General features: G+C 46.2%; 1 protein-coding gene across 1 annotated transcript; it reads right to left on the bottom strand.

The window, feature by feature from the left end:
• Positions 1-28,281: 28,281 nt before the first annotated feature.
• On the bottom strand, positions 28,282-48,410 carry LOC147729274 (tuftelin-interacting protein 11-like). Its single transcript, XM_086959901.1, has 2 exons — positions 48,159-48,410; positions 28,282-28,860 (listed from the first exon to the last, which is right to left on the bottom strand). The coding sequence occupies exons 1-2, from the start codon at positions 48,250-48,252 to the stop codon at positions 28,550-28,552; spliced, it is 405 nt and encodes a 134-aa protein (XP_086816027.1). The 5' UTR covers positions 48,253-48,410; the 3' UTR covers positions 28,282-28,549.
• Between the last annotated feature and the right edge of the window lie 23,679 nt (positions 48,411-72,089).

The raw sequence follows: 72,089 nt of genomic DNA, 5'->3' as shown, positions 1-72,089 counted from the left end.
TTTTTGTATTTTGCCTGGTGTTAGATATGCCCGGTGGAGTATGTAAAAGTGTACCAGTTGGAATCTGGCGTTGCATGTGCTTTTCAAAGCTCTCCGCAATAGCTGTGCCCACACTGTGTCGGGGATGTCTTTGCCTTTTTCAGTTTCCCACTGTTGCTTTAGCGTCTCCAGCGGTGGTAGCCCTTCATTAGTCATTCTGGAATAGAGGCACGTGACCGCCTCGAAGGTCCCCGCCGCCATCATAACGTACTGGTAGGCCATTGACGTCCTTGGCTCTATCAGACCCTCCTTCCAATGCCTCTGCATTGCTCGTGTCAGTGCTGCATGTAGTAGGAATCCCCCCCCCTGGTAGCTCAAATCGTTCTTGAAGTGTTGTATATGGCAATAATGCTCCGTTTTCAAATTAATATCCCAGGACCTGGATCACCGCCTCTTCCCACTCTTGGAGCGGTGACCAATCGCCACCGTGTGGCAGCGCCGTTAGCATTCCCAGTGGGATTTCTGGGGCGTATGGATGGAGTACTTTCGCTCTGCGCTGTGATCGGTTCCAGCAAAGCCTGATCGTCATTTTCCTCCTGGGTGAGCTCTCGAAGGTCCAATTTCTGCTGGAGCGCTATGAAGGAGAGGACATGGCGAGGTATACCCATGCCCCGCTTGTGTTCCATTCCCCGGAATTCCCGCGCTAACTCCTTTGATTATATCTGCAGTTGGGCCGCTAGATAGTATAATTCAAAATCGGGTACCGCCAGTCCCCCCTCCAGTTTAGGTCGTACTAAGGTGGTCAGCGCTACCCTTCGCCGTCCCGCCCCCCACAGAAAGGAGATTATCATGGACTTCAGGAGGCGGAAGGTTGCTGCAGGTATCCACAGTGGCAGTGTCCTGAAATAATAAAGGAGCCTCGGGAGCACCACCATTTTTAGCAAAGCTATGCGACCTGCCACTGATAGTGGGAGAGTGGCCCAAAAGGACATACTGTCCTTCAGCGCCCTCAAGCTACAGTTGATATTGCCTTCCAGTAAATCAGTTGTCGCGTGATATATGTGCACGCCCAACTATTTCAGGCATCTGGGCTCATCTGACTGCTCTGACCGTGCGTGGTTGGATCTCCCCCTGGCGTACAGGAAACAAGCACGTTTTGGACCAATTCACCCTCAGACCGGATACCTCTCCGAAGTGCGTTAGGAGAGTCTCAGCACTCGACAGGGCCTCGTCAGCGTCCTTGAGAAAAAGTAGGAGGTCATCGGCATACAGCGAGATATATTGTTGCCCAGTCCGGCTACGTAATCCCCGAAAGTGATGACCCGACCGAATTGCCATCCCAAGAGGTTCCACCACCAGAGCGAACAGCAAAGGAGACAGCGAGCACCCCTGTCTTGTGCCACGCTCCACTGAATATTGCGGCAATATCAGTGTGCCCATTCTTAGTCTGGCCATCGCTGAAGCACTGTAGGATGGCTTGATACATATGGCCCCAAATACTTTCTACAAATTGATCAACTTAGTATTCCTGAAAAACTTCAATTGCATTAAGCAACACTGCTAAAAGCCTAGAGACTGTAACTCAACAACAGTGGAAACATCAAGGTCGCAGCAAATATAAACAACTTCTTCCGGATACCACCGGGTCCTTGGTGCATTAAAGCACAAAAAGTACATCTTGTTTTATGAAATGCCACTTGCAATCGCTCGTTGCTGCACTATAGTCCATTGTTTTTGCCCACCATGTCACCTCAGCCACTTTTCCTAGCTCAGTTGACTAATTTGCAAGTCATTTTGAGGATCAGTACACATAACTGACTTAATACAGCAGTGAGGTGTTTAGGAAGGTAGGATTCTACTGTGTGGTTACCCCCACTTTTTTGCCTAGTGTTAAGATGTTATTGACTAGTCTGACTGGGATACTGTTAATCAGGACCCAGGTCTCTCTGCTTTCTCCTATAAATTATTATGTTCAGTACTTGGGCACATCCCAGATTGGATACTGAGGTACCCTAATCAGTCCCTAGTATATAGTACTAAGGTACCCAGGGCATAGGTAACCTAGAAGTTCCCCATGGACTGAAGCATGCATTATGCCACCCATGGAAGACCCTTCAACTGTAACTACAGACCGGCTATTGCAGCCTGTGTAAGCTGGTGCTAGCACCACTTACGAAAGATATAGGTTTCCTATATATAGGGTCACTGCACTTAGAATCTATTAGTCACTCCTATAGCAGGCCTTTACAATCCTGAAGGCAGGGTGCTTGGTTTTAAGTGTTAGGGTGCCCCTGCATGATTAGGACATCCCTACAACCTATGGAGTCCATTCTCCTGGGTTGTAAGTGTAGCAGCCATATACCATATAGAGGGGCACTGCGTGATTACGGGATTACCATCTCGAAACTGGCTGCAACTAATTCTATCATGTTTGGTATCATACCCCTCACACCGTAAACTGTATGACAGGTATGATTCCAAGCACTAGAACAGGCCTCCCTTAGGCTCTCAGTGGTCCTGAGCAGCACAACAAGGCTGCTGCCGGCTAGACACATGATTCTGCCCTCTTGCTGCTGAGCCATGCACAAACAGGAGAAGGCAGAACAATAGGCATCATATTACAGAGAGGTGTGACTACCTCCCAGATAGGATTTAGTGTATTGGGGCCTGGTGGGATGGCTTGCCAGTGCCACTCAGTCTGCATGAGGGGCATATTTAATGCCTCCTTGCAGTCCAGTTCAAACCAGCTCTGAAAGCCGTTGGCATCCGCTCTGGCACAAAACTGGACAAAGGACATGGGAGTATACCCCCCTGTCTAAACTCTACATTGGAAGGGTTACTTGAATCGCCCCAACCCTTTCCTTAGGGTACTTAAGGACTTACCTGTGTGTAGGTCCCCAGATTCATAGTGGGGCACAATTCAATTCTGACACCACTTCAACTTCTACCATCTGTGCACTCTGTACTTGCGTTTCGGCTCTACATTGTCTCCCTTCCAGTCTGCTGCATCGTCTATGTCTGTGCACCATACAGGACACTTCCAAGGCCTGTGGGCATCCAAGACACCTGAAGGAATCTCCTTGGAGTGAAGGAGTCACTTCCCTGCATCTGCAGACACTGCATCTAAGCGGACTGATCTGCTGATCCTGAGCTCACATAGACTCTGAAAGATTTAGCAACACATGTGGCGGTTCTTTACAGCTCTTGTGGCTTGCCTCAGTATCCCTGATAGGTGCCGCAGGAACCCAACCCATGTGCACAGTGTTGACTTGCCATTGCAAAGGCTTGTTGGCTTCCTTCCACCAAGACCTTCAGACTCCAAGTAGTCCCAACCACAAGCCTCGCTAGTGATCAGAAGCATTGCCCAAAACGCATTGTTTGCACCGTGGCCTGCATGTTTTGGTGAGCAGCTCGAGGTCCTCTTGCGACTCCAGTGGTTCCGGCCTGTGGGTCCTGTTGACTTGGTTTCTTTGGCGCTCCCCTGATTGCTCTGGGCCTGCCCTGATTCCCCTGCTTGTGGCAAGTCCTCTGGACCTTTGTGGTCCCGACATTGCCTCCTGCAACTCCCGACATCGGTGGGCATTCGTCTTACAGGTCTCCGGGTCACTCCTGAGTGACATAGACTCTGTCCCCTCTGCTTGCAGGTACTTTTCAACTTGAATCCATCTTCAGGTTCCACCAGATACTTTCTCCTTCTCTAGCAGCGGCATTTTCCTGTAGTCCTCCGATGGGTTCGATGGCGGTTTACAACACCACTTCACATCTATGCACCCGGCTTCCCTGGTGTAGGTAAAATGGGTACCAGGGTATCCACTGGTGGGGTGGCTCTACAACCTTCTGTCTTCCACGGGGTTTCTTCAGGGTTCGCTGAAAAGGTCCATAATCTTTACAATTGCCACTTTGACAAGCCCGTTGATTTGAATGGAGTACGCGGTCATGTTCCCACACTGCACACAATCTCCTTGGGGTTCCCAGTCAGTCACCTTGGGTGGCTCCTTTGGTTCTCAGCACTTCTAATTCCTCTGGACATTTTCTTGACACGTGTTGTGTCAAAACAAAAAACAAGTTACTTACCTTTAACTTTGGTTCCCCAGTATTGGTAACTTTCATGGATTCCCATGCTTTGTATCATTCCCCGTCGTCGGAATGGGAGCCTCGGTAAATTAAAAATACCTTAGTAGTAAGCACAAAGTGAAACAATAGGCCTATGCCTCATCTCATTTTGTAGCTTATCCACCTCTTTTTGTAAAAGAGACCAAATTCTTGCAGTAGCCAATCAAAGCAGCCTCACCCCATAGACCCTTCCTGAGAGTGCCTCAGAGCCTCAGATTTTCGTAGCCGTTGTGAACAGCAACATCATTGGATAATAAGGCTGAGCTTTCCCAGGGGAGGAGGGTGGGCGCATGGGAATCTATGAAAGTTACCAATACAGTATTGGAACTTTCATAGATTCCCATGCTTTGCATCAGAATAGCTAGCAGTAAGAGAAAAGCATATTTTGTAATATGTGTACCTGTAAATGTCATACATAATCCTGATAAGAAAAACAGATACACATTTGCATCACAAAGCAGAACAATCACAAGTAATACAAAATATGCAAACAGGAAGGCAGGATAGTAAGGAAAGGTCACTGAATTATTGGAAAAGTTTCCTCAAAACCGCCTGGCCCACTGCCGAATCCTCTTTCACAGAAGAACCCAAGCAGTAGTGGCGAGTGAAGGTGTGGATACTGCTCCATGTCGCCGCTCTACATATGTCCTTGACCGGGCACCTGAGAATAGCGCCACCGATGAAGCCATTGATCTCGTAGAATGAGCACGAACTGCTCGCTGAAGTGGTTTCCCCACTTTTTGATAGCAAAAGTGTATTGCACTGGATATCTAGCGGGAAATGCAGGGTTTAGAAATTGGACACCCCTTTCGTGGAGCACTGAAAGAAACAAAAAGCTGAGAAGATTTTCTGAACAGTCTTGTGCGCTCCAAGTAGAACTTGAGACATCTGTGAATGTCCAAAGAGAGCAAAGCCCTCTCTGCTGGCGTGGAGGGCCGCGGAAAGAAGGATTTTAAAACCACCGGCTCATTCAGATGAAATTCTGAGGGTACCTTCGGAATAAATTTAGGATTTGTTCGTAGGATGAGAGCATCATTCTTGAATTGTAGAAAAGGTTCCTCAATTGTGAAAGCCTGGAGCTCACTAACTCTTCTAGCCGATGTCAGGGCCAAGAGAAGAGCCAGTTTCCATGAGACAAACTTCAGGTCAGCTCTATGAATAGGCCCAAATGGGGCCTTCATTAGATGTGACAGGACCAAATTAAGATGCCAGGCTGGTGGTGGAGGCCGGACTGGTGGAAAAACCCTGAACAAACCTTTCAAGAATTGTTTAATGATCCTCGCAGACCAAAGGGAAGGACCTGATGATGATCGTCTAAATCTAGAAATGGCTGCTAGATGTACCTTTATAGAAGAAGGAGCCAATCCAGATTTCGCAAGATAAAGGATGTAAGGTAAGAGTTGGTGCAGTGCAGAAGTATATGGATGTAGACCTTCTCTCCGACACCAAAGGCAGAATCTCTTCCACTTAGCCCGATAGGTTTTATTCGTACTAGGCACTCGGGCCTGGGCCAAAATGTCTTTACATTCTCCTGAAAGATTTAAACCCTGGAACTCTCTGAACTCAGGAGCCACGCTGTCAATTGTAGTGACTTCAGGTCTGAATGCAGAACTTGTCCGTGAGCCATTATTAACAGTGATGGTCAGGACGCAGGAGAATCGGTTGATCTTGGGAGAGGAGAAGAAGTTCTGTGTACCAAAACTGCCTGGGCCATGCTGGTGCGATCAGAATCATTCTGCACGGTTCCACCTTGAGCTTGCGGATAAGTCTCGGGATCAGCGGAATAGGAGGAAAGGCATAAACAAATACGCCGTACCAGGCAATCAAAAGCGCATTCCCCAAGGATCCCCGATGGTGAACCCTGCTTGCGTAGGACTGGCATTTGGCGTTTTGGGGAGTTGCAAACAGATCGATAGTTGCGGTCCCCCAACGTGAAAACAGTTCGTTCAGAATGGTCTGATCCAGTTCCCATTCGTGGCTGATAGTCTTTTGGCGACTCAAAGCGTCCGCTGTGGCATTGAGTGTGCCCGCCAGATGTTCTGCTGAAAGGGTGATATTGTTTTGGATCACCCAATTCCAAAGCCTCTGTGCTTCCTTCGAAAGGGTGCAAGATCTCGTTCCGCCCTGCTTGTTTATGTAGTGCATGGCTGTGGTGTTGTCGGTACGAACCAGCACTGAACGGTTGCGGATCCTTGGAAGGAAAGCCTGCAAGGCTAGACGAATGGCCATAAGTTCCAGTAGATTGATGTGGTACTTGACTTGGGCTGAGCTCCAATGACCACTGACTTTCAGTTCTTGGAGGAACGCTCCCCATCCCTCCATGGAAGCCTCTGTTGTCAATACCATGGGAGATGGTGGAAGCTGGAATGGCAAACCTACTGAAAGATTGTCTTTTAGCAACCACCAGCTGCCTGCCTTCCGTAACTCCGGAGTGATAACAATCCTGTCGTCGAAGGAGCCCGTCACCTGACGCCATTGTTTGTCCAACTGTTCCTGCAGTGGACGCATTCGCAGCCTGCAGTGTGGTACCAATGGTTTGCAGGATGATATCGATCCGAGAAGCGATTTGTATTTGCAAACTGACAGAAACCTCCGTGTCCGTAGAAGGCGAGCTGAGAGAATCAGCTTGGTTTGGCGCTCTTCTGAAGGGAAAGACAGGCAGCACTCCTTGTCTAGGATCACACCCAAAAACTTCGATGTTTTGGAGGGGCACAAAATCGATTTTTCCCTGTTGAGCCGAAGGCCTAGCTGCTCGAACAGTTGTCTGAAGCTCGTGACTGCTCTGGACGCCTCTTGGAACGAAGGAGCCTATAGCAGCCAATCGACCAGATATGGGAAGACTTCGAAAGACTGCTTTCTGAGAAAGGCTGCCACAGGAGCCAGTACTTTTGTAAAGATTCGCGGAGCGGACCGGAGACCAAAAGGCAGTTCTTTGAATTGAAAATGGCTCTTGCCTACTGTAAATCGAAGATATTGCCTGTAAGCTGGATGAATGGGTACATGGAAGTAAGCATCTTCCATATCTAGGGTTGCCATGTAGTCCCCTGGAATGAGAAGGCAGAGGATGTCCTGAAGAGTGACCATCCTGAAGGACAACTTGATGAGATAAGTGGTGAGCTGTCTTACATCTAAGATCGGACGCCACTTGTCCTTAGTCTTCCGAACCAGGAAGAACCTGGAATAGAACCCTTTCCCCTTTTGGGAGAGAGGTACAGGTTCTATTGCCCCCTTGGTGAAGAGTGGTGGGCCTCGAGATGAAGGAGTTTCAGATGTTTGGGTGTAAAGGCGTCCGGAGCTCTTGTTGGAGGAAGATCTTGGAACTCCAACGTGTGTCCTTCCTTGATGATGTTTAGGACCCACTGGTCTGTTGTTATGACCATCCAGTTGTTGAGGCAATGGGCAATCCTGCCCCCCACTGGTGTTAACGAGGGTACAGGAACAGTAGAAAGAGCCACCTGGCCGCTATTGTCTCTTGGTATTATCTCTCCTCTGCTGCCCTTGTCGTCCTCTCGGAGGCTGGCGAGAGAAAGAACCCCTCTGTGAATACTGGGGTTTGTATGTTTGCCCAGGTTGGGAGTTGGAAGAGTAGCGGTGCTGATTGCCGCCTCTATAGGAGGAGAATCCTTTTTCTCTTGCTCCCCAAAAGGGCACTTTGCGGTATTGTAAAGTTCCTAAGGACTTGGCCGTATCTGTATCTTTCTTTATGCCCTGTAGGGAGTCATCCACGTGTTTGCCAAATAACATCTCCCCATCGTAAGGCAGATCCAGAATTTTGTTTTTTACCTCCTGTCTAAACCACGTGGTTCGCAACCAATCCTGGCGTCTCAAAACTTCCGAGCCGGCTAGCGCTCGGAAGGCCGTAGTTGCTATATCCATAGAGCAGTCGATTACCTCAGAAGAGGCTCGCTCCCTGTTAGACCTGTCAGCCCTTTGGGTGGTCCCTACTATTATTTATTTATTTTTGTCCCCTTTCTGACCTCTAATTCCTTTCATTTTTATGCTCACTTGACATTTTATGGTGTTGTCATGGGGGTTAGAAGCGTCCTTGACCCTCTAAATTCCTCATAGGCCTAGAAGTCCCTCCTTTTCTAAGGGCAAGGTTAGTTACACAAAATGGTGGCTAGTAACTGCCAAAACTGATTACCTCAGGAACTGGCCCATAGACATATGGGGAATCTAGAACCTTCTGGCCTGTTCTAGACACTAGGGTCAAGGGGTATAAAAGGCCAACTGTAAGGCGACCATTTTGTCATTCAGAGAGGGTCAGCTGGAGTTCAGGCTGTGGCACTAGATGGGGTAGGACAATCAGAGGGTGGACTTCTTTCAAAGGGTTGTCTTCTTACTGTATTCACCTCCCCTATTCCCGCAGACCTGACCCTGTTAGACTGTCGTCCTGTTGACCCTGGACAGGTGGCTCATTCGAGTAGAGAAAAGATCTCACACTAACCTGGGGTGAAGTCTGAGGGATTTTGACGAGTGGAGGGGTGTGAAAATTTGGCACCACTGTCCAGTATTGAGGAACTCTGCAAGACTGGTGGACGGATTGAGGGAGTTTTTCATTTTTCTCCTCATTCGCCCACTTTGCCCATCTGCCGCCTGCGCTTGGCCCACCAAGCCTCCCCTCAACTTAATTTAGAAGCGCGGCTAGGAGACCCATCCTCCGCTATTGGTGGCCTGGGTGAGAAGATCCGAGACCCCTGAGGTGCGTCCCGTCGCTCCTGCAGCGCGTTCTTGACAGGAAGGTCAGAGCAGGTTAGGGACTGCGGTAACGAGACGTAGCGGAACACGTATCCAGCCGAGTCTGAGGAAGCGCGATACTGTGCAGGCCCGGTGCAGCGTTCACTGTTCCTGAAGGAGGTGGAGATCTAGTCAAGAGGGGCCTTTGAACGCGCAGGCGCGAAGAAGGGCCACTGTTCGCTGAGGTGAACGGGGCAGTCTCTTCCTAACGCCGCTACTCTCCTGCGCCTGCGTGGTAATGCTGATTGCGAGGGAGATGATAGAATCGATTTAAGGCGGAATTCAACGAAAAAGAAGCCCATGGAGCACAGTCTTAGTGCGACCTCCCCTCGGTGCCGGCCTAGGTGATATTCAGCCTGGCCCATGAGGGAGGCGCTGCTGGGAGAAGGAGCCTGAAGGTGAGAGCCGGTCCCCTGGGCTTGTACAACTCGACGGACATATTCCAGAACAATTGACAACAAGTAAGGAGGGAACTGGGATCTGCTGTGGGTCTGGGGACTATCATCAGTTGGTCCCGGAAGGGATACTCTTCCCCCTTTTATCTAACTGGAAGTACGGAGCTGGTAAATCAGGGAGAATTGAGTCCAGGAAGCCACTGAGACTCATACAAAAGGGAACCAGAAAGGTGGAGAAGGGTGACCAAGTGGGAAAAAGGCCTCTGAGCTTATTTGAATGCTGTCATTGACTGTGTTTATTGCTTAACCTTTCTATTACAGTGGTGGGAGAGAAAGCTTACTTTAAATTCACTTTGGTAAACACTTGATGTCCTTTAGTGAAGCAGGTTGTAGAACTTATTTACCCAGTGGAACTATACAGAAGTTCCTTTTTCCTTTGTAGGCGACAGACTCTGCTTCTTATTGTGCCAAGGCCATATAACCAAGGGTATCAACAGTGGAACTGTCTGCTAAACCTGTATATCTTCCTGTTTAAAAAGACAAAGAGCTATTGAGTGAAATGTGCATACTGATTACTCCATAGGGAAACACCAATCTGGCCGCTACTTAATACAAGCTGTGAAGTTGTTATTTAACTTTTATCTTCGTGGAGATTAAGTGTATCACCAGGTGCAAGGTATTGTTGAGTTTTAATTGATGTAAAGAAACAGATGAAGAAATAGTTGATGTCAATAGTAACAAAACTGTCAGATGAGATAAGTAAGAGTAAACAGAATTATTTTTATAAAACAGCCCATATTTTCCTAAAACTGGTGTAGCGTTGTTTTTGAATGGACGGACGCTGAGTTACTGTAGGGTGTGATGCAAGTTTGACACTTTTGCCTTTTGGTTTGACCTTCCTATTCTGTGCCAAGCTACCCTATGTGATCTCGAGACCCCAGGTCAAACACTCCCCTTCCAGTAAGATCTTTTTGACCTCGTCCTTAGATGCATCCTGAAGCTCTTCCACAAACGGGGAGAGGTCACACCACATCTGGCGATCGTATCTCCCCAGAATCGCCAAAGCATTAGCCGCCCTAACGAGGAGGCCGGCCATTGTGGAGTATCTTTTTCCAACATTGTCCAAACGCCTGCCCTCTTTATCCGGTGGCGTCGTTAGCGGCGTGGATGGGTTCTTAGATTTACTCTGTGCGGCCTGGGAGATAACCGAATCCGGTTTTGGTTGATCTAGTAGACATGCCGGGCTGCCCTCTGGCGCCTCATATTTTTTCTCCAGTCTGGGGAGCACTGGGAGGACCGAGGCCAGATTCTGCATAGCTGTTAGGCCTTCAGACCAAACAGGTTCAATGACGGGGATTGAACGTACAGATTTCCAGAATGGTTCTTTGAACTCATACAAAAAACATTCGGACTGAACTGTGGTAACTGGAAGACCAAATCTCTTGGAAGCTCGTTCCATCAAGTAGTGAAAACCTCCGATATCTGCTGGAGGAGAGATTGCGGTATCAGGCCCTGTGACGTCTGGATCTCCACTTGCTGATCTACATCAGATGAGGCATTATCATCATCCGTATCATCCTGAATGGGCACCACCTCTTGTGGATGTTCTACAGGCTCTGGGTCACGCCCTCTTGAAGGCAAAGAGTGTTCTGCCACTGGTTGAGATAACTGAGGCGGAGGTGTAGGAGGGCGTACCTGTTGAACCTCCTGTGGAGTAGGAAATCGCCTCCGATAGTCCTTCAACATTAATTGTAGATCAGAGACGAGTGGATGGCATCGCCACCATCTCCTGCTGAGACTGATGTGTAGGTTTCTGCAAAGGAACCTTCATGCGTGGCCTCTCCTGTTGGTCATAATAATCTTGTGGAACATAGTGTTGTTGCTCCATTTCACCTACCTCAGAACTGACGTCCTGTAATTTAAGTTGTAAGTCAGATGGGATATAAGCCGGCCCGTAATCGCTATAAGCCTCTTCTTCAGAGTCCTCATCCAGCAATAGGGTAGGAGGAAACCGTATAACTTGCTGTGGAGATGTCATTTCCGGTGTTTTTGTCTTTTCCTGTGAGAAAAAGCAAGTTTCTCAGTCGTCGACGACGTCCTCGACGGAATCGTTGTCGACGGTTGAATCTTCAAAGACTGTTTCGTCGACGGAGGCGCAGAGGAAGAAACTGCGCTCGTCGTCGAGGTCTGAATCATCGACGGGGAGAGGGTCATCGTCGACGATGGCTGGATCGTCGACGGAACCGTCGACAAACTCCTCGTCAGCATCCAGGTCACAGGTGTCGTCGACATGGTCGTCGTCGACGTTGTCCTAGTCATCGCCGCGACTCTCGTCGTCATCGTTGTCGACGTGGAAAAAGTCATTTTCGTCGACGACCAACAGGCATCAGTAGTCTTGAACATAGTCGACGGTGCAGGTGCCGTCGTCGTAGCCATCTTCGACAAGGCCAATTTTAAAGACAAGTCTTTCTTGACAGAAATCGTCGCGTACCTGTGGTTTTCCCCGTCGACTAACGCTGTTTCTTGTCTGAAACAATCTCCTGAGTCGCAGTAGAAGGCCTTTTCACCCCTTTATCCTTGTCAGAGGGTAGTGAAGTCACAGGGACAATCTTTTTAGCCTATTTTTGAAGGTTGCAACTCCTCAGGCTGTCCCTGCCTCTCCTTTTCATCGTGGTGAGGAGTTTTTTAGGAAAGCAGGCCTATCAGAGGTCCCAGGCAAGGCCTTGACATGGGGCTCATCAGATGTAGTAGGGGGAGACCTACCCCTCTTCTTCGATTTTCTTGATGACACCATTGAAGAGGAGCCCTCACTGTCAGAAGACATAACTTCCTTGCGGTCCTTCATTTTCTGCAGCCAAGTCAGGAGGCGTCTCTCTCTGTCCCTCAAGGTCTTGGTGGAGAAGGTTCTGCAAATCTTGCAGTTCGTGGTCTTATGATCCGGATATAGGCAGTATATTCAGTCTTCATGTTTGTCATCAACTCTTTTACAAAAAGAGGTGGATAAGCTACAAAATGAGATGAGGCCTAGGCCTATTTTTTCACTTTGTGCTTACTACTAAGGTATTTTTTATTTACCGAGGCTCCCATTCCGACGACGGGGAATGATACAAAGCATGGGAATCTATGAAAGTTCCAATACTTGGGCAAGACGTTTTGGGTTCTTACACCACTTTCTTAGTATATGGGTTGGTCCTCCCTGGGGTCCACTGTGTATTCCATGCTATTTATGGGATTTCTATGCAAAGTATTGTGTGCATTGTGCATATATCCGGGTAGGAGATATCTGTATGTTTTAGTGAGTATTATATAATAAATACATAGTTTAAAAAATACGTGTGGTACTTTTTCACTTAATCTATACTATAAAATTGCATTTTGGTAAAACAAGCTACTTTACACTCCTGGACTGAGCCTGAAGGCTACTTTCCCCAGCTACCACATAGAGAGCTTTCCAAGGTTGTTTAAGACCTCTTATATCACCATAAGGGTTGTTTGGACTGGTGCAGGGTGTCGTAATTGTACATCATATACCAGGCCAGCTTCCCAGAAGGCTGCTACTACAAACAACTACTGAAGAAACACAACAGGTACATCATTCACAGAGAGCAGAACCAGCCCCCTGGGAGAGTTAGTCATCTAGACTCCATCTTCCTCGGTCTATAAAATTCAGTCACTTATCTCGCAGCCTGATGCAAATTTGTCAACCCCTCATCCATGAAAATTTCAGGGAGCCTCTCCTGGGAAGAAAAGGAGACCTCCAGTATATAGCTCCTTGGTAATTCGGCCAACAGAAACGCTAGAAGAGGCAGTTTGTATTCCTAATTTCTCTGTAAAAATGGCTCCCTAGTTACCCACATCGAAGATTTAGTTCTGTCAAATGGCTAACGTGATGTATTTTCTCTTTTATCGTATGGAACTAATGAAAAATCTCAATATGTAAAAGTGTGCATGCAACGTTTTGTTATCAGCCGGCTAAGGATTTCAAAAAACTTCAAAGAGTTTCATCTGTTCCAGGTCACATTTTCTTCACTCCTTAATCATTTTAACACGTTTAAAAATCCCCTTCGCATATAAATAATGAATACACATTAATTAAAGACTTTTTCAAAGTGGAGACGGTGCACTATAAATTCAGTCCAGAGAGCTCAAAATTTTTAAAGAAAAATCTTTAAAAGGCCTCAGCCGACGTGTTTCATTCCCAATAGGAACTTCTTCAGGGCTTGTGAGCTGGTAAGTAGACAAGTAGGTGTGAAAGTAAAGGGAAACTCCAGAAGTATATGAGTCCACCCCTTTGTCATAGGCCGCAGCGTTAAACTCTCCGTCGAGTGATCTAAATCAGAAGTTATTGTAATGTGTAGTCCCAAGGAATATGTTGGCGACCCTCTTCAAATCAATCGATAAAGAGAATTAAACAACAGACCCCCTCCACAGACACCAGTTTAATATACGGTGAGAAGTGGAATGGGAGAGAAATCTGGTTCATCCTAAGTGGGGAATCCTCCAGCTTAAGAATAAGAAGGGCATATATAACCCCCAGGGTATTAGCCAAGACACCTCCTTCCCTTGAGTTGCGGGCGAGGGGTGCCGAAAACGTGCAGGTCTAAGCCTCTATTGATTAATTTTCTTTATTGATTGATTTGAAGATGGTCGCCAACATATTTTAAAGATTTTTTAAATACAATAAAAGAACTTTCTTTGAAAATTTTGAGCTCTCTGGACTGAATTTATAGTGCATCGTCTCCACTTTGAAAAAAATCCCTGTATCTGTTCTCACAGTTGAGCTTTTGTGTGGCTAGCTCGAGACGTGGTTGTGCACTGAAACCAAGATACTGTCTTACACTGAAGTCGAGGTGCTGGAATAGAGTCAGCCATACAGTTCTCTTTCCTGAAATTAATTAAAGACTATTTTAATCTAAATGCCATGCTTTGCTTTGTTTGTAAACAGAAATTGAAACTTACACTGACAGCCTTAAGGTCATCTTAAATACAGAGCTGGATTGAGTATAAAAGAATGAGTATAAAACAGCTATGCTTTGTTATTGCAAGCTATGTATACACAGAGGTTGGAGTTCTCCTGGGTGCCATATTGCACGTGTATTCCACCGTTCTGAAGCCTTTCTCGCTCTACCAAGCCTGTCCGTTCTCTAAATTACCTTAATTTTCTACTATTTAAGGACAAAAACAGAGGTGAAGAAGAAGCAGGACAGCAGAGAGGGAGATGTGTGGTCTCAACGGGCGAGTCACGCATTCGCTGACCACAGAATATTATATTTGATTAGGTCTCCACATAGCCTAATCATTGTACCAGAGCAAAGTCAGGCTGAGGACCTTTGAACCCATGAGATTCCACAAGAAAAGAGCATGGGGAGGTTAAGTGGGTCTGCGGTGCTTCTCTGCAGCTGACATTAACATGTCCATTTACAGGTAAGAGGAAGAGCACGGGGATAAAGCAACCTTAACTGCTCATCAAACCGGTGCAGCATATCACCTCTAGTGTGCAACAGCTGAGTCCCAACCAGGACCTGACTTTCACCTTACCTAGCCCCGTGGGCCCTGGCATGGAAGGTCCGACCCAGATACCCCATGTGAGCACATTGAGTAGCTGCTTTACCCCCCCCCCAGCCCCCCACCCACTATTGATTCGGATTTCCGCCCGCTCTATACAAGTGGGCAGTTGTCCACTGATCTTGTATCACCCCCTGTTCAGAAGCCACCAACACCACTGGCCCAAACTTTTAGTGCTTTGTTTTACTGCTCTTTTAATCATCGAAGCGCTATACATTCATAAACATATTAATGGGTGTACACCTGTGCTAGTGCTGGTTACCACCAACATAATGGATGCTTGTAAACTACTTGATGCACCACCTGGTTTCCAGCATTGCTGACTCGTTTTCGACCTCAGGACTAACAACAACCTTCTCCACTTCAGAAGGAACCTGAAAACTCCACCCATTTACACCTTATCAATAAATATTTTTTCCTGGACATCTCTGCTCCTCTCTAATGCTGACCATTTTCCTCCCCTGCTGACGTACCTCCTCAATGTGCTGCACTGTTCTCTGATTTTATGTAAATATCTTCGGTGCCGAGATCTGCACTTCACAAATGATATAAACAATTAATAAATCCTTGAGAGTGTAATAAAAAAGGAAAATGCTACTAACCAGTATGCATCTGTTCTTGGCATGTAGAGCTGCAGAGTCGTACACTTAGCAATAGATCGCCACCTGGTGTTGGGCTCGGATGATTGCAGGTTGTTGTCTTCTTGGAAGAAGTCTTTGTAGTCACGAGATAGGTGACTCCTCCCTTGGACAATACTGCGCATGGTCATCGACTCCATCCTCAGATTGTTTTTCGCCTTGATGGGAAATGATGGAGTTAGTAGTAGTAAAGAGAAAGGATGTCCATGCGTGTGCATCTGATTAAGATGAGTACTGGAACGGATACAAGTCACGGGGAGGCGGTAGGGCATGCACAACTCTGCAGCTCTACATGCCAAGAACAGATGCATACTGGTAAGTAGCATTTTCAGTTTGAGGCATATGAGCTGCAGATCGTACACTTAGCATCGTTTGTGCATCAGTGTCTCCCCTAGCGGTGGTCGGTTGTATCCGTTGCAGCATAATGAAATAGTGTTCTAAGGACAGCTTGGCCTACTGCAGCTTGCTGCTTGGCTTGCACATCAACACAATAGTGTTTAGTGAAGGTGTGTATTGTAGACCATGTTGCTGCATTGCATATGTCCTCTGGTGGTATATTTCCTAAGAAAGCCATAGAGGCTCCTAGTTTGCGAGTGGAGTGTGCTCTAGGAGGAACTGTTAGTGTACGTTTAGCTTTTTGATAGCATATTTGTATACACTTTACAATCCATCTGGCAATTCCTCATTTTTGAGATGGGATTGCCCTTGTATGGGGGAGAGAAAGATACAAATAGTTCTTTTGTCTTTCTGAGTGATTTAGTCCTGTCAGTGTAGTATAACAGAGCTCTACTAACATCTAAGGTGTGTAAAGCCCTTTCTGCAACAGAGTCCAATTCTTGAAAAAACACTGGTAGCTCTACTGATTGGTTTAGGAGAAAAGGAGTAATAACTTTTGGGAGGAATTTAGGATTGGGCCTAAGAACCACTTTGTTAGGATGTATCTGAAAAAATGGCCCTTGTATTGTGAATGCTTGTATTTCACTAACTCTTCTGAATGAGGTGATGGCAACAAGGAAAGCAGTTTTCCATGTTAGGAATTGCAATTCACACTTATGTAAAGGCTCGAAAGGGGGTCCCATAAGTCTTGTAAGGACCACATTTAGGTTCCATACTGGAGCAGGCGGTAACCTAGGTGGGATTATTCGTTCTAATCCTTCCATAAATGCTTTGATTGCAGGTACTCTAAGGACAGATAGATGTTGCCTATTCTGTAAACAGGCTACCATTGCTGCCAGATGCAGGCGTATGGAAGAGTAAGCCAAATTGGACCTTTTGTAGGTGTAGTAGGTAGCAAATAATATTTTGGATGGAAACATCCAGCGGATCAATGTGATTATTGTTACAATATATATTGCAAATCTTTTCCACTTAGTGGCATAACATGCTCTGGTAGTGGGTCTCGTAGTTTCTTTAATTATGTTCATATAGTCTGGTGGTAGGTTTAAGTAACCGAACTCTAAGACTTCAGGAGCCAGATCGCCAAATTCAGTTGGCTTGGTTCTGGGTGTCTTATTTCTCCATGGTTCTGTGTCAACAGGGATGGAGTGAGCCGTAATTTCTGATGTGGAACCAGTGAGAGATCTAGTAGTGTGGTGAACCACGGCTGACATGCCCATGTGGGAGCCACTAGTATTAGTTTGAGAACTGTTGTCTGAGCTTGCGTACTACTAGCGGAATGAGTGGGAGAGGCGGAAAAGCGTACGCAAATCTGCCTGACCAGTTCATCCATATCACATTCCCCTCCGACCGTGGGTGTGGAAACCTGGCGGCGAAGGTTGGGCATATTGCATTTTCGTGGGTGGCAAACAGATCTATCTGTGGATGCCCCCACATTTGGAAGAATGGTTGAAGTACTTGTGGGTGTATCTCTCATTCGTGAATCTGTTGTGACTGACGACTCAACAGATCTGCTATCTGATTGTGAATTCCTGGAAGGTGTTCTACTGTCAGGTGTATGTTTTGAGGAATGGACCATCTCCAAATGTTCTGTGCAAGCTGGGACAGTTGTAGAGTGTGTCCCCCCCTGTTTTTGTATATAATACATGGCTGTCAAATTGTCCGTCCGGATTAGGACAGCTTTATTTCGTACTGGTACCTGAAACGTTTTGAGTGCTAGGAAAATTGCTAGCAGCTCTAGATGGTTAATATGTAACTGTCTTTGTTGGTTGTTCTATTGGCCTTGTGTAGTATAATGCAAGAGATGGGCTCCCCATCCTGTGAGGGATGCATCTGTTGTGAGCACTATCTGTGGAACAGGGTCTAGGAACGGCCGTCCCTCTTCCTTTATTGTTGTTGCCTCTCTATCCTTCTCTAAAGTAGCCTTCATTAGAGGAGATCTGTGTGTGCGTCTTAAAAGATGATGTTGTGTCTGTGCCGGTCTGCTTGGAGCCTCCTCTATGAAAGGAGCGGCGAAAAGAACTTCTAGTGTATGTGGATTGTAATTCACCCATAGACTTAGCTGTGTCCGTGTCTTTCTTCATCTTTTCTAGTGTGTTGTCTACTTCCGGCCCGTACAACTGGTTCTGATTGGAGGGCTGGTTCAAGATGGTAGTCTGTACCTCTGGTTTGAAACCTGAAATGCGTAACCACGCATGACGTCGGAGTATAACACTAGTATTGACTGCTCTGGATGCTGTGTCAGCTACATCTAGTGCACATTTAATTGAGGCATTGGATATTAATTTGCCTTCTTGTAAGAGCTCTGCTGCCTGATCTTTGTATTGATCTGGGAGGTGCTCCATTAGTTTTTCTAGTTGGTCGTAGTGAGCCCTGTCATAGCGTGAGAGTAAGGCTTGTGTGTTTGCTATGCACCATATGTTTGTTGCCTGCGCAGCAATCAGTTTCCTTGACGCATCAATAACTTTAGATTCTTTGTCAGGCGGGGGCGTGTCACCAGTGGTCTGGGAATTGGCTCTTTTACGTGCATTAGATACTACCAAAGAGTCTAGTGGCAGATGTCTCGTAATATAGACTGGATCGATGGTGCTGGTCTATACCTCTTTTCTATTCTGGGATTTAACACCCTACATCGTACCAGGTCTTTAAATATGTCTGGAGCATGTTTAATGACTCCATTGATCATGGGTAGTATTTGTGTAGACCTTTGTGACTGCTCAAATGTGTCCCGTTATCGAGTCCTGTGGCAAATTTTTCGGTGCTGAAGGTGGTTTCGGCTTGGTAGGCTTGTTAGAGGGTTTAGGCATCTCTGTATCAGGCCTTGGAGTCTTTGGTACCGATGTTGGAGATTTCGGCGTGGAGACAGGTTTCGTTGGGCCTGCGGGGCTGGACTCTTTATTTTTGAAACCGGAAGGTTTCGGAGTCGCAGCTTTCAGATCCGGTACAGTTTTTGGCTACGGCACCGATGTGTCTTTTGGTGTGGGTGCCGAATGGTCTTTGTCTTTGGGCACCGAAGGTCGTTTTGGCTTCGGTGTCGAAGAGTCCTTCGGTGTCAAAGGTTGTTTTGGTGCCAATGGAAGAGGTGGAATTGGCACATGTGGTGTCTTCGGTGCAGAGGCACCGGAAGGCATAGTCTTTTTCCTCGGAGCCAAGCCCGAAGGTCTCGACTGGACCCCATGGACGGAGTGCCGACCGCTGCCTTTGGCTTGGGTAGTGTATGTTGTACAGGGGCAGGGGTACTTACGGGCTGCCGAGATGGAATCGAGTCGTCTGAGTACTCTTCCCCCGATATGATATGGAGATCAGGCGAGTTTTCCTCGGCGACGAGTGGAGCCTCGTGCTCAGAGATATCTTCGAGTGGATCCTCGTCCCCGGAGACGTCCTCTCTGACGATCTCCTCCTCAAAGATGGCCGGTTCTGGCGCTGATCTCATCTCGTGTCGACGGGCCCTCCGCTCCCGAATGGTCTTCTTCGATCGGAAGGAGGCACAGGCTGTGCAGGTCAACTCGTCGTGTTACGGCGATAGACAGAAGTTGCAGACCTTGTGATGGTCGCTATGAGGGAATTTTGCTCGACATACCGGGCATCTCTTGAATGGAGTTCTGTCCATGAGACGTCGGCCGTACGGTGCCGATAGGCCCAACGGCCCGCGTTGATGCACAGGAATGTAGCTGGTGATGTCGAAAAGTTTATTCAATGTCGAAAATGTTTATATAAAGTTTCATGCTTCGAAGTTGCTGAAAAAGTCATTTCTAGCCGGAGCGGAAAACTTTCATCCGAACCCAGTGGCAGAAAAAAACTAATCAGAGGATGGAGTCGATGACCATGCGCAGTATTGTCTAAGGTAATAGTCACCTATCTTGTGACTACAAAAACTTCTTCCTAGAAGACAACAACCTACAATCATCCGAGCCCAACACCAAGTGGCAATCTATTGCTAAGTGTACGTTCTGCAGCTCAAATGCCTCGAACACGACATTAAGTTGGTGAAAGAACCCTGCAAAATATAATCTGACCACACATAAATCTATGAATAAACCAGTTGAATGCATCAAGGAAAATGTTTTGGCTTGTATGATCTGTGAAATGAGCTTCCAGTGTCTACGGCTGCTGGCAGAGATATGGGGAATTACGTCAGGGTTATTTTGTGAAGTTATAGTGGTTACTAGACAGTTTCAAGGTCCACAAGATTCCTAAGCATTTTTACGCATTGGTGCAGTGAGTCAAATGACATAAAAGCATGAAAGGGACCTTCATTTAAGTCATTGTTCATATGATACAAGAACTGGAGGACAAGGGCGTCACACGTATGAGGTCAGATCCTCATGCTCTTTTGGGCTGTAAAGACTTCTTGAGTCACCCTCTCCTTGGTACTCTATATGGAGGGGTAGGAATGGTGGGAGATAAGGGCTTGATCTCTTAGGGAAGCCTCTCTCCTACCCCTACATTTATATGGGGACAGGAAGCATATAGTGAGCTGCAATCGTAGGTTCTGGGCCTCATTCCGCTGGCAGTAAGTATTACAGATAGGCGACAGCCGCAACTTCTTCCATGAGCATGCTATCTCTCCTCGTGTCTCTATCGTAATATGGGCTCAGCCCCAAGCCCCACTCTCAAATAAATGTATTACGCATGCAACAGAGGCTGTAAACAATTATCACTGATCTGGAAGGAAAGGCCCCGACTACCCTACTTACCAGTCCTCTCCCATATGATTAGTTGGGTTAGCAGCCCTGATCTGAACCACCTATCTCTGACTGAGGAGGTGGACTTTGGCTCAAATTACCGAAGATGACTTACCTGTGAACTCGGGTTATGTGCCTCGCCTTGTGGCACAAACTCACTGTTAGACTTGGCTGTCTCTAGTTGGCAGAGGTATACACTTCTGACAAATAGGGACTCACCTCCTCTAGTCAGGGCAAGGGGATCACACACTTAGATAACCCCTGCTCACCCCCTCCGTAGCTTGGTAAAGCAGATAGGCTTATCTCAGAGGCAGTGCGTTAAGCATTTATGACCACATACAGTAATAAAGTGAAGACACTACAAATGGACACGACACAGTATTATAAAAATACGAATGTTTATATAAGGGTTAGCACAAGACCAAATAACGACAAAAATATACCACAATCTTAATAAATACTCTTGGAAGGAAAATTAATAGTTCAAGCGTAGTTTCTTCTTAGCACAAAGTCTTTAGTAACAAAAGCAACTCTTCTTCTTTAGATCACAGTTCTTGGCAACAATGTAACCCACACGGGAGTTACACGACTTCGAGCCAAAGTTAATCCAATGTTCGGCGTCGACCGCGAGGAGCGCTACGTCGAGCCCGGAGTCACACAGACCCCCCACAACACAGTACCTGGAAAAGCGAAGCACACGATGATCAGCGGCGTCGAGATGTCCGGCGTCGCGTCTTCGGCGTCGATCAGGCTTAGGAGTCGGGGCGATCTGCAGCGGCGTCGACAGATGTCATGCAGGAGCAGCGCTCACTAGGTGAAGCAGGATGCGTCGTCGATGTCGATGATGATGTTGCAAGAGTGAGCAGCGCTCACAGCGTCGAGAGGGCTCGGGGTCGAGGCGTCGGCAGCGGCTTCGCTACTAGCGTCGATCGGGCCCGGCGGCCGGCGTCGAAGATGCGGGACCCGGGAGCTGCACTCACGATGTCGAGCTGGATTCGGCGGCGTCCGTCGGCATCGGGATTTCTGGATTTCTTCAGAGGTGCTGGACTTTCAGGTTCCAGCAACAAGCACTTTTAGCAAATGGTGAAGTCCTTTAGCCCTGTGACTTCAACAGGAGGCTGGCACTCTTCCAGCCCTTGGAGATTTCCTTTGGCAAAGTGCGAGAGTACACACTCATTTCCTCTCTCCTGGCTCCTTGGAAAAAATAAAGAAGTGACTGCAGGATTCGCCCCAGCAAACAGCACTCTGGCAGAAGGGGTAGGCAAGTCCTTGGATCAGCAGGCTTCTTGTCCTTGGTTCAGGGCTCCTTATCAGAATTGATCTAAAGTCTTGGTTCAGGGGTCCTTCTCTTATACCCCTTTTTGGCTTTGATCCCTTTGTCCATGCAAGGGAACTCCCCCTCATTCCGGGTCTGTTGTGGGTGTAGCCAGGCAGAGGCACCTGGCCTATTCACGGTGCAGGGCTGGGTCCTCAGACGCCCAGCAGGAGGTGGGGCCAGTATTGTCACTGGCAGGAGCAGAGCTATCCGTCGCTCGGCAGGAGGTGGAGCCACCATTTTATCAGGCAGGGCCGGCTATCAGGAGCTACTCTTCCCCTACTCTCAATGCAAATGCCTCACTCATCCCACAGTGACTCATTCAGAACTCAGGAGCCACCCAGCCCCTGTCACACACACACCAAACCAGCAGAAACCAGAAATAGATAGACAAGAAAATAGCCACTTTCCAAAAGTGCTATTTTCAAACCCAGGGTCCAAAAACCATCCACACCAACGGATGCGTTATTAAACGCAGAGTTCAGGGATACCAAACTCGACATTGTGCCATGCTCCCCGAGCCCGCTAGGATTATACCATTAATAACCCCGGCAGCCCATTCTAACTAATGGAGAGCAGGCAACCTTCCAATAGTGAAGGACGAATATGGCTGTAATTCACTATTAGGACATGCCAACTTCGTCAGGCCTGTCCTACCTTACGCTTACAATGCACCCTGCCCTCGGGCCTACCATAGGGGTGACTAACATGAAGTGAAGGTAAGGTTTAGGGACTGGCAAGTAAGTGTACTCGCGCAGTCCGCGTGACAGTACCAGACTGCACGTTGGTCTAGCAATGGCAGACCTTTAGACATACCTTTACTAGGCCGCTCGTGTGGGTGGCACAACACGTGCTGCAAGCCCACTAGCAGCATTTGTATTTACAAGCCCTGGCACTCCTCGTGCACTAGACTAGGGACTGACAGTAAACAAAATAAGCAAACATGGAACTCAATCAATACAGTAATTTAACATAGGGAGCACTTGCACTGTGGCACTGATCAGCAGTGGCACAGTGCCCAAAGCGATATACCAGCAAAAACATCGTAAACAGAGGAGGCAAACAGAAAAAATGAAGGAGAGACTCAGGCCAATGATGTCAGGTCTAACACGTGTCCCCTCCAGCTGGAATGTGGGGAGAACTACCCTTGACCTAGGGAGTCCTCATCACTAAGGCGGAAAAATCGGGACAGACCATCAGCATTGGCGTGATCTGTACTCGGGCGGTGTTCCTCCGTGAAGTCCATCCCCTGTAGGGAAATTGACCACCTCAACAGTTTCGGATTCTCACCCCTCATCTGCATCAACCATCTGAGGGGCCTGTGGTCTGTCTGAACCCGGAAGTGAGTCCCAAACAGGTAGGGTCTTAGTTTCTTCAGCGCCCAGACCACAGCAAATGCTTCTCGCTCTATCGCACTCCACCTCTGTTCCCTGGGAAGTAACCTCCTACTGATGAAGGCTATGGGTAAGTCTCGGCCCTCTTCATTTACCTGAACTAGAACAGCCCCCACACCATGCTCTGAAGCATCCATCTGGACAACAAATTCTTTAGAAAAGTTGGGTGCCTGGATTATGGGTGCTGTACACATTGCAGTTTACAGGGTGTCAAAGGCCGTCTGACAGGCGTCAGTCCAAATCACATTTCGCGGCTGCTTCCTGGAAGTCAGCCAAGTCAAGGGGTGCACAATGTTACCATAATCCTTGACGAACCTCCTGTAGTAACCCGTGAGTCCTAAGAAGGCTCTCACCTGAGTTTGGGTTTTGGGCGGGGCCCAAGCCAGGATGGTATCTATCTTGGGTTGCAGGGGGGCCACCATGACGCTCCCTACTTAGTGCCCCAAGTACACCACTGAACCCTGCCCAATCTGGCACTTACCGGGTTTGATTGTGAGGCCTGCTCTGCGCAGGGCCAACAACACTTCCTGGAGGTGGCGCAAGTGTTCCTGCCAGCTGGCGCTGAACACTGTGATGTCGTCCAGGTAGGCGGCGCTGAAATCCTCCAGTCCAGCGAAGACCTGGTTGACCAACCTCTGGCAGGTGGCAGGGGCATTCTTCATCCCAAAGGGCATAACCCGGAACTGGTAGAGCCCATCTGGTGTGGAGAATGCGGACATCTCCTTTGCCCCATCAGTTAAGGCGATCTGCCAGTACCCAGATGTTAGATCAAACGTACTAAGGTATCGACAGCCGCTAACCGAACTATGAGCTCATCAGCTCTGGGGATGGGGTGCGTGTCAGTCTTGGTGACTGAATTGAGCCCTCGGTAATCCACACAGAACCGAAGTTCTGGTAAAGCACCAGGCACCGCAGCCTTCGGGACCAAGACCACTGGGCTGGCCCAAGGACTGCTAGAGGACTCAACCACCCCTAAGGCAAACATTTTGGAGACCTCCTTCTTAATGTATGCTCTGACCTTGGCAGCCACCCTGTAAGCCTTGTGCTTCACAGGAGTGCTGTCCCCGGTGTCCACGTCATGGATACACCAGTGAGTGACACCAGGGATCAAGGAGAACAGATCAGGGAATTGCCCCAACAGTTGGCGACAATCTTGTCGCTGCTCAGCGGTCAGTGTGTCGGAGAGGACAACACCATCCACCGACCCGTCTTGCTCTTTTGCGTACAGGAGGTCAGGAAGAGGCTCGCTCTCCTCCTCCATTCCAGCGTCTGTAGCGAGGAGCATGCCCACTTCGGACCTTTCTAAGTGGGGCTTTAACCGGTTGACATGCAGGACCCTCAAGGGGTTCCTGGGAGATTTCAAGTCCACCAAGTAGGTGACATCGCTCTTCTTCTCCACAACCTTAAACGGTCCAGTCCACCTTTCCTTGAGCGCACAAGGTTCCACAGGGGACATGACCCAAACCTCTTGACCAGGCTGAAGTTCAACCAGAGTGGCATTCCGGTCGTACCACAGCTTCACCTCTTCCTGGCTGGCCTCCAGATTTGCCTGTGCAAGATCTCTGAAGCGCCGAGTCTGGTTCCTACAGGCCAGCATGTAACTGTATACATCCTGGAAGGTTTCCTGGGAGAATGCTCCCAGCCTTCTTTGACCAGACTCAAAGGTCCTCCTACCGGGTGACCATACAAAAGCTCAAATGGGCTGAACCCTAGAGACTTCTGCGGTACCTCTCGGTAAGCAAACAGCAGGCATGGCAAGAGGACGTCCCATTTACGCCTCAGTGGTTCTTCAAGACCCATGATCATGCCTTTAAGGGTCCGGTTGAATCTCTCAACCAGCCCATTACCTTGAGGGTGGTAAGGAGTGGTGAACTTGTAGGTTACCCCACACTCCTTCCACAGAGACTTCATATAATTGGAAATGAAGTTGGTGCCCCGGTCTGACACCACCTCTCTGGGGAACCCATGCGGGAGAAAACACCCATCAGTGCCCGTCCCACCACGGGGGCCGTCACTGTTCTGAGAGGGATGGCTTCCGGGTCCCGTGTGGCATGGTCCACCAAGACCATGTTGCCCAGGGCTGTCTTGGGGTCCAGGGGCCCAACAATGTCAATCCCCACCCGGTCAAAGGGGGTACTGACGACGGGAAAGGGTTGGAGGGGAGCCTTCTGCTTCCTCCCACTTTTCCCACTTGCCTGGCAAGTTTGACAGGTTTTGCAATGGATATCTGTATCCCTTCTCATCTGAGGCCAATAAAAATGGGTGACAAGCCTGTCATAGGTCTTGTCCTGCCCCAGATGTCCAGCTAACGGAACGTCATGAGCCAAACCCAGTAGGAAGGCTCTGAAGCGCTGGGGTACCACTAGCACACGGGCTGACCCAGGCTCAGCAGCCTTAGGCTCGCTATACAAGAGGTCCTTCTCCCAGTAGACAAAATGCGATCCTGACTGATCACCTGCGGTTTAGGCTGAGGCCTGCTGCCTCATACCCACAAGAGAAGGGCACACTTTCTGTTCTGCGCAAAATTCTTCCCTGGAGGGACCACCATCCTGCTGCCAGTGGGTCAGCTCGGGCAGGTCTCCCAGTTCAGCAACTTGTTCCCCTGTGGGCTCCAGGGCATGCCCCTCAGGCTCTGCCTCCTCCTGGACCACAGGAACGGTGGGGGCCGGTTTCCCGCGCCTCCTGCCTCTTCTCTTCACAGCTGGGTCATGGGCCATACTTTCAGGCTCCGGGACCCCATCAACACCCTTACTTGCTGTCATTGATCGAGTGGTCGCACACACCCACTCTGGCACACCCAACATTTTCAAATGTGTCGCTCGCTCCACCTTAGCCCAAGGGGAGTCTTCCAAATCATTGCCCAGGAGACAATCAACAGGCATGGCGGGCCTCACAGCAACTTGAAGAGTACCTGAAACTCCCCCAAATACAAAGGAAACCTGAGCTACCTCACACTCTTTCTGGGAATTGTCGGCAGCTATCACAGGGTAGAATGCGTGGGGAACCACCTGCTCTCTGGAAACCAAGTGACACTTGACAGCTGTCACCCTCGCTCCGGTGTCTCTGAGAGCTTCCACTCAATGGCCATTAATGGTCACCCACTGCCTATATTTATTAGTGTTACTAGGCAGAGGGGGTGGGGGGACCATTTCCATGTCTCCTAGCGAGACCAGGGACATCCCACTAGCGGCATTTGTATTTACAAGCCCTGGCACTCCTCGTTCACTAGACTAGGGACTGAAAGTAAACCAAATAAGCCAAACATGGAACTCAATCAATACAGTAATTTAACATAGGGAGCACTTGCACTGCGGCGCTGATCAGCAGTGGCACAGTGCCCAAAGCGATATACCAGCAAAAACATCGTAAACAGAGGAGGCAAACAGAAAAAATGGAGGAGAGACTCAGGCCAATGATGTCAGGTCTAACACTCACTATTTATCTGTTGAGAGGGTGCTTCAGTGTTTGCTTCATGTGATGTCACTACTCTCATGACATCAGTTCCTGCATGGTCACTTGAGGTAGTAATGTGCCCAAAGGCTGAGCTATGCACCCTGTCCACTCCCTCTCTACACAAATCTGAAAGCTGCTGCGTAGGTCGTGCTGCGGTGTATTTTTAGAGAGAGGTGCCTTAGGGGCACAGGAAACCCTGTAGTGGAGGAAGTGAACATCAACTACTGAGAATCAGTAAATAACTGACATGAAGTATTGTCCTGTGGTTGCACGGCAGCTGTAGTCTATGAATTGTGTCCAGACTGGAACCCCCAAACTTCTAAAATATGCTAAAAGTCTCACTGAGGCTACCATAAAAATCAATCCAAACGAAGAGGATCAGTTCATTTTGAGCAAAACTAAACACCGTAAATATCCTCGATTACATGCTCAAAACCAAGATTTCAATAGTAAAGAGTTTATTTTTATTTATTTAAATGGTATTTCTATTGTTGTTCCTGCAAACTAGTATGAAAGTAAACGTAAAACCATCTGGAGCATACAATATGTCCTGGAAAGCGAAACAATGACAGCGCAAAAATTTAACATTTACCATTCTGGATTGGGGTTGGCCAGCGTGTACCAGCACTGCAGAGCTCCCACCTAGGTTTAACATTCAGATCATCATATGTTCTCCCTGTAGAAAGAGAATGCAGAACAGGTCAGAGAACCAAGTTTGCTTTCTTATCTTTTATTGACATTGGCTCAGTATTTTACAGATAGCTATCTTCGAAAGTGCAGCAGTAACAAGTTCTGCCTTAAAGCGTGACTTAGTTTTGTACCGCACCAAATGTTTTGAATGTTGGCACGCACAGCTATTAACCTGCTGGTCTGTGGCTGGACTGTTCCAAAGATCATGGTTATATCGGTCCCTTTGAAGGGGTCATCTCATCGTCACTGTCACTGGCCCACAGCGGCTCTGCTAACCAGTTCCAGGGACCATACTTATTCCAGATGCTCGGAGGAGAAAAGGAAGGTGTATTGAGTTGCCATTGCAAAAGAGTGACACCACATGTTTAGAGTATGCAGTGGCAAAGCGCCTTCCAAATGACAAAACAAACTAGAGGGTGCTGACAAAAAATACATTAGCCAGAAAATGAGAGCCTCCAAGAAGTACCACGTAAACTTGAATTAGGAAGTGGTTCCAAGGCAATACGTATTCAGTGGTGGATAGGAGGTAGGGCAGGGTCTGAAAGTGCCAAGTAGTAAAAAAAATAGTTTGGAAAACTTAGGGGTTAAATTAAAAGTCATCTGCAATTCTATGCTCATCACATATGAAATTCCACCATGTATGAACAGACAGTTTAGTATTATCCTTCCAACAGGACAAAATTACTTTAAAAGCAGTTGCAATGAAAAGATCAAATAGTTTAGCATTATATGAATGTAAGTCTAAAATATCAGATTGGGAGCCTAAAAAAACGTTTAGCGATGAGAATTGCTTCTTCTTCCTCTGTCATCTCAAAAATCAAATCCGATCTTATCTGGCTTCCTTTTTCTAACTTCTTATCATCCCCCTCCCCTTCCTAACCTTTCCTTCTTTTCTCTCTCCCTTTCTTTTTCTTTTCTTTTCTCCTCCTACTTTCTTCTTCCCCTCTCTTCCTTTTCTCACATTATCTGAACCTCTTCTCCTCTTCATCTCCTTCTCCTTGTCTTTTCACATTGGTTCTGATTTTTTGTATACTGTTATATTATGCTGTACTCTTTCTTAAACAAAATAAAACTTTATTAAACTGAAAAAAAAATTAAAAGTCATCTGGAAGCTGAGTGTTTCGGAAACAAATTTAGTCCACCAATGGAAACAAGACTCAGAGGTGTGGGTAGTATCAGTACAGCAGGGTTACTTGGCCATGTCTATCAAACTCTGCAGGGATGTAGGCACCCAAGTTTTTTCGCCCTGGACAAATATGACTCCTCGGTGTATGTAAATGACAATGCGTCCAAAGGTGTAGAGTTGTTTGCCCTCGGCCTTGGTCTGGATGAGGTCCTTGAAATTCATTGGTACTGCGCTTGGTGTGACTCCGATGCCACGCTGGGCAATAGTTTTGGCATCTCTGCGCTCCTGCATGGCTTCATACTGGAAGTCTTTCCACCTCTCGGTGTGCGTCAGATAGGCGATATTCTCCCGGGCACCCGGCTGCATGTAGGCACCTTATGTGGGGGCAAAACATACAAGAGTGTCAGAAAAAGTAAACAAAACCTTTCTAGTTGACTAACCAGTTTAACAAATTACTGAATAAATGTAGTGATGTGGGCCATCTAATCTAAAGGGCAAAGAAAGCTCTTCTGGGAACAGAAACAGTACGGCGCATCTGCAAATTCCTAGTACATTAATAAATGAGAATTATAAGAGCTGTATCTTTACTGAACCAACACCATCTGCAGAAATAATAATTTAACTATAACAGAAAAAGATGTAATCTGAGTGGCTGCACCAAGACACTTCCAAATTTGTTTAACTTTACCACAAACAAGTAGCATTCACATCCCCTGTCACAAGATGAAGAAGTATACGCAGCATCGACTCTACAGCAACACATGCAGCAAACCTAATACATCACTGGGCTTTTTTGTCTACAACTTCCCCTCTTTCAATAAAACTGTCCTCTCTGTTCTCAAAATTAAATATTTCTTTAATCTAGTGGTTATCTCAATGGGAACCTAGAATTTAGTGAAGCTGTAAGAACTTGGGTTCTAGTTGAGCAGGGTTAAGAACCCATCTCATGTAATAATTACAATTTTTTCAGAGTGAACCACTAAAGTGACTACATTAACCAAAACCAAACCTCCTGATAGCTATGGCACAGAACAGAAAGGCTAAACTTCAAGGTAATGTGTAAATTATGTATGCAGCACTAAAAATAGTAAAAAAGTCAAAATGCAAAACAATAAAAATCCCAAAATTAAATCAAAAAAGAGAATTCATTATTAGAACATTGGAATGTTGAGCACTCCATTGCAGATGGAGTGCTCCAGGCTTCTACTGGCTGGTAGTACCCCGAGAGCAACAGTCCAATGTCATATACCTTTCCAGCTGCTGCTGTGAACAAAGGCCTCTCTGAGCCCGGGGGGATTTAAACACTCTTGGACTCCGAGAGGCCTTTGTTTTTACTAATTAGAACATTGTGCTCTCTAGGGACAGAATGTTCTAATGTCTAATGTTCTAATACCAAGCAGTCCTTACCGGCCATTAAAGGCCAGCTTCCTTGTTAAACATTAGAGCGAGCCAGGCTTTTAGGCTATAATAAATAATGACAACAAAATGACATCAATCCAATAAGTGGAATTGGAAATACACATTTTTTAAGTTTTAGAATTAGTAGTAGCAGAAATAGGACCACGAAGCACCAAGTGCCAATGATAGTGAATGGTTATGGTAAAATAGGATCTAGGCAGAATTTGATGCCAACGGCAAAGGAGTGCGGGTTGAATACACTAACCAGGTTAGACCTGCTGAGAGATTTTGCTTTGAGACTTTAAATCACTACTGGAGTGCACTTCTAAAGCCCCCCAGGACCTCAGTGAAGGCACTTGGAGACTCACAGGATGGCCGGCAGAGGCTAACAGGAGAGTCCAGGACCCGTCCAATCAGTTGCCACTTGTCAATTTGGCAGCTGCGGTAAAAGGCCTGTTGACCCTTGTTGCGTCCCTGTAGCTTTAACAGGCGGCCAAGCCTTATGACCTATGGAGTCCACTTCTTTCTGCTGGGTACAAGAGGGAGAGCAGGTCAAGTCTTTTAAGGTCGTATCAGGCAGTAGGTAGAGTCCTCTACTGATCTGCCACAGGTCCAGGAGTGTTCTGAATTGGGTGCCTGCAGGTGCCACGTTTAAGCTAGTGGGTGGGAATGACGCCTGGGGACGCCCTAACTAATTGGGTAAATCTCCCCAGGGCTAACCCTACCTACTTTGAGTATTTTCTAGATGGATAAACTCTTTGGTCATACGCAAACATGGGCTCTAAGAGCCAGTAAGTGTACTATGGAAGTCCTGGTGTCTTCTCACATCTAACACTAAAATCCAGCTTAAGGCAGTCCCTGAAGCCCCAACAAACCCAGTGCCAGAAGACTGGTAAAATCATAGTCGAGCTTTTAGTAACCCCATAGTGGAGGCACACAAAATATTCTGGTTCCCTCCTTTGAAGCATGCTTCAATAATATATGGAAAGGCAGCAGACCTGTCAAAGAGGCTGTGACACTATCATGTCAAAGGAGGCCCACTGCGATTGAAACCGGCCTGGGTGACCAGACAACGGAAGGACTGTCACCTAACATTTGCCTACGATATCGGATGCCTTTTTGAAGTGTCGTAAGTGTCTTATGAAAACCCCCAGGAAAACTGTCAAGCATGATGTAACAGTCAAGAAAGACTTGACACTTTACTGTTAAGAAGGATCCTCCCAGCCCCCCTTTGGATATTCGGTCTGTGTCAGGGGGGTCATCTCTGCCCATACATGTCAGCCTATTGTTTTGCTCCTGGGAGCAATTTCGCACCTCATGCACATCTATTGAAATAAAAAATGATTGGCTGCCCTAAGTGGGAGAACAAAATGCAGATTTGGTTCCAGGGAGTTCAGGTAGTGCCAAGGTATATTTTTAAAGTTACTTGTCCCTAATATTTAGTAGGGGTGGGCGGATTTTGCGTAATCGCGTTACGCAAATCTCCGAGAAACTGTAAAATATCTCTGCGAACACGCAGAAATTCCGCGAACATGCGGAATTGCTTGTTCGCTATGCTTTTTTACTGTTTTGAGGTTCCGTGACGGTTCCGTGATGACTTGAACCCGTGTTTTCAAGTTTGTCGGAAATACATAACATTAGTATCAGCGAACCGCAAATGATCCATTTAGCATATCCTGGTGTTTTCGCTACGTTACGAGCAAGAGCACTCCTGTTATGAACACATTTCTGATCTACCCATGGCATACATCTTAGATCATGGCCGCCATTTTGTGTTTCCTTGCCCTCACATATGCAATAGCCTCTGATCACTTCATTCACTCCACTTTGATTAAGGACACGTAGTCCTAACCGGAGATTCACCTCTTACATGACACGTACACCTTAAACCAGATCACACTGAAGCTGCATGACTCGACAAAGGCTGCCTCCTCTGCCCGAGGCCAGCCCACCTGAACTGGTTCTCGTGTCCATTGTCCCGATCATGATTAGGCGGCCGAAGCCGGTAGCCTTGCCCATTTACAACCCACAAACATCTCTTATCCCGCTTTCCTATCTTTTGCACCTGGCTCTGCTCCTTTCCTTCTGGGCCTTTATTAGGGGGAGGTAACGAACTTTACGATGAGGCGGTCCGGCTCTTGAATGCAATATTGACAAGGGATTGTGATGGACTAGTGGGAACCCCTCTTCGTGATGTTTGGTATCAGATATTATCGACAGTTCCTGTGTAACGCCAAATATTTATTGTTTAGAGACACAAAGGTTTGGGAGTGTACCGACATGTGAAATATTTGCCTAGAGCATAAATTTTGGTATATAAGGAGCAACCCTCAATGTACAAATCGAACAGGCTCCTGGGTACTGACCGTGTGTAGTATCTATGACTTCTGTGTCCCTGCAGTAATAAACCTTTGGTCTTTGACGCCACCATCGAGAAGCCCGTGTTTCTGTTCATTTGCGCACCAAGGCAGGTGGAACTCCGGGGTCTTTGGGTGTTGTTCCCTGACACCTCTGGACGGAACCAAAAAGTCCAGAACTCCAATTGGCGCCCAACGTGGGGCGACGTCATTCGGTACCGGTCCAAAAGCCCGAAGAGTTCGAGAAGCTTCGTGTGAAGATTCCTGAGGGAGGCGCCCCACTTCATCGATCCCGGCATATCGCAAAAGTGGCCCTGAAGTTCTCTTCCACGAGGGTTCCCGTTCAGGACGGCTGCAGTGGGCCGTTGCCTTGACCGTCGCCCTGTCTTGGACCCGAAGTGGTGCAGTCTTAGTACAGCGAAACGTGACGGGTTTCTCCTTGGTGACGTCTTCAGTGCCTCAGTTAAGTATTTAGTGATAGCTAGCTGGTTACTTTGTGAGGATTGTTAAATCCTTGATCGGTTCTTGGTTTGGTTTGGTTTCGTAAGATTATCACTAGTTGTTCTGGTTACGATAATCTATTTGGTTCAGTTTGGGTATCGATACATCAGTTCGTTTTTGGTAGGCCTAAGTTCTTGGTTCAAGTGCACAATTTGTTCCGTGTTTGTTTGTTTTGTGTTCCAGACTGAGAATGGTAAGTCGGAAAATGTTGTCTTGTTTTAGTTGCAACAGTGACTCACAATTAGAGGATTCTTGTCTGGTTCCTCCGATTGGGACTCCCCTTTATGACCTATATTGTAAGTATGGTGTGGGTCCTATAACTTATAATGAGATATGGGTCCGTTATTGTAAGAAGGATGGTGTCCTTAGTTGGCCACTACATGGTAGTTTTGAACCCGAGATCCTTGATAATTTAGAAGCGAAATTGTTTAGGAAGAAAGCCCGGCCGGCAATGTTTGATTCTTTCCGTTATTGGCGAAAAGAATCCAAACAGAGAGAAATAAAAAGGTTGAAGAAAGAACAAAAAGAGCAAGAGGAGTTAACTCTAGAGCAAGCAACTAAACAACTGCAAAATAATGAGTGCGAAAAGGCTATAGATGTAGCAATTAGAGAGCATAACTTAGCGATTGACAAGTGCTACCCTGCCTTGCCATCGAAAACAGCTAAGATACTGGAGGATCCCGAAAACGATCCTCTGTTGTCCTATCTGTTACGTTCACCTCCACCGTACGCACAAGGTGCTGCGACTCAACTTGTACCGAATGTTCAATTGCCGGTTGCTGGACAACCTGGTGTTCTTGTTCCTCAGAATCAAGTTCCTGTACCTCCTGTGGTGAATGTAAATGTTCCTACAGCTCCTCCTCTTTCCGCACTGCCCGCTCCTATACCTACCACTGTACCTATTGGTCCTCAAACTATTTTCCTCGATACTCCTACTGTTTCGTCATCTATTCCTACCTCTACTGCATTCTCTATGTCTGCGAGTGTACTAACTCCACTTTCTGTTCGTCGAAGAATCACTGATTCTGTTACTAATATGCTGTCTCCTATATATAAAACCTTGATTAAGACTCCTACTCCTGACTCTGTTCAGAGACGGAGTCAGCTTCCAAGTACTGAGGAACGGGGAGTTTTAGACTCCACGGCTCTCAGATGGATTACGAAAGTTAGAAGATATAGTACGAGAGATGTATTAGATACATTTATGCAGTGGAAAGAACCAACGCAACGATACGTTTTTGATGAGATGTGCTCGTTGTTACGTGAGGAAATAGAGGAAGATGATGTTGAATCAGACTTGGAGGATTTAATTAAGGTGCAAAAAGAGTTTGCTGCAGGAATGATAGTGGGTGATAATATAAAAGAAGCGATGGAACTTATTTTAAGTTTTAGGAATGATCCATCTCTTCGTTCACCGAGAGATTTAGAGAAAGGTAGAATGAAGCTAAGTCGCCAATATCCTATGAGGGAGGTTCCTCCAATTTGGCGCGAAGCTGTGCAAGCTGATGCGGTTGCTGGTATTGTGGCCACTCCAGCACAGTTCCAAAGAGTATGGATACATATTCCATGGAAGCGAGCAGAAGTGTTAGCAGTGAAACAGGCCTTACCAGATCCACGTAAGAATCCAACCGGATATTACAAGGAATTGACACAGACAGTTGAGGCTTGTATAATGAACTTAGCCGACATTGATATGTTGTTTGGTAATGTAGTTCCACAACCAGTATGGGCTAAAATTCGTAGAGAGGATCATCAAGCTGCTTTAGGTGGTGATTGGGCAGCTATCACTGCAGCAGATGCTCAACAAATAGGTGGTGCGAAACCCGAACCTTTGATTGCTAATCTGCCAGGTAGAATAATAGATTTAATGAAGACTTTGATGCCTGCATTGCGTGTTAATTGGGATAAATTATCCGCATGCAAGCAGAAGAAAGACGAAAGTGTCTCCGACTTCTTCACGAGGTTCGAAGAGACTTTTGTAGACCATAGTGGTCAGGATATGAGCACTGAAGGAGGACAGAGATTGTTTGTCGATAAATTTGTGCATAATTTGTTACCTGAATTATGCAATAAATTAAAGGATTCAGAAAGTGCGTGGGCTGTATCTACGACAGCGCAAATACTTGCGACTGCGCAGTACTACGAAAATAGGGATAAAGAGGAAAAGGAAAAATCAGAGAAGAAAACGAAAGATTTAAAAACTAAAGTTCTTTTACAGCAGGCGTATCCGCCTCGCGCGAACCAGACTAATACGCAGCAGAACTCATACCAAAGGACAGATTATAGTACATCAAGACCTCAATATCAATGGAATCAGTGTGCGTACTGTAAGAAAGAGGGTCACTATAAAAATGATTGTCAAATTTTAGCGCAAAATAATGCGGCAGCAGCTCAGAGAGGTCGTGGTGGTTATGCACAAAATTCTAGAGGACGAGGACGAGGTGCTATGCCTCCGCAAACGAATGATCGTCCTTCTAATCACTTTGATCAACGAAATGTACAGTCAGCTCAACAGAATAGATCTCAGCAATATCTTGTTGAGGATTATTGTGAAGTTGAAGAGGGTTTTCAACAAAATGGGTACTAGGACAGCCATGGACAGAGAGAGGGAGTAGTATCAGTTCCAGTGGATCAGAGTGGGCCTTATGTCGCAGTAGCAACATCAGGTGTAGTCGAACCGTTTCTGTTGGATACTGGTGCCGCGAAAAGTTCTATAATTCATGCGAAACTCCCTGGCGCACCTTTGTCTGGCTCAACAAATGTTTCCGTAGGTTTTTCAGGCGCCCCTGTGTACAACCCGATATCTGGTCCTTTGTCTATTTCTGTTGGACCGTGTCAATTGAAAGCACCCTTGATTTTGACGACAGGTTGTAATGAAAATCTGCTTGGTTTAGATTTGTTAAAACGACTATATGCGACATTGTACTGTTCTCCGGAAGGAGTACAGCTTACTTTGGGTAAAAGACTCACCTCTCCGATGTACTTGTCAATGGACGCACTCCCGCCGGAGCTACGTTCACTCCCAGATTCTCTTTGGGCGACTGGTCCCAATGATGTAGGCCTTTTGGAAATTCCACCATATGTAGTAACTTTGAAAGCGAATGTAAAATTTCCAAGAATTCCCCAATATAAAATATCGAGTGAAGGAGAACGTGCACTTTTACTGATTGTGCAAGATTTGATTAAAAAAGGTGTGGTTGAAGAAACGCGAGGAAATATTTGTAATAGTCCTGTATTACCGATCTTGAAACGAACTGATCCTACAAAGCCTCCAGTCTATAGGTTTGTCATAGACCTTAGAGAAGTTAATAAGATTGTAATTCCGCAGTTTCCTGTAGTGCCAGACATTACTGCCTTGTTAACATTGATTCCCGCTACAGCCAATTGGTTCTCAGTCATCGACTTGAAGAATGCCTTTTTCAGCATTCCGATAGCCGAGGAAAGCAGAGATATTTTTGGCTTCTGTCTAGGAGGTCGCAGTTTCAGATTTAAACGCGCTCCACAAGGCTACTGTGAAAGTCCATCCATTTACAGTCAAGCTTTAAAAAGTCAGTTGGATTCTTTTGTCCTTCCTCCAGGTTCTGCCCTAGTACAGTACGTAGATGATCTTTTGGTGGCTGCCGATGCCAAGGAAACTTGCAAGGCAGCTACAATTTCACTATTGCATCATTTGTCTAATTTGAATCATAAGGTGTCACCTTCCAAAATGCAATACTGCTGCCAAGAAGTAACCTACTTAGGTCATCTCTTGTCAAAGGAGGGAAGGAAGTTGACCCCAGAAAGAGTAAAAGCAATTACGCAAATGAGTGTTCCACGCACACAGAAGGAAGTACGTGCCTTTCTAGGTATTACCTCCTACTGTAGGCAATGGATCCCAAATTTTTCACTTTTGGCAAAGCCACTGGTAGCTTTGACTGGGAAAAATGTTCCGAGTCCGGTGCCATGGTCTGATGAATGTCAAGAGAGTTTTACTGAATTACGAAAAGCATTGTGTTCAGCTCCTGTATTGGGCACACCTGATTACAGTAAGCCATTCACGCTCTACGTTCACGAAAGAGAAGGTTGCGCGTTGAGTGTCCTGACACAGAAGTTTGGTGATAAACAACGCCCTTGTGCGTATTTCTCATCAACATTAGATCCGGTAGCTAGAGCATTGCCTAGTTGTTTGAGGGCTACAGCGGCAGCTGCGGCTTCCATTCGACAATCTGCTGGTTTGGTGATGAACAATATGCTAGTGGTCATGGTTCCTCATGCAGTGGATACACTCATGAACCGAACGAAGACACAACACCTTACTAGTGCGAGATTATCTGGTTACGAGCTGACGTTATTAGCGAGTCATATTCAGATCAAAAGATGCAATGTATTGAATCCAGCGACACTGTTGCCGACTGATCTAGAGTCGAGTGATTCCGAGCCACATGACTGTTATTTTAAAACGGAAGAAGAGACAAAAGGACGAATTGACCTTAAAGATACTCCCCTATCCGACCCGGATGGTACGCTGTATGTGGACGGGTCATGTTTTAAATTGGAGAATGGTGATGTGACTGCTGCTTACGCGGTGACGACTTTGAAGACGATCGTGGAGACTGCAAGAGTGAGTCAGAATTCTGCCCAAGCTGCAGAATTAATAGCTCTTACGAGAGCGTGTGTTTTAGCTGAGGGAAAGAGAGTGAATGTGTTCACAGATAGTCAGTACGCATTTGGCGTGGCCCATAGTTTTGGCCGGTTGTGGAGAGAAAGAGGTTTCATTACGTCCCATGGGACTAAGATTCAACATGGTCAGCTAGTTAACGACTTGTTAGAATCTTTAACCTTGCCGACTGAAGTTGCGATTGTGAAGTGCAGTGCTCATAAAGCAATCACGGATGATGTTGGTCGGGGAAATGCCTTTGCTGATGAAACAGCTAAACAGACAGCTAGAGACATGATGAGTAGAATGTATGTTGCTACGTCTGCAAGATGGATTGCTGAGTCTGGGATGTGTGAAGACACTATGGAAAGTGTGAAAGAGATTCAGAAAGAAGCGACTGAGGAAGAGAAACGCGTATGGAGAGAAAGTACGGGCAAATTGGACTCGAATGGATGTTGGATCGATTTGACAGAACAGCAGCGTTGGATGTTACCTGATGCGTATGTGCTTGCAGTAGTAACGATGGCGCATGGAGTGGCGCACATAAGTTCTAAAGGGATATGTAAGATGTTAGCTCCGGTTTGGAAGAATGAGGGAATCAGTAAGTGTGCAGAGAGAGTAGTGAAAAACTGTATGGTGTGCTTGATGCATAATCCTGGCAAGGGAACTCCAACTCCAGCTGGTCATTTCGCTCCTCCTTCCTGTCCATTTGAAGTGATTCAGTTAGACTTCATTCACATGGAACGCTGCAACAATTTAAAATACGTCTTAGTGGTGGTTTGTGCTTTTTCCAGGTGGATAGAAGCATACCCACTAAAGGACAATACTGCTCTATCCACTGCCAAAATTCTTCTCAAGGAATATTTCCCTAGATTTGGAATGCCACGGATTGTATGGTCAGATAACGGAAGTGAGTTTATAGGGAAAGTTATGCAGAGTGTGTGTGCTGGTCTAGGATTGAAACAAAAATTTCATAGTGCGAACCATCCCCAGTCAGCTGGTCTAGTGGAGGGTTATAATGGCACCCTCAAGCTTAAAATAGCCAAAATACAAGCATCCACAGGTTTGGCTTGGCCAGACGCACTTCCTTTGGCCTTGTTATCAACGAGAGCAACAGTGCATTCTAGAATAGGGCTTTCTCCATATGAGATTGTTTTTGGCCGCCCGGCAAATGTCTGGGGTGTGCCAAGGCCTAAACAATTTTGCTCCATTGAATATCCTATGTTGATAGACTACCTTTACGACTTGACTGCTAAATTAAGTCTTATTCATCAACAGGTTTTTGATGCTTTGCCAAAGCCTCCGGAGAGTCCAGGGCATCAACTGAAACCGGGTGACTTCATAGTGGTCCGGAACTTCGCGAGGACAAAGAATCTTCAGCCTCGCTACATCGGCCCCTTCCAGATCCTGCTGGCAACGAGAACAGCTGTACGTGTTGCTGGCCGGAAGAACTGGATCCACGCTTCCCACGTAAAGCGTGTTCCACTGCCGCTGCCCTACGACGACTGGGTGAAGAAGGGAATTGGTGCCTCCGAATCTGAATTAACTCCAAAATTTGTCCCTTTCAGCGATGCCAATTTGATTTCTGACACTTTGAAACGTGATTCTCCTCCTGAAAAGACTGTTTTGAACATTGAACATTTGTCTCCAGCATCAAAAGAAACTTTGCCATCTGCGAGCGTAAACTCTGCAACAGCTGCTAGTGATACACTATTTTCCGATCCAACAGTACCAGCAAAGAAAAGATACAATCTTAGAAGCTATAAAACGAACTAATAAAGCAGGCAACTGCATATTGTGCTTTGGATACACATATACATTGAACTTTTTGCTTTTCAGCCAGGAAGTTTGCTATTGTTTATTGTTTTTTAAATTGCCTTGCCGTCTGGGTAGCCGTAGGGTCGTGGCTGTGTGCCTAGTTTGAATTTGCAGGGGTCTGACACAAGGTCGATCTTTCTGTTAGTTTTGGGAACTCCCAGGGCTGACAGAGGCATTTTCATCTACGTACACATCATCAGTGGTCGCGAGCGGATTGTAGAAGATGGAACTTCCTGCGCTGCAACGAAAGAATGTGATTTACGTTCGCAGAAACAGACTAAATAGAATTCTTCACAGCAAATGTTTCTTGATGCAGTGTGCCATTACATTTTTGATTGTTTTAGCAACATTGGTGGGTGGAATTGTCTTTAGCATAAACTTGATTTTTGTGCCAGTTTCTACAGTGCCTCCCCTTGATCCAGCCATTTCTACTGTTTCTTCTATACACTCTTTTCACTCATTTCCAGAACATGAGCAAGCTCGACGCTCAGAATTCATCAACAACACTTTTGTACAGCTCTTACACCAACACCAACTGGTAGTTAACACTACAGACTGCTGGGTGTGTGGCTTAATACCTCACACCATGGATAAAGGTATTCCCTATCTGGTTTTACCTTTTAGCTACAATGGATCATTTCAGGCCCTTCAAACCATTTTTGCTTATGCCCTTGAAACCTATCCTCCACGTCCACCACGCTCCACTAAATATAACTCTGCCAACAAAGCTTTAGTCCAGGGAATTATTGACATGATCAAAGACGTCAATAATACTCCATCTTACCCTAGAGACGAATTGCGAGTATATTTAAGTTGGAATACTTCAGAGTATCGCCTTAGTTTAGGAGAAAGTAAGCGTAAAAGCTCAACTCCAATCTGGGTCGTACCTCACCGAGGTCAGGTCTGTTTGCAAGGTAACGGGAGAAATCCGAGAGCTCAGCTAGGGAGAAGTGAGTGCGTAGAGACTTATGTGTTTCCGGCTAACTCTTCCCCTGCCTTCCTTACTGCTAGGGGTACCTACTTCATCTGTCAAGACAGAGCTTATACATGGTTGCCTGCTGACTTCTCAGGTTCATGCTATATTGCTCGATTGTTGCCTCCAACATACACTGCTTCACCGGATTATTACAGAACAAGAGTAGCTAGAGGTGTTTTTAGTGAGAAAGATACCGCTGGTCAGGAAGCTGGAGACTTCTTCAAAGGCTTCCTTCCGTTCTGGGGGCCTATGGCCAATAGTAGAAACATACGTCAGCTAACACGGGTAGTTGAATCTACTATTACTGAAACTGCTGGTGCCCTTAGCAATCTGACAGCTGAGCTTCAGGCGGATAGGCTCATGACATTGCAGAACCGTATGGTTCTAGATGTTATCCTTGCAGACCGAGGTGGGGTATGCAGAATGATCCAATCGAGCTGCTGTGTCTTCATTCCTAATAATGCTCCAACAGTTTACGAGGCGATCTCTAAGTTACACAAAATTTCCGATTCCATACATGTAGATGAGGGAAACTGGTCCTTTATGGAGTGGGTTTGGACTCTGATCTCAGCGTGGGGATGGAAGGTTCTACTGGTCATTGGTATCATCTTAGTATTCCTATTCTCATGTTGTCTGATTATCCAGTGTGGTCCTGCTCTGTGTAGTCTTTGTGCTGCAACCTGTTTTAGGAAACCACCTGCATTTGGAGAAAAGGCACGAGAAAGGATGATGATACAACAGCATGTCACTGACCTGATGAGCATAGAACTAGATTCAGACATAGATTGAGTAATTGCCTATGTAAGGGCAAAAGGAGGGTCTGAGGTTCCGTGACGGTTCCGTGATGACTTGAACCCGTGTTTTCAAGTTTGTCGGAAATACATAACATTAGTATCAGCGAACCGCAAATGATCCATTTAGCATATCCTGGTGTTTTCGCTACGTTACGAGCAAGAGCACTCCTGTTATGAACACATTTCTGATCTACCCATGGCATACATCTTAGATCATGGCCGCCATTTTGTGTTTCCTTGCCCTCACATATGCAATAGCCTCTGATCACTTCATTCACTCCACTTTGATTAAGGACACGTAGTCCTAACCGGAGATTCACCTCTTACATGACACGTACACCTTAAACCAGATCACACTGAAGCTGCATGACTCGACAAAGGCTGCCTCCTCTGCCCGAGGCCAGCCCACCTGAACTGGTTCTCGTGTCCATTGTCCCGATCATGATTAGGCGGCCGAAGCCGGTAGCCTTGCCCATTTACAACCCACAAACATCTCTTATCCCGCTTTCCTATCTTTTGCACCTGGCTCTGCTCCTTTCCTTCTGGGCCTTTATTAGGGGGAGGTAACGAACTTTACGATGAGGCGGTCCGGCTCTTGAATGCAATATTGACAAGGGATTGTGATGGACTAGTGGGAACCCCTCTTCGTGATGTTTGGTATCAGATATTATCGACAGTTCCTGTGTAACGCCAAATATTTATTGTTTAGAGACACAAAGGTTTGGGAGTGTACCGACATGTGAAATATTTGCCTAGAGCATAAATTTTGGTATATAAGGAGCAACCCTCAATGTACAAATCGAACAGGCTCCTGGGTACTGACCGTGTGTAGTATCTATGACTTCTGTGTCCCTGCAGTAATAAACCTTTGGTCTTTGACGCCACCATCGAGAAGCCCGTGTTTCTGTTCATTTGCGCACCAAGGCAGGTGGAACTCCGGGGTCTTTGGGTGTTGTTCCCTGACACCTCTGGACGGAACCAAAAAGTCCAGAACTCCAGTTTGCAATAGCCGTTTGTGTGCTCGGGGGGAAATATCTCGCGAACAAGCAAAATATTTTGCAAAGTTACGGAACGCAGAATTCTGGACAATTTCACGTTCTCTGCGGAATGTGAAATTACCCAAATTCCGCGAACGGAACGAAACTTACCGCCTAGGCCTAATATTTAGAACAAATCAAACTTCAAGTTTAAATTGGATTGCTAACTACTAATAAAAATCGTTCTTTATTTATTTATCTAACTAGTCCCATCACCCAGGGAACAGGATTCGATTTTAACATTGAATCCACGTGTTTGCATATGTAACAGCCAAGCCTGGTACAAACCTAAAAATAGTTTTACTCCAGGGACAGTTAACATGAAACATTGAGTTTGAGTTTGAGTTTGAGTTTAAAAGCACTTTTAAAGCGCACGTATACCGGCGGTTTCTTGGCGCTGAGTACTAGGAATTTACATGCTCTACTCTCTAATTCCATACACTTTGCCTCGATGGGCAGTAAGGCCTATCAGAAGTGAGTTATTAATATTTAAAAAGTGGGTTTAGGCCTGCCAAATGGGTTATTTTAACAGACAACATTTGCAGTTTTAACCTGCACAGCCGAGCTACTGGTAGCAGGCCTTCAGCCATGTTTGCATTGTCCCTGCAGTTGGTGGCACAATGAGTGCAGCAGTCAACTGGGGACTTTGACTTACAGGCCCTGCGGACACTGTGGGTACCATATACTAGGAACTTATAGGTGCATTACATATGCCAATATGGATTATACCAATTTTACCATGCTGAAAGGAGGAGCACAAGCACTCTGTGTACTGAACCCCTGCTAACTAGTGAGAGCCCTATATGCAGCAAGACAGGGTTCAACAAAAAGCCCAAAAATTAAGAATCACCATGAAGTAAGGGCAAATTTCCAACAGGAGCGGAGATGGCAAATGCAGGTGTATGTGTCAGCATGTAGCTGTACCTCAGTCCAGATGGTGACTTTGTAGTGCTAGAATATCGCCTGACAATGTTCAAATATTGTTTACAAAAATATCCCCCAGAGGAGGAAATACCAGAAAATGTATAGGCATTTATATAGCGCACTACTTACCCGGAGGGTCCCAAGGCGCTTCAACCGCTGCGAAACCCTTCCTGGCTTCCCTGAGAGATGGTCCCTTAATGGGTATCTCCAGGGTGAGACCAGGCATCCCCAGCGGTCTGGTGGGGCCGTTAGTGAAGATGAGGCAAGCTAATGCCCAGAGTTGCCGCTGATCAAAGTGGGCACCGAGGCGAGAGAATTATCAAGTCCGCTGACCCTGGTCCAGAAACCTGCTGCGCCGGGAATCGAACCCTGGTCCCGGGCCGTCCTCTGCTCTCAGGTCTGCCGCCTCTAACCAGTGAGCCACACCACTCCACCTAGAAAACCTAAACCCAACGGGCTAATACTTTTATATATAACATTTAGTACAGAATAATTCTGTCAAATGATATTTCGGACTACGAGATTCTGATTGCAAGGTGTTGATGCGATACTAAATTAGGATTGTGCCTTTGTACCCATGAAAAGGCACATCCTTTAAACTCCTTTTCTTACTGTGGAAAGACACCCCCTCAATTCTGCTTTTTAAACTATGAAAAAAACACTGACTTCTGTGTTCATGACGAAATACATCATTGCTTGTGACTGCAAAGAACAACTCCAGATCCTTTATTTTAGGAGCACAGCACAGATTGTTTGTATTTCTAGTGCTTTTCGTAGCATGTTGTCTGGTGATGCCTCATTATACCAGCGATGAAACTCTCACGTTAAACACTACTATTCATGTGTGCGCCAGGATTATACTACCTAGGTTGTCATTCAACATTTATCGGTTAGAAAACAATGACAATCTTCCATGCCTGCCTACTTGTCTGGCCTAACACGGACCTGTTCTTTTCTGTATGTTTCCTTATGTACTGCACCATTGGCTATACTCTTGAGCATGTTTTTGTTGCTCCAATAAAAGGTGATAAGGCCTGGAGTGTTTATAACAATACAGACTAAATATGCACACTACTCTGTGTACGACGTGCAGTAGTAAAGAAAGACTCCTCATGACTAATTTAAGCCTACACCCCTGTAGGCAGCCCTTTATTAACCTCTTTGGTGCGGCGCAAAATCCGCCCCGCTGTGGGCGTTCTATTGCGTGGGCGGGGCCGCGTTGGCCAATGGACATGCGCAGCACTACAGAGGTAGTGCTCGCGATGGCCGTTGGCCGACGGTAGCAACTAAGGGGTTAAGTGGCTTCTTCCCAGAACTAAGGCATAAACATAAGCTGTGCATACAGTTAATGCCAACACCACCCGTTTTCCTATTTCAGAGTCCTAGACAAAGTATAGACTAACATTAGATATTGGTAATGATAATTTAAATCTAACTATTATGGCCAAATACGTCATAAAAGGTCTATTTAATTTTTAACATTTAAAATGACAATTCACACAGCTTGGAGCACTCTATTATGATACAATTCGCCTGCTCGAGAGTAAAATAGCTGAATGGGAGGCTGCTATCAAGTAATTAAAATTCTATGGCGACTAGAAACAAAACCAGAAGGTTAACTATAAAATATATGGTGCTCAAATATCAGAACAGCTAAAATAGGTCTACCACTCTAAAATGGTCAATTTAAACTATCTCTCAATTTACATAGTCGTAGCACAAAAACCCTTTCATATTATTAATTTCAATCCTGTGCCTCAAGTGTTAACAAACCTAGCACAAAGCCCTATAATTTGCGTCTTTGGTATGACAAATAAATAAATGACAGAATGGAATACAACCCAGAGCGATTACCAGTGGCTCTGTTTAAATCAAGTATTCTACTCATAAGTTTTGCATTTTTTCTTAAGGAGATGCCCTAATTACGACGCATGTGTCCAGATGTGGTCCTGTGGTCACTGGACTTCAGCTGTACCTCATTCATGAGCCGTAACAAGGCTGAAAGAGGCCTGATGTTGCTTTTGTTCCTGTTCAGAGGGGATATGATTTGGCAGCGTAAGGTAATGGGGTGTATCATATAGTGTGGCAGTGCAGCCTGTGTGTGTAATCCACTTACCAACCCCTTAAGGACCCTTAGGTATGCTGCCAAACCTTCAGCTCAACCCTGCGCAGATGTAGAACTGAGCAGCAAGGCTTAAACAAAGGTACAAGTCTACAGCATTTAAACAACACTAGAATAATTAAAGAAAAAAAACAACACATCACTCAAGAAATTAAGACACCAGTTCATAAAAACAGACTGTATTTTCATAGGAATTTAGACACTAGAACAAAAAAGGTACATCAGAGAGTTCCGGAGATCTGGATTTTAAAAGAAGTAAAAATTCAAAGCGTTTTCACTAAACCACGAACAAGCATTGGCAAATTCAACAAATGTGACACTTGGAAACCTTCTCAAAGTAAACATGGTATTAGTGGCAATGCGGTCAGGTAGAAGTACTTGGGATGACCAACTCCGGCAGAGAGCCAACCAGGGGACCAGCAAAGACCTTAAGAACAGTTACCTTCACAGAAGAAGCAGTCTTTCAGCAGTTCCAGGCACTTATCTGAGTTGCAATGGATTCATATGAAGGTGTCCAGATGCAAGGGATGATGGATGCTCCAAGGATGTGATGCGGTCGACTGGAGTCTTCCTGTAGCGATACCTTGGTCTACGGAGATGGTGAGCGGGTCTTGTTTGCAGGGTCAACATCCCACGAAGTCCTATCCAGTCTGGATGTAGTCCAGTCACAAGTGGACTGACAATCACTCAGTGTCGCGGTCACAGGTCAATCCTTCCTGGGTCGATAACTCGCCTTTTGACGTTCCCAGACACTCTCCGACAGCACCCCTGTGTTCAGAAATCTAAGGTTCAACTTTGTGCTTCAGGTCTTGGTCCTAGGTGCTGCACAGCAGTGATAGTAGCGGCTTTAGGACTTGGGCTATCAACTAGCCTCAGCGGGCTTCTTCGGCCGTTGTGTCCCTCTGCTGCAAACGAAGGCCAGTCAGCTGGCCCTTGGACTCTCTTGGCTTGACTATGCTCTGGGGACAGCTTCTCCAAGTGCAAGACACAGTAGGCACAGTCTCCACCTTTACGAGCCAACAAATGCAGCAGGTGCAGTTTGCAATGGTGATGCCTCCCTTTGCATTTCCCTCTGTGCAGCAGGGCAAGCCTCTTCTGGTCCTTTTTCCAAGTCGGTCGATATCGGAGTTCTTGGCCCCAGAGGTGACCTATTTATTTTCAGAAAATGCCTTCAGGGTAGGTTGCGGATGGCAGACAATGGGCTACCAGGTTTCCTCCCTCCTGATGACCACTTTCCAGGACTGTGCGGCATCTTGCTATGGCTATCCCAGGATGCACCATTCTGCCCACTCGCAACATGGCGAGACCGCTACCTCGACACTTCGAGCTCCCTAGCCCACCCAGGAGGTGTGGCTACAAAGGCGACACATGCCCAGGGAAAAAGGGTTCAACAACCGGCTTCTCCTCTGCTGTCCATAGCGCCAGCCTGTCTACCTAAACAATAGAGTAACTACTCTCCCAAGTGTACACCATTTGACTTTCAATGGTGGGTCCACCTTCAAAGCGCTCCTTTTGAGCTAACACCCATGTGGCGTCCTGCCTGGGTGTGGAACACCTACTCCAGGGGCAGGCCTCTATTTTTACTTTTCCTGGGAGTCATTAGCTCTTCTCACCAGGAGGGAAGAAATCTGCCTGCAGGACAGACGTGAGTACAATACTAAAAGGGCACTGGAAACCTTGGGCAACTAAAGTAGCTACTACTAAAGTTATACTTTGCCCACCAATGACATTATATTGGATATACTCTCTTTAAATTGGATTTAATGTACTGATTCTATTGATACCAAATAGTACCAACATTAGTAGAACCATTTACAAGATAAAAGGGCTTGGGTGCCATGACAATGGGGCGACTACTCTTTCCACAGCTAAAACAACAATTTGGGTTTTTTATTGCTGAAACATGTAAAAATACAGGTTCTGCTTTCTAACAATCAGTACCCTGCCTTAGGGCTGGTTGTGCATGCCATAGGGGTGACTAACCTACATTAAAAAGGGAGGTTTGGGGTTTGTAATTACTTTAAATGGCAAAGTCTAGTTAGCCGTTTTAAACTGCCCTTCCAGTCTGCTGCAGTAGACTGGGAGCCTTGTTTTAACTTGTCGTACTCATGGGGGAACAGCTATTGTTCCAGTACATGAGAGAGACCTCTACCTACAGACCCAGTCTGTAGCGGAACAGTAAAAAAACAACAAAAAAAACAAGTTGGACGGGAAAGTGGGTCACAGTAAATATCAGTGGATGAGATGAACACAAGTTTAACACCCTTTGCTGTTTCATTTCTCTCAGGTTTGCTTTTTTGTTTCTCTCAGGATGAACGCCTCTCTCATTTTTACATTCGAGGAAATAACAAAGTCAGCATCACTTAGAGGAACAAGTTGCTGTTTCCGCAACCTCCAAGGAAAACACATTTAGAATACCATGCGGACCACTGAGGAACATATGTCCTCTAATTCTGTCAAACAGAAGTTCTATCACCAGGCACTCCTGCCAGCTTGAATGCCGCTAATGTGTCCTTCGATTTACCCTTCCTCTCAAGCTAATGTCTTATCTTTAAGGATGGAAAAGTACAGCCACTTACAGAGTACCTGCATGTTAAGTGTGAGCTGCTCACAAAGTGTCCTGCCTCTTTTATAGTTTTGGCATTTTCCACTACACACAAGTATCGGAATGTAAATCAATATTGGAGAGGACGAACTATCTTAAAATCATATCAGTTTATTTGACTTCGAGTTTTAAGGCAATCCACTCCACCCGCATTTTGTCAAACGATCTTTAACGGAGTAAAAATAGCAATTCAACAATATTAAGAGGTTAAAATAACGTGGTCTCAATGCTTATGTATGCCACAATATAAATAATAAATAACCGCAAAATTATACAGTGCTGAGGACGATGAAGGTCAGCGCTCAAGATCAGTTGCTATGAATAACATTGAATGTGCCCACAAACCTCATCTGAAATACTATTCAATTACCAAATTCTATATTTTCCTATGAATAACATTGAATGTGCCCACAAACCTCATCTGAAATACTATTCAATTACCAAATTCTATATTTTCCTTGGATTTTTGTTCTGTTGTACGGAAACAATAGGCATTGCACTCACCCACACTGGTAGCAACTGCCCGGTTCATGATATCAAGGGCCTCGTTGAACTTCTCTTTGATGGTCGGGTGGGCCAGCACTTGGTCAGAGAACATGGACTTCCATCCCAGGTACCACTTAGTTATTTCTTCATAATTAGGATTGTTGCTCAGCCAGGAGCACAGGACCTGAGCACATACAGGGTGAAAATGTGTTTTAACAGTATCATGGACGTGTGAAAAAGGTTTCTCTAAATTCAGTATGTTTCAAAGGAGCAGTTATTACAATACATAAATAATTCACCAGGATCTCATTAGATTCCTAAAAAAAGAAATAGCAGTGCACTGACCCATGCGGTCTTCCCCTCCCCAAATAGCAGGGAAGTTGGAGAATGACATAAAAGGTCAATGAGCAAATTACAGACATCAGCACGACGCTGCACAACAAGCAATCGGGACCTTTGAGCTCTCACCAGATAGGGTTGCAGATAAGCGGTGTGCCATTGTGCAACAAATTACGAAATCTAGCAGCCGAGCTCTCTACTGCTGTGCCTTTGAACGTGGGGCCACAGCTCTGCCTGGTACGTGTCAACAATACACACAGAAATTCAAGGAGAAACCAGTCCAAACCATATTTATTAACAAGACTGATATAACTGATCCTACAAACTGTGATGCTGCTATCTGTTTCTATTTAAAATTCTTATTGCACTTTAATGATATGATGGTTATCGTGCCAGTGTTTAGGTCATGTTAATGCAGCTTTTAGAGGGTTTCATTCTTGGCAAAAGACTGCCAGTCCAGCTTGCAATAGCACTGAACTAAAAATGATAGATGGAGCCAGAAGTCGGCTTTCTTTTTTTCCTTCCCAAAAGAAACTCCAGGCCTATAAATCAATATCTGGCAAGATGGTGAGCTGGGGTTGTACCTCCTGCTCATAGTTTAATGCAAAAGGCACACAAGTTATGCATCCAGCATTCAGAGTAATCCTAAAAGAGAGGCAAGCAATGCTGACCCCTGCACTGACATAGAACGGTGGACGTGGTCCACCAGAATCAGAGTAGAGGAGGGTAGAATTGGAAGAATTTGGTGTGTTCTGCTTCTTGTGGTGCGGAGCAGCTATCCCAAACTGGAAGCCTCCTTCCTCTCAACTAGGTCCTACACTGATCAGGAGTAGGCCTGTCTGGAGGGCAGGAGAAGGCTGGCTCTGTATATACTATACCAAAATGAGATGCACTCTCAGAACACCCTCAGCTGCACTATGGCAGCCAGTGTGGGAAAGTGGCCTCTTTCTGCATCATTGCCCCCACTTTTTGCTGAACTGCTGATGTACTTGGAGTGTGCCCTGGGCTCCTGCCAATTAGGTACCCAGGGCCTATGTTCTTCCCTAAAACTGCACTGAAGAACCAACCCAATTGGCACTCTCTGGCCACAGGTCAGTCCCTGGTAAATGGTACCACAGGTACTCAGGCATTGTGACTTTGTGTGCCACCCTTAGAGGCCCTGCACCTTTACACACACACTGCCTTTGCAGGCTGTGTGTTTTGGTGCAGAACAAAGTGAAGAGTTGGCATGGCACTGTGTGCCATGCCTACAACCCACTGCCCTGGCATAGATAAGCCACCCCTCTAGCTGGGTGCACTATACCAGTGTTGAGGGTGCAGGTGCATGAGATCTGTACCTCTACAGTGTTAGTCCTGTAAGTGCAGAGCTGCCATTAAGGCTATATGGGGCTGGGAGTCTGTCATTATAAACACCACAGAACCATAAGGGCTGCTTTGAAAACAAAGAAGTTTGGTATCAAACTTCTCAGCACATTAAACCCACTCTGACGTCAGTGTGAGATTAAAAAAAAAATGCACACAGAGGGCACCTACCCTCCGAAAAACAATCTAACACTAGAGTCCTGGCTGAGTGGCTGCTCGCCAGCTGCCATCACCAGACATGTTTCTGGACACCTGGGTCGCAAGCCTGCTGCTCTCGGGGGAGGGGGGGTGTAGGAAGGTGGCTACCTGACTATGGTTACCCCAGATTTTTTGCCTTGTGTTTAGCTGGTTTTCGACTTAGTTGGCCTGGTTCCCTGCTAATCAGGGCCCCAGGCTATCTGCTCTCTCTGTAAAATGGATTCCATGTACCCTAGGTGCATAACTAGATTGGCTTGGGTCACCTTATCAGCCCCTGTACAGAGCACTATAGGTGCCCAGGGCATAGGTGCATCCAAGGCCTACCAGGGGCTGCAGCATATCTTTTGCCACCCCTGACTGGCTATCTAAAATTGACACAACTGGCTGATCACTCAGCTGGGGCAAGGTGGTGTAATCACCCCTTGCTTAGATATAGTATGCCTATATCTAAACCTATCTGGACACATATAAACCTGTGAGCCACTCCTATGGCAGGCCTTAACAATCCTGAAGGCAGAGTGCGATGTTTAATGTGAGATGGTGCTCTAGCATGAGCTGAGCCTGTCTGCAGCTGTCGGGACCAATTCCCTTAGCTGTTCCGGGATAATGCCAAACCATATACTATTAAGTGCATTATAATCCTCGCGGTTATATGTCAACTTTGGTTTGGCTTTATCAAAACATGTCGTGTAAGGTGTCATACGATTTGGAATACTACCCCCTTGCCAGTCCTGGCGACGGGGGTAGCATTCCACCCCTCTAGAGGGGACGACATGTTACTTTTGCTAAAACGCGGTTGATTTTTAAAAGAGCCTCAGATCCACAAAATGGATGCTTCTGCCACAGACACATGTCTGACCTCCTGCTGCTGACCGAAACTCAGCAGAGGAGGCCTGGACAAAGGATTTCCTGTCACAGGGAGGTGTGACACCACCCCAGACAGGAGATAGTGGATTGTAGCAGGGAGGTTTGAATGAAACCAGACAGTGCCTGGGGAGCACAAGGCTTCCCCTTGCATAATCCGGTCAAACCGGTTCTGGGGCAGCCCAGCCCCAGCTCCAGTGAGACCTGGACAAAGGAAAGGGGGTGTAACCACCCCCCTTCCTGGTCCCACCCATAGGGGAGGGACCTAGCAGGAGATCCACCCCTCAGATTGGAATAAGAGGGGGAGCAGTGCCAATGCAACTCAGATCATCCTGAAATCAACTTTAAACTAAGAAGAAGACTGGACTTCGACATTCTGATGATAGAAGACTGAAGAGCATTTCCCTTGTGGCCTAGGAGGGGCCACCCTGTGAACACAGGCATCACCCAGCACCTCAACGTCTGCTTTGCCGCCGCCTCCCGCCGGAGCCCGAGTGCAGAGCCTGACAAGACCCAGCTTCCCAGACTTCTCCCAGCCCGATCCACAGTCCCTGCAAAGAAGGGACCCGTGGAGGCACCGAGAGACGTGGGAGTGGCCATCTTGAAAGACCCCCGAGACGCTGACTGCGCAGCACCCGAGGCACCCTCGACTCTGTGCTTTGAGGTTTGAGAAGCCCCATAACCGAGCAACATTTGCATTAAAGATCAGCCCTCCAGCATCTCCACGATCTGCGTGGGGCCCTTTTGCTTTTTGCCACTCGACTCGCCATCCCGGCCGCTTGTCATGTGGTCAGCGGCCATCTTGGCGACGAAACCTACGATTTACACTGTGGGTCTGGTTGCTCCAGACCTGCCCTCGCTCCTGTAGAAAGGAGTACCCGCTCTGACCTTGCTGGTCCGAGTAATAAGCCTTTTTCACTTTCCCCGTGGCTTGCGTTAGCCAAGGCTTGTTTGCTTCAATCGAGTTGTCGACACCGCCATCAGCTAGAGCCTTCGAGGGACAGCTCGTGATCGACTCCTGGACGTCCTTGACCTCTTCGTGTCCACGTGGCTGCAGAGAGAAGCAACCCCTGATCACCTGTTTGCACCCGACTTTGCCTGGTTCCAATCTGGTTCCATGGTGGTCACTGGTCAGTGACTTTGAACATTGTCCCCTCTGCTTTCAGGTCTTCACCACTTCAGATCCACCCTTGGATCCACCGGACACTTCTGCTTCACCTCGCCTGCAGCTGCAACAGCTTCAAGCACCAAGAGCCTGTGTGTCAAAACTCGACGCCACTTCGACCCTGTGCACCCACGGCCTGTGGGTGAGGTAACATTGCAACGCCGGTGTCTATACACTGGTACACACCTCTAGGGTCTGTGTCTAAAGTTTTGTGTTCCTAGGTTCAGCAGAAGTATCTTTTAATTCACTTTAACTGACTTTTACGCACCATTGACAGTGCATTGGTGCGCGCCGCACTTTCCGTGCTGCACCCGTCTCCTGTGGGCTACTCCCGACTTCATCATTGCTAGTCCTGACTGCTCCCAGCGAATCTCTAGGCCCTAGGCCTAACCATTGTTCGATAAGTGTTACTTATACCACTTTTTTAGTATATGGTCTGAGTGGCCACCCGCCCTCATCCATAATTGTGCAACTTTATATGTGTAACAGTGCTTTTGATTTAACGCTTGTGCCCCTTTCCTCATAAAGAGTACTGGGGAGTAATTTAGAAATAAATACATATATTTTTATAATATATACTTGTGTGGTGTCCTTTCATTTGATTACAGGATTGTATGTTGTAAAACAGCTCGCTTAACACGACCTCTTAAGTTAAGCCTTTAAGGCTGCTTAGTCCATGCTACCACTAGGATAGCTTGTCTAACAAGGTTGACTTACAACCTGACATCTTTGGGGTTTGTTTGGACTGATACCCAGTGGTTCCAGAATTGGAAACACTACATATCAGGCCAACTTCTCACATTGGTGTGCAGCGGTGCGGATTTGAGCTTGCTGTTTGTTTTACCATTGCAATCTTTATCAAATTGAAAGATCACATCAAGTACCTCTAGGTACATATAAATCAAAAGCTTAGCATATTAAGTTCTACTGAACTTAGTAGTTGTAGATTAAAGGGATTAGCACACCCTGACTACAACTCACTAGCAAGGTACAGTAGGAAACCACTTAGTGTAGGTAAGTGCATCACTTACACCTCACTAGCAGTCATGTCTGATACAGGTAGAGCCTCAGGCTCTGCTCCTGTAATAGTTGATCCTATAGGGACAACATCCAGATATGACAACCTTAGCCACAAAGACCTGAGTGCCTTGTGCACAGCCAGAGGGCTAAAAAAGGGCAGAGGCCCTACCATTCCTTCCCTAGTAGCTCTCCTAGAAAAGGATGACCTAGATAAGGTGAGCCAGGCTCCCTTAGAATCAGGTGAAGGGATAAACTCCCCTGAGAATGAGGATCTTCCAGATGAAGTAGTGGAGGAAGAGGAAGAGGAAGGCTCTGATTTAGAAGAGCCTGAAGATCAGGATCAGAGGGGAAACCAGGTACAGGTTGCCAGGCTTAACCAGGCCAACCTGGACCTACATGGGAATGGAGAGGGCCAGCACCACTCTAGATCTCATAAGCAAATTCTCCCAGGCAACAGGAGGGTGAGATCTCTATCAGGGGACTCTCATCTTTCTAGTGCCTCAAGAGAATCTCAAAGAGGAATGACTTCCTCCCAGAGAAAAGAGCATAGGGCCAGGATGAGGGCTGTCCAACTCCAAATAGAAAGGGAAGAGGTAGCCTTGGCTCAAGCTAAACTTGCTTTAGCAAGAGAAAGAAAATTGTGTGGCTTAGATGCCACTGGTGGCAGCAAAGTTCCTAAAGAGAAACCCAGGTCCTATGATAGTAGAAACCTGACAAAGATTGTGCCCCCCTATCAGGAAGGGGATGACATCCACAAATGGATGACTGCTCTGGAGAGAGCCTGCATGGTACAGCAGGTTCCTGAGGAACAGTGGGCAGCAATCTTATGGTACTCCTTTTCAGAGAAAGGGAGGGATAGGCTCCTCACTGTCAGACATGAGGATGCCAGCAATTACAAAGTCCTGAAGAGTGTTTTAATAGATGGGTTTGGCTTAACCACTGAACAGTACAGGTTAAAGTTCAGAGACACCCAGAAGACACAGACTCAGGACTGGACTGATTTTGTTGATTGTGCAACTAAGGCTCTGGAGGGTTGGCTAAATGGCAGCAAAGTACATGACTTCACAGGATTGTATAATTTGATTATGAGGGAGCAGATCCTAAGTAATTGTCAGAACCAGCTCTTACACCAGCACCTGGTGGACTCAGATTTGACCTCTCCCCAAGAATTGGGAAAGAGGGCAGATAAGTGGGTCAGAACCAGGATTAGGCCTAAGAATCAGGACAATAACCAAAAGAAGGAGTCTACCAAGCCTCAAGATAAGGGTGGGGATAAAAGTAAAGAAAAGACTTCCCCAGGGCCCCAAAACTCCAAGAATGGGGGTGGGTCCCAAGACACTTCATCCACAGAGAAAAAGCCTTATTGTCATGCCTGTAAACAGGTGGGGCATTACAAAACAGACAGCTGTTGTCCCAAGAATGGCAATAAAGAAAACATACCTCCAAAGCCAGCTCCAACACCTCCTGTTACTGTCAGCAGTAATACCCCAGGAAGTGGGAGCACACCCATGAATCTGGGTGGGTTTACTTTTGGAGCCCAGGAGGACCCTGGCCTATCCAGGTCCCCATCCCCAAATGATCTTGTCTATGAGACTGGCATGGGGTTTGCCAACTTCTCTGTTTGCCCAAATACCTTGAGCAAATATAGACAAGAACCCATCATCAATGGTTTGAAAGTTGAAGCTTTTAGAGACACAGGGGCTAGCATCACCATGGTGGCTGACTGTATAGTCCCCTCTAAGCAACTTTTACCAGGTGCCACATACCAGGTAACAAACATTGATGGCATCCAAACAAATCATCCCATGGCAGTAGTAAGTCTCAGCTGGGGAGGTGTCATTGGCCCAAAGAGAGTGGCAGTGTCACCAAACTTGCCTGTAGACTGTCTACTGGGTAATGATTTGGAAATCTCAGCCTGGCCTGAGGTTGAACAGGAAATCCATTCTAGAATGGTAAATTCCAATGGAAAGGTTAGTGGGGCTGTACTGGCTATAGCCCCAATTCAAGATGTCCTTCCTGAAAAGGTTGGTAGGGCTGAGCAACTCTCTGCCCCATCTTTACCAGAAGCTCTTCCAAGACAGAATAGCAAAGCTGTTATGATAACAGCAGAAACCCAAACTGAGTCTCCTCCTGAAAAGGTTGGTGGGGCTGTGATGGCCACAGCCCAAACTCAAACAGATATGTGTGTTGTGAAGCCTGAAATGATGGATCACTCCACCCAAACTGAGAGCATGGAGGAGGAAGAGAAATCTCCCCCTCACCAGACAGTAGGACAGGATCAGCCTCCTCAGGGAACTGAGCTTACCCCTGATGAAGGAACTGCCCCAGAGGTTGTTAGGCCTGGCCTGACAGAGCCTCTGATGGCAGTGGACCCTTCTCAGGTGGAATCCAGTCTGGAGCAGGTAACCTGCCCCTCTCTACCTTGCCTTAGTCAGCCCAGGGCTGCAGAGGACAAGAAGGACAGTGAGATCCAGAGGGCCCCCTGTCAAATAAAGCACCCCCGTCAACAGATTAGGGGCACCAAAACTAGTAGCCCTAGTAAGGTGAAAACTTTAAAAACTCCTGAGGGAGCCCCCTTAAAAGTAGTTAGGGACCTCCCACAGATGGATTCTGTTGGGCACAGCCAAACCTGGGACCCAAAGGGCCCAAACCTGAACTGTCCCTCCAGCAAGCCAAACAGAGGGACCCAGCCTCCAGCTTTAGGTAGCCAGAGGTTGACCCTGAGAGCTCAGTGCAACTCAGTTGAAGAAAGAAAGGCACACATGGTGGAAGATAATTGGAGGAAGTTGAGCCCAAAAATAGTGGAGCCTCACTTCAATACTCCATATCCAAACCAGCCTTTAACTTTGCATAAACACACCCAAGGTAGTGATTCCCTATGGTGGAGACCCTCTAATACCCCTAGGGTGAAGGACTGCTTAGTGGACCATGAGACAGGGGGTACCCATGCTAGTGCAGGTACTTCCTTATATGGCCACTCAGGCAATAAAGGCTTACCTGGCCAAGGATAGCCTTATCTCCTTTCGTTTGGGGGGGGGGGTTATGTAGGAAGGTGGCTACCTGACTATGGTTACCCCAGATTTTTTGCCTTGTGTTTAGCTGGTTTTCGACTTAGTTGGCCTGGTTCCCTGCTAATCAGGGCCCCAGGCTATCTGCTCTCTCTGTAAAATGGATTCCATGTACCCTAGGTGCATAACTAGATTGGCTTGGGTCACCTTATCAGCCCCTGTACAGAGCACTATAGGTGCCCAGGGCATAGGTGCATCCAAGGCCTACCAGGGGCTGCAGCATATCTTTTGCCACCCCTGACTGGCTATCTAAAATTGACACAACTGGCTGATCACTCAGCTGGGGCAAGGTGGTGTAATCACCCCTTGCTTAGATATAGTATGCCTATATCTAAACCTATCTGGACACATATAAACCTGTGAGCCACTCCTAAGGCAGGCCTTAACAATCCTGAAGGCAGAGTGCGATGTTTAATGTGAGATGGTGCTCTAGCATGAGCTGAGCCTGTCTGCAGCTGTCGGGACCAATTCCCTTAGCTGTTCCGGGATAATGCCAAACCATATACTATTAAGTGCATTATAATCCTCGCGGTTATATGTCAACTTTGGTTTGGCTTTATCAAAACATGTCGTGTAAGGTGTCATACGATTTGGAATACTACCCCCTTGCCAGTCCTGGCGACGGGGGTAGCATTCCACCCCTCTAGAGGGGACGACATGTTACTTTTGCTAAAACGCGGTTGATTTTTAAAAGAGCCTCAGATCCACAAAATGGATGCTTCTGCCACAGACACATGTCTGACCTCCTGCTGCTGACCGAAACTCAGCAGAGGAGGCCTGGACAAAGGATTTCCTGTCACAGGGAGGTGTGACACCACCCCAGACAGGAGATAGTGGATTGTAGCAGGGAGGTTTGAATGAAACCAGACAGTGCCTGGGGAGCACAAGGCTTCCCCTTGCATAATCCGGTCAAACCGGTTCTGGGGCAGCCCAGCCCCAGCTCCAGTGAGACCTGGACAAAGGAAAGGGGGTGTAACCACCCCCCTTCCTGGTCCCACCCATAGGGGAGGGACCTAGCAGGAGATCCACCCCTCAGATTGGAATAAGAGGGGGAGCAGTGCCAATGCAACTCAGATCATCCTGAAATCAACTTTAAACTAAGAAGAAGACTGGACTTCGACATTCTGATGATAGAAGACTGAAGAGCATCTCCCTTGTGGCCTAGGAGGGGCCACCCTGTGAACACAGGCTTCACCCAGCACCTCGACGTCTGCTTTGCCGCCGCCTCCCGCCGGAGCCCGAGTGCAGAGCCTGACAAGACCCAGCTTCCCAGACTTCTCCCAGCCCGATCCACAGTCCCTGCAAAGAAGGGACCCGTGGAGGCACCGAGAGACGTGGGAGTGGTCATCTTGAAAGACCCCCGAGACGCTGACTGCGCAGCACCCGAGGCACCCTCTACTCTGTGCTTTGGGGTTTGAGAAGCCCCATAACCGAGCAACATTTGCATTAAAGATCAGCCCTCCAGCATCTCCACGATCTGCGTGGGGCCCTTTTGCTTTTTGCCACTCGACTCGCCATCCCGGCCGCTTGTCACGTGGTCAGCGGCCATCTTGGCAACGAAACCTACGATTTACGCTGTGGGTCTGGTTGCTCCAGACCTGCCCTCGCTCCTGTAGAAAGGAGTACCCGCTCTGACCTTGCTGGTCCGAGTAATAAGCCTTTTTTACTTTCCCCGTGGCTTGCATTAGCCAAGGCTTGTTTGCTTCAATCGAGTTGCCGACACCGCCATCAGCTAGAGCCTTCGAGGGACAGCTCGTGATCGACTCCTGGACGTCCTTGACCTCTTCGTGTCCACGTGGCTGCAGAGAGAAGCAACCCCTGATCACCTGTTTGCACCCGACTTTGCCTGGTTCCAATCTGGTTCCACGGTGGTCACTGGTCAGTGACTTTGAACATTGTCCCCTCTGCTTTCAGGTCTTCACCACTTCAGATCCACCCTTGGATCCACCGGACACTTCTGCTTCACCTCGCCTGCAGCTGCAACAGCTTCAAGCACCAAGAGCCTGCGTGTCAAAACTCGACGCCACTTCGACCCTGTGCACCCACGGCCTGTGGGTGAGGTAACATTGCAACGCCGGTGTCTATACACTGGTACACACCTCTAGGGTCTGTGTCTAAAGTTTTGTGTTCCTAGGTTCAGCAGAAGTATCTTTTAATTCACTTTAACTGACTTTTACGCACCATTGACAGTGCATTGGTGCGCGCCGCACTTTCCGTGCTGCACCCGTCTCCTGTGGGCTACTCCCGACTTCATCATTGCTAGTCCTGACTGCTCCCAGCGAATCTCTAGGCCCTAGGCCTAACCATTGTTCGATAAGTGTTACTTATACCACTTTTTTAGTATATGGTCTGAGTGGCCACCCGCCCTCATCCATAATTGTGCAACTTTATATGTGTAACAGTGCTTTTGATTTAACGCTTGTGCCCCTTTCCTCATAAAGAGTACTGGGGAGTAATTTAGAAATAAATACATATATTTTTATAATATATACTTGTGTGGTGTCCTTTCATTTGATTACAGGATTGTATGTGGTAAAACAGCTCGCTTAACACGACCTCTTAAGTTAAGCCTTTAAGGCTGCTTAGTCCATGCTACCACTAGGATAGCTTGTCTAACAAGGTTGACTTACAACCTGACATCTTTGGGGTTTGTTTGGACTGATACCCAGTGGTTCCAGAATTGGAAACACTACATATCAGGCCAACTTCTCACAGGGGGTGGTCTTGTACAATGCATATCCTAGGACGAGGTGCCAAGCCTCTTCCCTCAGGATGGGCAGGGTCAACGAAGGGGAAGCTTCAATGGCTTGCCGCTTTTGTGAGCTTCCCCAGGCCTTTTGCTGCTGCAGCAACTGGTCACCACCGGTTCTGATCCCCACTCTGGGCAAGAGATTCAGCTGGAAAACCACAAGCAGGCCACAGGGTTGTGGGAGCAAAGCTCCTGGTGGTTGGCTCAGGGCAAAGGGGGATCAGAGTTTGCATGCAAAGTACACCCGCAGCAGTGCAGGGTGCCTTTTTGGCGTACGTTGCCCAGTTGTTTTCAATAGGGATTCGCTTGTTGCAACAAAGACTGCAGGCTCGGGGATGAAGATCTTCTGGAGGCGGCCACTGGTTGGTGAGGTAAATTGAGATATCTAGGGATGCTGGGACACTGTCTGTTGGCTACTCAAGGCTGTGGGTGCAGGGGTGTCTTTAGGCGTTTAGGCCTTTGAAGCTTCCCCTTCATGGACCCTGCCCATCCTGGGGGAAGAGGCTTGGCACGTCATCTCAGAATGCGCACTGTTCTAGACACCAGAGAGCAACAGGCTCAGGACACACGGGGTCCAGAATCAAATCTGGTGGTGGCAGCTGATGAGCAGCCACTCAGCCAGGGCACTAGTGTTAGGTCCTTTTTCAGGGGGTACCTCTAAGGTGCCCTCTGCATGCATTTTTCATTAAATCCCACACTGGTATCAAAGGGTCTAATGTGCTGAGAAGTTTGATACCAAACTTCCCAGTTTTGAGTAAAGCCATAATGGTGCAGTGAAGTTCGTAATGACAAACTCCAAGTATCATATACTGTTAATGGCATTACTGCACTAACAATGTCTAGGAATTGGCTTAAACACTGTAGGGGCACAGAGCTCATGGACCAACAGGTGAGGTATAGTGCACCCGGCTAAAGTGGTCGCTGACCTATGCCAGGGTAGTGGGTTGTAGGCATGGCACACATATGTGCCATGTTGAATGTTCACTTTCTTCTACACATAAACACGCAGCATGCAATTTCAGTGTGTGTGTTGTGTGTGTGTAAAGGTACAGCGCCTCTAAGGATGGCACACGTGCTGCTGGCCTTGGAAGCCTTCTCGGTCACAGTGCCCTTGGTACCTATGGTACCATTTGCCAGGAGCTGACCTCTGGCTAAAGAGTGCCAATTGGGTCTCATCTCAATGCAGTTTTAGGGAAAGAACATAGGCCTTGGGTACGTGGTTGGCAGGAACCCAGGGCAAACTCAGTCAAAGTACATCAACAGTTTTGCAAAAAATTGGGGTGACCTTGCAAAAAGAGGGCCCTTTCTCACAATGACAAAAATCAAGCATGTAAATATTAGCCATTGAAATGTTTGTATTAACACCTTGGCTGCTAGTGAGGACCCTCTGCTGTGCTGGGCCATAAAGTTAATGGGTGTGGTCATGACGAGCTCAGCTCGTCATGAGCACACGAGAGCTGTACCTCATGACGAGCTGAGCTCGTCATGAGCATCGAAGGGGTTAATATGATTTTTTCCTACTCTGTTCCCAGCAACAGATATGGAGGATACATTTAAAAGGGGAGTAATAGCAACTGAATAGAAAATTCATAATTAAAAGTGGCTGACAACAGTGTTATTGCTAAACCGAGTAGTGTGTAGTTGTGGGCCACTGTAGAATTTACGATACCTTTTGATTTATTTATTTCTTTTATTTATAGTGTGCACCCCATGAACTGTTCATTTTCACTCTAAAACACAGGTCAGTGCACAGTAGTTAAGAACACACAATCAATTTTGGAGTTAAAATATGCAAAACACATAAGATCTACAAGGTGGTGTACATTTATGACAGATGATTGTATACAAAAGACAAAGGAGCACATTTTACTTAGCTTACCTATGCTGTCTCATTAAGTGGTTATCTGCAATGTATAGTATCTCGTTTCAAACATCTGCAAACACAGATGGTAAGGATGGTTGACTGTTCAAAATAAATGTTTAAATGCAATAAATAGTTAAATAAAAAGCAAAACACTTATGGGTATAGTAATGCATTACACTTATGGATCAATGTTCCCTCTAATTTTTTTCCTCCGTGTGCGGCAGTGTAAGGTCTGTGTGCGCTGCTTCCAAGGCTGTGTGCGCCAGTAACCAGGTGTGCGTCTTGGTGAAGCGCTAAATATCACTCCAAACTTTTGCTTAAAAAAGTGAAAAGAGAGTGCATTTCCTCACATACAGATCCACGTGAACGGTGTTAAGGCAGGTTTGAAACCGTCCCACATAGCAATTTGAAACCTTAGCAGCAATGTTGCTGCATTTCTTTTCTTAATAGAGCTGGGCTGCGGGGTGATTGTGTGCATTTGTTCAAGTTTTCATGTTGATTTCAGCTCATGGTGGGCACTGCACTTAACATGAAAACTTTAACAAATTCTCTCTTTGAGCAGGAAAAATAAAATTATTATACGCTATTATAATTTTACTTTTTGCAGTTTCAGGGCTGGATTACGGTAGGGCCCCATCAGGCTTTTGACTAACACATTAAAATGTATTAGTCACGTATTCTAGCACCCCTCTAACAATACTGCAATTGAGGCACACTGCCAATGAGGCAGCACCAGCCTGCTAAAATTGTCTAACATATGAGAGCGTGCAACTGTGATTTCAAATTTAAAATGCTATGCGTCAGAGATATAATATTCATGAACAGCGCTGAGCAGGCAGGCCAGAATTTAACACATCAATTAGCCGTGCCCCAACCAGCCTTCCTGTGAGTCTACTTCTTTAATTTGATAGCTTCCAATCCCCTGTTTTTTTATTTTAAACATGTGTCCCAGGATGGCAGAAATAGCCACAGCCCACAGATAAGGCTCGGCGTTCGTGGCAGTTCGGGGCAGGGCGGTAGAAAAAGAAAAGGACTCCCCAAGAGAAGACAAAGACAGTGTTCACTTCTGCTCTACCGCTGGCAAAAGCACTCATTGATCTCTAAATAATTAATGTAAAAGCGAAAAGGTAACCATGTAGTACCTGCTTACATTTCACATGCTTTACTTAAACTTGCATTCCCTATGAGTGTTTGGTTTCTCCATGATTTTGTAACTTTTTTTTTAGGCAGCATATTACTCTCGTCTAATGCGATATTTGAATTGTGTCGCATCCAGGAATTTATAGCGGGCCACAATTGGGTTGTAGCTGAAGGCAGTGCAAGTTTCTATCAACGGGGCAGTATGGTGTTCAGTGGAGGAGAGGATGTGGCACTATGGTCAGAGCTGGAGAGTTTGGAACTGGGGAACCAGGTTCAGCCTTCATGACCAGTTCACCAGACCACTCTCCTGAGGGAGCACATTCCCTTGCTATACTTCAGACGCCCTGGTGTCTTTGCACCATCATGCGTTCCCTAACAGTGGCAACTTTGGGTTAACTGTAAAGGCCTGTCAACCACAACCCATACCGAAGTTCACCTCCAGTCTTGCAGGCAGGCCTATGAAGCAGCACACACTAGCGCGACAGTCACTGAGCTCACAGGGCCCTTGAGCAAGGTGGCTCTAGGGCAGTGCGATCGCACCGGGCGCTGACTATTATTAAACAAAACTCCCAACTATGCTGGTTCTTTTTTTATCGACTCGGAGTTTGTGCTACTCTACACCAAGCCCTCCTAAACTATATGGCCTACCAGTATGGATGACATATCTGAATCCGACACTTTTAGTCGTTTGGCTCATGTAGCATTTCCTATACGCTGATTTACACACGTATGTTGGATTGTCTATGTGTAATGTGTGTGTGATGCAAAGTACCTCTGACATCCTTTAATGGTATGAGTGGCGCTATACAACTAACTAAAAACCATTATAAGCCACCCAAAAGGTGGATAGTCCATAAAAACAATCATATACACTCAAGTGAACACAGTCGACGCAGCGTTTCGGTGCTTAAAAGAATCTTCACACCTTCCTCAGGATGTTCACACTAATTTCATATCTGTTGGTGATGTGGGATGAGTGTCAATTTTTTTCACCCAGAAAACAAAAATTAATCTTCAGCTGAATTATTCTAGCTCGAACTTCTATACGGATGCGCTTATTTTCTAGGTGCACGGAGGGGCCACCGATGGATAGTCTCAATACCTGATAATTACTCAGGCTATCAATGAGGAATTCACGACTCTTGTAGATTGTCGCTTCTGAGGGTTCGTCTTACATTAGGAACCTCCACTTTCTTCGCTCAATATTTAATGGCTCGGCCTCCCTGCTCCTCCGTGCTGTCGTGGTTGTCGATGCCTTCGTGATGGTGCAGAGATTCTGCACCATCACGAAGGCATCGACAACCACGACAGCACGGAGGAGCAGGGAGGCCGAGCCATTAAATATTGAGCGAAGAAAGTGGAGGTTCCTAATGTAAGACGAACCCTCAGAAGCGACAATCTACAAGAGTCGTGAATTCCTCATTGATAACCTGAGTAATTATCAGGTATTGAGACTATCCATCGGTGGCCCCTCCGTGCACCTAGAAAATAAGCGCATCCGTATAGAAGTTAGAGCTAGAATAATTCAGCTGAAGATTAATTTTTGTTTTCTGGGTGAAAAAAATTGACACTCATCCCACATCACCAACAGATATGAAATTAGTGTGAACGTCCTGAGGAAGGTGTGAAGATTCTTTTAAGCACCGAAACGCTGCGTCGACTGTGTTCACTTGAGTGTATATGATTGTTTTTATGAACTATCCACCTTTTGGGTGGCTTATAATGGTTTTTAATTATTCTTTTAGATTGTAACCCGTTCGGGAGGTAATAAATTTTATTGTTTGTATTCTGACATATCTTCTCACTTGGTTTTATTATCTTGCATTGTTCATTTTGTCTACTTGTCTACCCAGCACTGCCCTGCTTTAGCTTTATCTCATCTGATTCCTGAGAGCTTATAGATTTACAAACTTCCTAAGTATCTAACTCTCTGTGTCCATATGGTAGGAAACCGTACCTAAAAACGTCTAAGACAGGGTGTTTCTCTTTTAGTGCTTAAGTCCCCCCCACCCTGCCATTGGTAACAGGGGTACCTCCAATTTTTTATAAAAAAAAAAAAAGCTATACAACTAACTCAATGTATCTGAGAGAGAGTGGTTAAAGGGACTTGGTCGCTGTTAAAGGGTGCTCCTGAGAGAATCCATGGTGAAGATGGTCATGGGGAAGGGGCACCAACTAACATTGTCGCACTAGGAGCCATCAGCGCTAAAGCCGGCCCTGGTCTGGCTGTATTGTTTTATTTAATTATTTATTTATTTTCATTTATTCTTTATTTTCGGTCACTTGGACCATAAAAGATACAATCATAAAATCATTACAAATCAGTGCAGCTTCTATATATTACATTTCGAAAGATATAGTCAACATGTGGCACAGGGGCAAAGATATCTTAAAAAAAAAGAGAGCATATGTTTTTCCTTTCCTTTTTACTCTCGGCCTTTACACACTCGAGATTTACTAGATCATAATACTTTTATACATTAAAATTATAATTAAATACAATTATAAATATTACATCATTAAAAAAGATCATACACAAAGTGCCCTCAGAAGGTGGATGGGGGAGGCTAAAAAAAGGTTAGCAAAAAGATAAAACTAAACCCTGTGTTAATTCAGCTGTGGGTTAATAGTTTGGGCTACATACAACCCTAAAATTTCAACCCCATTCTTTTCCTAATCAGGAATACATTAAATAGGAATCTACTTACAGAGAAGACTATAGTTTGTGATGAATCAGTTTTCAATATGCGCTCAACAACACTATAACTCCTTATGCCTAAGAGCTTACATAGCAAAAAAATAATATATGGGCTTCATTTTCTATTTCTGATGTTACACATTTAGGACATGTGTCATTTCTTGAGCCCGCCCCGTTTCCTTTCCAACTAACCGCGTTGGGGCCTATTTGCAAAATACTATATCTGAACTGTAAGTATAAGGATTTGGCTAAAGGAGGTTCTATCTCGTCCAAGAATGGCTCTAGGGAACTACATCTTTATGTGCTGGAAATTTCGCAGTTAGAGGCCCCACAGATGAATTGTATATTAAGTTGTTATTTATGAGGGCCCAAAATATCATTTTTAGCTGTTTTTTAATTAAGTGATTGTAGCTGTTGTGGGTCGTCCCAATAGTGTGGTAGGGCTAACTTTTGCATCCACGTCTTAACGTGATTTAGCCATCGGATATCCTTGGATCGATTGGCCTTTTAAATTTCAACTAAGCCAGTTTTATAATGGATCAGTTCAGGAGTAGTCCAGATCCTGACCCAGAACAAAAGTGGTCTTAAGGCCTCATGATGGTCCGTACGTTTTATATTTAAATCCAAAGAAACTGGCAACAAGGGAGTCCTGTTAGGGAGCTTTAATATTTGCCTGTAAAATTTATTTTCTTCTCGCTCAAAGCTCTTCCTACACTGGGGGCCCCAAATCTCGGCTCCGTAGAGCGTGGCAGATTGTGCTTTGAATTTGAATACCTCTAGTGCAGGTGAAAGAGCTCTGCATGTGCTAGCCTCATGCTTTTTCAAAATTGGTGCCGAATTCTGGACCATCATAATCCTGCTTTTTTCAATTTGACCTTTCCAGGTCATTTTGCTATCCAAGTTGATCCTAGGTAATTAAAATGATCTACGTATTCCAGTGGCTGGTTATTTAAAACAAGGGTTTTTTTTTAAAGATTTTTGGGAGTTTAGTGGCATGTATTTCGTTTTGCTGGAGTTTATTTCAAGTCCCTTCTGTCGACAATATCTATTAAAAGTGTCTATAAGTGATTGGAGTCCCTTTGGTGTTTGAGATATTAAAATTGTGTAGTCGGCAAATAATAAAGCCGAAACCACCTCTCCTCCCAAACAAGGAGAATCATGCGCACTTCCTGATAGAAAGTCGGGGATATCATTTACGTATAGCGAGAAAAGGGTTGGTGCCAATACGCACCCTTGCCTAACTCCTCTTCCAACTGGAATTGGTTTTGTTAATTCTCCTCCTGGCCCCCAGCGCACTGTGGCGTAATTCCCAGTATGTAGCTTGATTAGTTGCCTTAATATTTCCAAAGGGTCCCCAATTTTCTTTAAGGCCTCCCATAACTGAGCACGAGGGACTAGCTCAAATGCAGCCCTTAAGTCTATAAAAGCGACATAAAGGCTGCCCTTCCTTATTAAAATGTATTTCCAGTAAATACACATGAACCTAAAAACTTGGTCAAGTGTGCTTGTTTTCACTCTAAACCCCGCTTGAACCTTCGTTAAAATGTCCACCTCATCCATCCATTCTGTTAATCTGTTTAAAATATGCCTAGCATACATTTTTTGTAGAATGTCCAGTAAACTAATTGGGCGGTAGTTAGCTGGATCTTGGCAGTTGCCCTTTTTAAAGATCGTGACTATCTCAGCCCCTTTCCATGTATGGGGAATCGGTGTCCCAGCGGCTATTGAGTTGCACAGAAAATTTACATAAGGGCCCCAGACTTCTAAGTCGTGTTTTAATAGATCGCCTGGGATCCTATCCGGTCCAGGCGCCTTCCCTGCTTTCATAGCACCTATTGCTTTAATAGTCTCCTGCTGGCTAAAGTGCAGTACAGTGGCCGAACTAATATTAAATATACCATTTGTTATTGTACAATCATCCCCACTATAATCCTGATAGAGATTAGTGAAATGGTCAACCCAGGTTTTCTCATCTAGGTAGAGATCGTTATTAATTTTCCCAGTCTTATTTCCCTTGGCAATAAGGCACCAAAAGGCAGCCTGGTCTTTGTTTCTAGCCGCAGCTATTAAGTCCGACCACAAGTCATTATCCCAGGCCTTCCTAGCTTCTAATAGTGACTTTTTATACTTTTGCTATACATACTAATTTCTAAATAGCTCTTATTTTTAATGGCATGTCTAAGCTTCGTCTTTGCTTCTCTACATTCCTTACTGTACCAGGGGTTGGCAATCTCATAGTGCTTACTAGACCCTTTATCTTTCTTTCTGTACAGTTTCGACAGTAACGGGAGTAGGGCTTCTACTAAAGAGTAGTGTAACTGTAACACCTTGTCATCTCCTTCGTTTAATTCTTGGAGTGGAGTAGCTGAGAATGTATTATAAATGACCGCCATTTTACCATCTCTGGCTAGAATGTAGGGCCATTTTATGGCTCTTCTATTATTAGTTATTTGTAGCTCTCCAATAGATAGTATATTCTCTTCTACACCTATGCCTGTCAAGGGTTCGTATTTACAATTAAAATCCCCGCCGCAGATTACACCTGACTCAACCTCTAGTAGCGCTAGACAATGATCCAGTTGTTCAATAACTAATGACTCTTTGCTACTGCTATGAGGCCTGTTATAAACATGAAATAGATATATTATCCTAATATCACGCGGAACAACTTTTAACCCCAATATATCAGGGCAATCAATACATAAAGGGATTATATCTACTTCTAAGGTGATACTGATCCAAATGACTAGGTCTGTCTCTACCACACTTGCTCGCGTTTACACTATGTTTTGTAACCCACTCTCTGGGGGGGGGGTTCTTGTGACCACGTCTCTTGTAAGAATACTATATCATACTGGTCTATGAACTCACTCCAGGAGCCATCCACTAAATTCTTGTTAAGTCCAGCGATGTTCCAGGAGACTAACTCTGTTTTAAGGCTTATGGTTTCTCTCCTAGGTACTGCTTTCTGTCACTTCAGCAACTGGGGTCGGTAATATTTGGGCAGGTGGGTCGGTGGCTACATTTTTGGCATACTGGGGATCAATGGCTGGCGCCGATTGTCCTAAGTGATTTTCGATCAAGAACCTTTCCCTCAGAGTATTTGATAACGATAAATCTGAGCTATCCCCTATAGCTAATGTAGGGTGCGTATCCACTTTTACCTGTTCCCTACTTATTATGCTGCTGCATGGTTCAAACAAGATGTGAGCTATTGTGGTCCCCAACTCCTCATCAAGTCAATCCACGCCCTCGAGACCTTCCTGGAAAAGGAAGGCATCAAATCGATTATAGGTAGGTATCCTAAATTGGTTTTCATAAGGTTCATAATACCCTTTTCCTTGAGTACAATTTGAATACATATGACATTGGACCATGGGAGATGGAGGGTAAAAGTAACTAAGATCTACGGTTTGGAACCTACTTTCTAGGTCACCTTCCCTCCAACTGCTAATATATTTTACCACACGCCTTTCTTTAAAGTTTATTATAATGCAGTCACCTTCTTGATCTTTTATCCTCTGTCCCACCCAACTTAGTCTTCTGACATGGAGCATTTGGCCATTAAAAAAGGAAGGGATTGGCCTATACCTATTTAGCCAATGGCTAACCTTGTTTTTTAGGGCAGAGTGGTTCTCTAACTTTCCCTCCCCTAGAACTGGTACTCCTATCATGACCACTGTAAAAGGGTGGGATTCGGGTGGCAGATTAATGCGTGTGTTATTGTTAGATGGTCTTACTCTATCTAATGGCTACTTCAACTGAATATTTGTGATTGGACCCCCGGTTTCCCTCTTGTGCTCATCCCTTCCGTTTATGTTTTCAGAATATGGTGCTCTTTACTGGGTGTAAGCAAGCATGTTATCTCTACTCCTACCTAGATTTACTGGAGGGCCCTTTGATGACTTTTTATGCCCGTTGCCAGGCAATGAGGATACATGTGTTTGTTTGGCAGGCTTGCATTTGTCTGATACGACTTCTAGAATTTCATTATTATTTGGTGGGTGTACTGGCCTATCGTTTGTTATAATTTTTGTCTGTATCAAGGAGGATTTGGTATGTTTCACTAAATTTTCATTGTTTTGTTGTACCATTTGCTCTATTTTTTCCAGTTTCTCCCCTATCCTTTGGACCCTTTCATGCATAGGAAGCATAAGTGATTTCATTAGGTTTTCCATCCTTAGCATGAGGGTCTCTACACAGATGTTGTTATCCGATACCTGGTTGAGGAATTCTATGGCAGTAGTGCCAGTGTCCATAATACTTTGGTTGCCCATTACCTGAATTGGGTCTACGAGTAATGACTTTTGTGCGGCGCTATTAACTATCCTTGTTGTATGGCTGTTATTTGCTCCCTTTTCAGAATCAGACCCTTCTAACACATTAGATAATAGGGGGGAGTCTACATTTATCCGCATATTTGGGGTCAGTGATAGCCTACTTTCCCGGTTGACTAAGTCATTAGGTAGAGATCGATGTGGTGTAGTAGCACAATTAGTGTCTTTTTCTGGAAAATCAGCATATGAGTCCATGAGGTTGGAGTCCTGCGAGTACGTAGTGGTTAAGGAGATATTTGCGTGCAAATTTCTTTCCTTATTGGGTTGGGTAGCTAAGCACATACTTGGGGGTAGTGAGAGTCGCCTCTCCGTGCTCTCTATAGCAGTAACTACAACACCAATTGTTTGTTGTAGCATTCTATCGATTGCGGTCAGGCTTGGAAGTAGGGTAGTGGTTTGAGCTTTTTTCCTTGTAGTCGAACGAGTCGACATAGGCGTATTTTTATTCTTGCTCATGTTTGTTTTTTAGCCCTTCAGCAGCTGCAAAAGTATAAGTACAGTGCCCCACTTAACTGTAAGTTATTGTGAGATCAAGCCCGGAAAGTTTTTGGTCGCTACAGAGTGTCAAAGACAAAACTTGGAAAGAATTCAATTAAGATGAAGAGAGGCGCTTTACTCACAAATCACAAGTCTGAGGGACAGGATGTAAAATGGGTGGTCCAGTCCAGTCCCCTTTAGGCGCCGGACGGCCACAGATGGCCCGCTCCTCTCCTGGCAGCTCCCGCGCGCGATCCCGCGTCGCGGGAGGAGCAGTGTCCTCTTGTGCGCCTCCGGGTGCGAAAGACAGCTGATGGGCAGCGTCCCGGTCCAGCAAGGGCTGCTGGATGTTGAAGTCCAGCTCTCCCAGCTCGGCGGCCGCGATAACCAGAATGGTGGCGGGGGAGAGCAGCGGTGTCTGTGGGACCCAGGTGGGTCAGTGTGCAGCGTTAATTATTGCCCCCAAGTTTGCACGGAGCTCCCGCTCCACCGAAGGAGCAGCGTCCTCTTGTGCGCCTCCGAGCACGAAAAGCAGCTGATGGGCGGCGTCCCGGTCCAGCAAGGGCTGCTGGATGTTTAAGTGCAGCTCTCCCGCTCGGCGGCCGCGAAAACCAGAACGGCGGCGGGGAGAGCAGCGGTGTCTGTGGGACCCAGGTGGGTCAGTGTGCAGCGTTAATTATTGCCTCCAAGTTTGCACGGAGCTCCCACTTTTATTTAAGTATTCATGTTAATCGCAGCTCGTGAAGGGGCTGCAATTAACATGAATACTTAAATAAAAGCACAAAATCTCCCCGTCAGCCTCGCTTTACTAACAAAACAATACAGCACGTTTAAAAACACCATGTATTTGTAGATTAATCTGCCTTGTTTGCAGATTTGCTGTGTTGTTTTGGTAGTAAAGCAAGGCTTCGGGGGAGATTGTGTGCTTTTATTTAAGTATCCATGTTAATTGCAGCCCCTTCACGAGCGGCGATTAACATGGATAACACATGGGTGTATAAAAGAAAATAGGACATAGGGGGTTGAGGTTAGAGGAAGCTTCACAAATCATTGCTCTGCCAAAGAGTGCTTCCCTTTTTAGGCATACATGGTGCAGTGTGCACAGATGTAAACATGGTGCATTGATCCGTTTTATTCAATTGAGGTTGGCAGCCTATTGGAGTCCTATTCCTTGCAATTTGCATGAAGTGCCACCCCTTGCCTCCCAATCCTTTCACAAGCCCCTTGCTACACCCACGCCCTGATATGAGCTGCCACAGCATTCTAGAAAATGAAGCCCTTGCCAGCAGGTAGACTGGACTTTAGATTCCCCTATGTCTGTGAAAAGGTTCCCTCAGACTACCAAGCTTTATTTTCAGTGGGCCAGATAACACCAGTAAGAAATGCTAGTACACTTCAGAGGCAGCTCCTGCTTGTCATATGCAAGAGGCCTGCCTAATCTAATTCTTTTGGGGACCCGCGACCCTCAGTCATGCCAGGCGTCAGCCTTGCAGAGGGCGAGGTCTGAGTTGGTTTGTAGATGCCGGTCAGCACCAGTCTGGCTCTCGACACAGGAAGTGCCCACTGTAGCCCCTGAGGTACCTTTATTTTATTATCCTAATGACTTGATGTGCTTCCACGCACAGCCTGTGCGGTTATACGTTCCTCTTTAATTATGGCCACGTTTCACAGCTGACTATTATATAGGCACACATCGCGCACCTGCTTGTTTGCAAAGAATGCAGTTGATTTGAGTGCAGCAAATTGCAGTTTCTTGTGTCCATTTAGCACTTCTGTGTTTTGCTGTTGTGTGTTTTGTTAATGTGACGCTTTGGAGAAGGCACAGGCATGCAGTGCTGCTGTGACTCACAGAAAGGGCCAGGTACCACACTGCGTTGAAGCTAGCCGACAGTACTATGTAGGCCGGAAGCGTGCCGCCCTTTTTCGGAGCCCAGCTCACTCCGCATCTGCAGCCTGGCTCCAAATAGATTGGGCGGTGCCGAGGATAGTTAGGACCAAGCAGGGGCTCGCAGCAGCTCGCCAGCCCAACTGGAACACATTCCCCTGCATTGCCTAGTTTCCAGAGGGCAGGCTGTTTGCCTGTCCTAGCAGCATTGAGACAGCCTGGACTGTAAACAAACACAGGAGGCAGGGTGCCACCTTCTACCTAATGGGCCTCTCTCTCTTCGCACTGCCTGAGAGGAGTCTGGGGAAAAGGTCTACAGGCCTCATTCAAGGGCTCTCAGCTGGAAAAACGTTGTATTTTAGGCAAAACATGGGTTTTCTAACACCCCGGACATATTTCTTTGACAAAAGAGAAACGTACAAACTATAGCCTTTCACAGTATCGGTCAACTGACCTGACCCACGCATGTTCAAAAAACTGCATTTCTTTCATGAGGATTAGCTGTAACTGCTTTTAATAGTTTAGTGCCCTTACATTTCTGTTGCTTTACAACAGTTTAAAGATATTAGAGTTTCTCATTCCTCAAACAAGTTTCTGATTTTCAAATGTTTCCTTCATCTTCATTCTTTGATATTGTCCGTATAAAAATGCCACTCATATTTGTTGAAATGTCACTCATAATTACCTCGAAATTATGAAAATGTCACACATGGCAATCTGAAGCCTTGGCAGCTATGCATTGGAACTAGCGGTCCCTAAATTACAAACTTATTTTGTGAACAG

This window comes from Lissotriton vulgaris, chromosome 2_2, assembly GCF_964263255.1.
Source record: "Lissotriton vulgaris chromosome 2_2, aLisVul1.2, whole genome shotgun sequence".
Classification (NCBI taxonomy): Eukaryota; Metazoa; Chordata; class Amphibia; order Caudata; family Salamandridae; genus Lissotriton; species Lissotriton vulgaris.
The sequence above is the reverse complement of the archived record's forward strand: the minus strand, read 5'-3'. Positions and strand labels throughout refer to the sequence as shown.

What these genes read in the sequence shown, in the direction of transcription:
- LOC147729274 (XM_086959901.1), bottom strand. Translation starts at nt 48,252, where the DNA reads ATGTTCTCTGACCAAGTGCTGGCCCACCCGACCATCAAAGAGAAGTTC. An exon ending in GGCAGTTGCTACCAGTGTGG is followed by an intron (nt 28,861 to 48,158) that starts GTGAGTGCAATG and finishes CCCCCACATAAG; the next exon opens with GTGCCTACATGCAGCCGGGT.